We start from the raw sequence: 72,089 nt of genomic DNA, 5'->3' as shown, positions 1-72,089 counted from the left end.
GATGCAGATACCACTGATTCTATAACCAGCCCTCCTCTGGCTATACCCATGTGCCAGTGTCACTACTGTGTCATTATATAGCGCTGGGTGTTATTATACTGATGCAGATACCACTGATTCTATAACCAGCCCTCCTCTGGCTATACCCATGTGCCAGTGTCACTACTGTGTCATTATATAGAGCTGGGTGTTATTATACTGATGCAGATACCACTGACCCCATAACCAGCCCTTGCCTGGCTATACAAATGTGCCAATGTCACTACTGTGTCTTTGTATAAAGTTGGGTGTTATTATACAGATGCAGATACACAACCAGTATTTCACTCAGGCTTTATTTATTCCATAACTTATCACCCAAAATCGCTAGCAGTCTCTTGACAAGCCACTAACTTTACTCACACTACATATTTTTTTAATTCCTATTATTTAATCATAAAGAAAAGATATACTAAGGTTGTGGCGGACACTGCAAGGGCTAGTCACGGACACCAGTGTCCGTGTACGGACACTTTGCCTATCCCTGCCTCACCTATCTTCCCAAAGGTATTGTTCGTGGGCATTCCCCATAAACATCTATAGTTGTGTTAAATGCTTAATACATGAAATCTTGCACATAAAATGTGAACTTCTTGCTAAGTGGTTACAACAATTGCAACCACAAAAACTTCAGAAACACCTTTTGAAACACTGTAACCGTAAATGTGTATAGGTGTAGAATATTTAGAAGTCTATTTTGTTATACAGAAGTAGTCTTGCTGGATCGGACGTGAGGAGTCTCAGAGACCTTGAAGACAGTGCGAGGGGCGCTGACCATGGGAGTACCTTGTCACATGGTTGTGTTTCACTTTATCAAAGCTGATGAAGTTGCCTCGTTTTCATTGTTCTTTCATTCTTCTATAACTTTTTTTCTTTTGTGCACATGTCAGAGTTGCATTTGTTGGACTATTTTTAAGAAGGTGTTTTATTTTCCTGCTTAGTTTAAAGGCATTTTAACAGAAGAACTCATTATATGTTTAACAGACTGTCACATTTTGCTCAGTGGTGTCACCAGGGAGACACTAGCCCTCCCCCCTCAGCATAATGGCTTGCCCCCTATGTTCCCTCACAACTGTGATTGGCACATCACACTGTGCCCAGGCTTCCCATCTCTGCAAGACTTGCCCATGGCAAGTCCCGACCCAACCCAAGAACCTTCCTAATCTCTGCCAGTGGGTCATAAGGCCCTGCCCACTGACTACCATCCCTCCCATCACAGCCCTACCTAGAACAATGGTGGGCCTCTGGGAAATATCCCACTTATAACTTTTTTTCTGGAGACACAACTGATTTTGCTGCTGTAAACTGAGCTGCTGAGACTTTGAAAATTGTCCTTCCCCCTGTCTTGTGAGGAGGGACAGCCAATCCATCAATGTATGAGAATGCTAGTTGAGGGCCCAGGAAGAATAAGGCAGAGAAAGAGTCCATGCTCTCTGCCTCTTCCAGAATTTTTTTGTCCCTGACCTGGATGTGTTGTTTGATTGCAATATGGACATGGACATAGCAACTAAGGCAGGGGAAGTTTAGTGCACTGCAGCTACAAGAAGTAGAGGACTTTAATTACAACTTTGATTGTGTCCAGCTCTGGATTTTCTGCAGTTGTGTGAAAGGGCATTCTTCCTCTCAGCAGAAGCTTTTCTGCTTCAGCATTTTTAGTAGGAGGAAGAAGTCATTAATATTCAATTAGATGATGGAGTTCTAGAAGTCATTCTTAAGGTATTGTTTCGACTGGTTCAGGATTTTCCCTTTTGTTCATGACATCTAATAAATAGCTCTATTTCATCATGATGATTAGGATGATTTTTGTGTTTAATCCGTACAAATCAAAATACATTCCAAAACTTCACACACAAAAAAAGTTAAAACACAATTTACACATTTGTCATTAATGCAAATTCACTTATACATCATAAAATATATTATTTTAAATAAATTAAACGTGTTGTTAACAAATCGTTTAGCTATCGAATCGTTCAGTTCCATAGCTGTCACCATTCCTATATTAAATACATTAAAAAAATCACAAAAGATATAGCCATATCGGTTAATTTCAAAATGTATCCTGCTATGCTTGAACATTTTGCAATCGTATGGAGAACAAGTATGCCACAATCTTAGGGAGGGGCAAGACCTTGTAAAATGAGAGGAGTGAGAGGAATATGTCAGGGGGTGTCAATCAACCTAGCAAGGGGGGTGTCAATCAACCTGATCGTATTCAATCGGGTTGAATTGCGGTGATGTCTGTCTGTCTCTTCAGAGCAGGTGGACAGGTTATGGAGCAGCGGTCTTTAGACATGGGCCCTCAAGCTCAATACGGAGCTTGATAGATAGGCCCCTAAGGCTGAGGAATGTGGAAATTGTAGAAAGATATAACAGCCTCTGCCAATTTAATTTTGTTTTCAACATAAGGCACAATTTTTTTTAATTTTTTTTTTAAAGTTGCCAAGTGAGACCAGTAGTATTTCAAGCTAACATACTGTTACTTTTCTTTCATGTAATTTGCAAGAGTCCATGAGCTAGTGACGTATGGGATATACAATCCTACCAGGAGGGGCAAAGTTTCCCAAACCTCAAAATGCCTATAAATACACCCCTCACCACACCCACAATTCAGTTTTACAAACTTTGCCTCCTATGGAGGTGGTGAAGTAAGTTTGTGCTTAGATTCTACGATGATATGCGCTTCTCAGCATTTTGAAGCCCTATTCCTCTCAGAGTACAGTGAATGTCAGAGGGATGTGAAGGGAGTATCACCTATTGAATGCAATTGTTTTCCTTGCAGGAGATCTATTTCATAGGTTCTCTGTTATCGGTCTTAGAGATTCATCTCCTACCTCCCTTTTCAGATCGACGATATACTCTCATATTCCATTACCTCTACTGATAACTGTTTCAGTACTGGTTTGGCTATCTGCTATATGTGGATGGGTGTCTTTTGGTAAGTATGTTTTCATTACTTAAGACACTCTCAGCTATGGTTTGGCACTTTATGCATTAATATAAAGTTCTAAATATATGTATTGTACTTATATTTGCCATGAGTCAGGTTTATGTATATTTCCTTTTGCAGACTATCAGTTTAATATTTGGGAAAAAAACATATTTAGAAAAAAAAAAATCTTACCTGGGGTATAGTCTTTTCTCGTGAGTGTGTCATTTCCGGATGTTGTTAGTGCCAACAAATTTTCAGTTTGCGTTGTGCATCATACTTGGCTCAAAAATAATTTAATTATTTAAAACCCTATTCCTATATGCCTCTTGCCTTTTTATATGTCAGAGGGCTATGCTGTTTGCATTTTTTTCCCATTCCTGAAACTGCCATATAAGGAAATTTTTTATCTGACATTTTCAAGATGTCTCAATCTGATCCTGTCTCAGAAACCACTGTTGGAACCCTGCTGCCTGATAACAGTTCTACCAAAACTAAGTGCATTTGTTGTAAATTTGTGGAGATTATGGGGCCAATTTATCAAAGGTCTTGCGGACCTGATCCGACAGTGCGGATCAGGTCCGCAAGACCTCACTGAATGCGGAGAGCAGTATGTGAGCTCTTGTGAGCTGCTGGTGCAACGCTGCCCCCTGCAGACTCATGGCCAATGGGCCGCCAGCAGGGGGGTGTCAATCAACCCAATCGTACTCGATCGAGTTAATTTCCGGCGATTCCTGTCCGCCTCATCAGAGCAGGCGGACAGGATTATGGAGCAGCTTCATAACTGCTGTTTCTGGTGAGTCTGAAGACTTGCCAGAAACAGGGGCCCACAAGCTCCGTTCGGAGCTTGATAAATGGGCCCCTATATCTCTAGCTGTGGTATGTAATAGTTGTCATGATAAGCTTTTACATGCAGAGAATGTGTCCATCAGTAATAGTACAATGCCTGTTGTTCCTTCAACATCTAATGTACATGATATACCTGTGAATATAAAAGATTTTATTGCTGATGCGATTCAGAAGGCTTTGTCTGCCATCCCGCCTTCTAATAAATGTACAAGGTTTTTTAAAACTTCTCATAAAGTTGATGAATTTTCAAATGACCGACAATATACTGAATTATCCTCCTCTGATGAGGATCTATCTGATTTAGAAGATCCTTCCTCAGATATTGACACTGACAAATCTACTTATTTATTTAAAATGGAGTATATTTGTTCCTTGTTAAAAGAGGTGTTGATTACATTGGATATTGAGGAAACTAGGCCTCTTGATATTAAAACTAGTAAACGTTTAAATTCTTTTTATAAACCTCCATTGGTTACTCCAGAGGTTTTTCCAGTTCCTGATATGATTTATAAGGAATGGAATAGGCCTGGTACTTCTTTTATTCCTTCTTCAAGGTTTAAAAAATCATATACTTTGCCAGCAGTTAGTTTGGAGTTTTGGGAAAAGATCCCCAAAGTTGATGGGGCTATTTCTACTCTTGCTAAACGTACTACTATTCCTATGGAAGATAGTACTTCTTTTAAAGACCCTTTATATAGGAAACTTGAATCTTATCTAAAGAAAGCTTATTTATATTCTGGCTATCTTCTCAGGCCTGTCATTTCTATGGCTGATGTTACAGCTGCATCAACTTTTTTGGTTGGAAAGCTTAGCGCAACAGGAAATGGATCGTGATTTGTCTAGCATTGTTCGCTTGCTTCAACATGCTAATCATTTTATCTGTGATGCCATTTTTGATATCATCATATTTGATGTTAAATCTTTGTCTTTAGCTATTTTAGCAAGAAGAGCTTTTTGGCTCAAATATTGGAATGCGGACATGGTATCTAAGTCTAGATTACTATTCATTTCTTTCCAAGGTAATAAGTTATTTGGTTCTCAGTTGGATTCGATTATTTCAACTGTCACTGGGGGAAGGGAGTTTTTTTTTGCCTCAGGATAAAAGACCTAAGGGTAAATCTAAAGCTTCTAAGCATTTTCGTTCCTTTCGACAAAATAAGGAACAGAAACCTAATCCTTCCCCCAAAGAATCTGGATCCAATTGGAAACCTTCTTCAAAGCCAGCCCCCAAGTCTATATGAAGGTGCGGCCCTCATTCCAGCTCAGCCGGTAGGGGGCAGATTATGATTCTTCCAAAACATTTGGGCAGATTCTGTACAAAATCAATGGATTCAGAGTATTGTCTCTCAAGGGTACTGAATAGGATTCAGAGTAAGACCTCCTGTGAGAAGATTTTTTCTCTCACGCATCCCAGCAAATCCAGTAAAGGCTTAGGATTTTCTGAAGTGTGTTTCAGACCTGGAGCTTTCTGGGGTAATCATACCAGTTCCGTTTCAGGAACAGGGTCTGGGGTTTTATTCAAATCTATTCATTGTCCCAAAGAAAGAAAATTCATTCAGGCCAGTTCTGGATCAGAAAATTTTGAATCGTAATGTAAGAGTGCCAACTTTCAAAATGGTGACTATAAGGACTATTATGCCTTTTGTTCAGCAAGGGCATTATATGTCAACAATAGACTTACAGGATGCATATCTTCATATTCTGATTCATCCAGACCACTATCAGTTTCTGAGATTCTCTTTTCTAGAAAAGCATTACCAATTTGCCGCTCTTCCATTTGGCCTAGCGACAGCTCCAAGAATCTTTTCAAAAGTTCTCGGAGCTCTACTCTCTGTAATCAGAGAACGCAGTATTGCGGTGTTTCCTTATTTGGACAATATCTTGGTACTAGCTCAGTCTTTACATTCTGCAGAATCTCACATGAATCATCTAGTGTTGTTTCTTCAAAGACATGGTTGGAGGATCAATTTACAAAACGTTCTTTGATTCCTCAGACAAGGGTCACCTTTTTAGGTCTCTAGATAGATTCAGTGTCCATGACTCTGTCTCTAACAGACAAGAGACGATTAAAATTGGTTTCAGCTTGTCGGAACCTTCAGTCTCAAGCATTCCCTTCAGTAGCTATGTGCATGGAAGTTTTAGGTCTCATGACTGCAGCATCAGACGCGATCCCCTTTGCTCGTTTTCATATGAGACCTCTCCAGCTTTGTATGCTGAACCAATGGTGCAGGGTTTATACAAAGATATCACAATTTATATCTTTAAATCCCAATGTTCGACTCTCTCTGACTTGGTGGTTAGATCCCCATCATATAGTTTAAGGCGCCTCTTTTTTTCATCCAACCTAGACTGTGATCACAACAGATGCATGTCTTTCAGGTTGGGGAGCTGTCTGGGGATCTCTGACAGCACAAGGGGTTTGGAAATCTCAAGAGGTGAGGTTACCAATCAATATTTTAGAACTCTGTGCTATTTTTAGGGCTCTTCAGGTTTGGCCTCTGTTGAAGAGAGAACCGTTCATTTGTTTTCAGACAAACAATATCACCACTGTGGCATATGTCAATCATCAGGGTGGGACTCACAGTCCCCAAGCTATGAAGGAAGTGTCTAGGATACATGTTTGTGCGGAATCCAGCTCTGTCTAATTTCTGCAGTTCACATCCCAGGTATAGACAATTGGGAAGCGGATTATTTCAGCCATCAGACTTTACATCCAGGGGAGTGGTCGCTCCATCCAGATGTGTTTTCTCAGATTGTTCAGATGTGGGGTCTTCCAGAAATAGATCTGATGGCTTTCCATCTAAACAATAAACTACCCAGGTACCTGTCCAGCTCCAGGGATCCTTAGGCGGAAGCGGTGGATGTGTTAGCAGTTCCTTGGTGTTACCAAACTGCTTATATCTTCCCTCCTCTGGTTCTTCTTCCAAGAGTGATTTCCAAAATCATCATGGAACAATCGTTTGCGTTGCTGGCAGCTTCAGCATGGCCTCACAGGTTCTGGTATGTGGATCTTGTTCGGATGTCCAGTTGCCAACCTTGGCAACTTCCATTAAGGCCAGACCTTCTGTCTCAAGGTCCATTTTTCCATCAGGATCTCAAATCATTAAATTTGAAGGTATGGAAATTGAACCCCTAGTGCTTAGTCATAGAGGTTTCTCTGACTCAGTGATTAATACTATGTTACAGGCTCGTAAATCTGTTTCTAGGAAGATTTATTACTGAGTTTGGAAGACTTATATTTCATGGTGTTCTTCTCATAAATTTTCCTGGCATTCTTTCAAAATTCCTAGAATTTTACAGTTTCTTCAGGATGGTTTGGATAAAGGTTTATCTGCAAGTTCCTTGAAGGGACAAATCTCTGCTCTTTCTGTTTTATTTCACAGAAAGATTGCTAAGCTTCCTGATATTCACTGTTTTGTACAGGCTTTGGTCCGTATTAAGCCTGTCGTTAAATCAATCTCTCCTCCTTGGAGTCTTAATTTGGTTTTGAACGCTTTACAGGCTCCTCCGTTTCAGCCTATGCATTGATTGGACATTAAACTACTTTCTTGGAAAGTATTGTTCCTTTTGGCAATTTCTTCTGCTAGAAGAGTTTCTGAATTATCTGCTCTTTCTTGTGAATCTCCTTTTCTGATTTTCCATCAGGATAAGGCAGTTTTGTGGACTTCATTTAAATTTCTACCTAAGGTTGTGAATTCTAACAACATTAATAGAGAAATTGTTGTCCCTTCTTTGTGTCCTAATCCTAAGAATTCTTTGGAGAGATCCTTGCATTCTTTGGATGTGGTAAGAGCTTTGAAATATTATGTTGAAGCTACTAACGATTTCAGGAAGACTTCTAGTCTATTTGCTATCTTTTCTGGTTCTAGGAAAGGTCAGAAGGTTTCTGCCATTTCATTGGCATCTTGGTTAAAGCTTTTGATTCATCAGGCTTATTTGGAGTCAGGTCAGGCCCCGCCTCAGAGAATTACAGCTCATTCTACTAGATCAGTCTCCACTTTGTGGGCTTTTAAGAATGAAGCTTCAGTTGATCAGATTTGCAAAGCAGCAACCTGGTCTTCTTTGCATACATTTACTAAATTCTACTATTTTGCTGTATTTGCTTCTTCGGAAGCAGTTTTTGGTAGAAAAGTTTTTCAGGCAGCTGTTTCAGTTTGATTCCTCTGCTTATGTTTACATTTTTTCTTTTCATTATGAGAATAAACTTAGATTTTGGGTTGTGGATTAATTCTTTTCAGCGGAAAATGGCTGTTATTATTTTTTCCCTCCCTCTCTAGTGACTCTTCTGTGGAGTTCCACATCTTGGGTATTACTATCCCATACGTCACTAGCTCATGGACTCTTGCCAATTACATGAAAGAAAACATAATTTATGTAAGAACTTACCTTATATATTGGCAAGAGTCCATGAGGCCCACCCTTTTTATGGTGTTTATGATTTTTTGTATAAAGCACAATTATTTACAAATTCCTTTGTTGATGCTTTTTACTCCTTTCTTTATCACTCCACTACTTGGCTATTTGTTAAACTGAACTGTGGGTGTGGTGAGGGGTGTATTTATAGGCATTTTGAGGTTTGGGAAACTTTGCCCCTCCTTGTAGGATTGTATATCCCATACATCACTAGCTCATGGACTCTTGCCAATATGAAAGAAATTAATTTATCAGGTAAGTTCTTACATAAATTATGTTTTTGCAAAGGAACATACTTGAAAAAAGCTGTAATTTGACATTGGTTTATTATAAAAGGCATAAACTTTTTTATTGTGAAAAAAACTGCAAAAATTACTTTTTCTTTAGGCCATGAATATTGCAAGCAAACATTACTTAATACAAATAAGTTTAAAAACATACCCAGCATATTTTGAGGCGGTTTGCATACAAATCCATGTCCATACACCTTAATTATATGCTGCATATTTTCTTTGCTTTTCTCTTTTAATAAGCAAGGAAATACACAGGGGCTTTAAGCGTATGAACTGCTTCAAAATACACTGCAAGTCTTTTTGAATAGAGGCCCAAATCTGCATGCTTGTATGACCTACTTAAATATGTTTTGGATCCTGTATTTCAGGTAAACAAGGCTGAATTTGCTTTCCCAAGACACACAGAATTACTTTAGAGACCATCCTGGAGTTATTTGATGATCATCAAACTACTTTATAAGTCATTTGCACATCATCCGACATCATCAGGCTTGTAAAGTCATCAGGGAAGGTAAAAAATTCTGAGTGATGAATACAGAATATTTAGCAGATTACCTTACTGATTACTTCACAAACACGAACAGCTAGTTAATGACACTTAAATATTTCAGCCTGTGGTCATACTTCAGGATGTAGTCTGTATTCATCGATTACTTCAGATTAACTCCAGGATGATCAATCTTTTGACTTAGGGTTGTTAAGTATTTTGACCTGTATTCATTTTCTGACTTTAGGCAATGTTCATTCAACTGAAGGCTTGCCTGTGGAATGGCTCATTCCACTTTCTCTTTGTTTCTGAGCAGTTACCTAATGGCTCAGACATAACCAGTGACTTTTTTCCTTTCTATCTATTCCCAAAGGTTGGACAGAGTGAAAAAAGGGCATTTACCCTGGGAGTCTAGTTTTCACCTGTGTGGCACTCAGGGCACCCTAAGATAATGAGGTACTTTATAGAAACTGTATAGTGTTTCACTGTACCTATGTGAAAATGTTTACAATAAGTCCATACATATAATCAATACATATGCAGCATCCGTGTAAGATCACATGACTCACATACCCTCTGCCATACTACACCCTTTGAAAAGTTTGAGGCATGCCAGTTCCCTCAATGATGCTTGCTGAGTAAATCCCAATTGCAAATATATATCTTTTAGAAAATAATCCCATGAGAAATAAAAAAATAAAAATAATAAAAATAAAAATAAAAAACATACAGCTAGATTACGAGTTATGCGCACTATAGGGAAATTAGGGAATGCAACAAAAGTTGCGTTATTTAACCCTCTATAGCGCAGCCATTACGAGTTTTCAAACAGCCGGCTTGTGCGTGCAATATGGTGGTTTTAAGCTCCATACCGCACACATTTCAAGCGCTGTTTGACGTGCTCGTGCATGTTTTCCCCATAGACATCAATGGGGAGAAGGTGTCAGAAAAACCACCTGAAGCGCGGAATGAAAAGCTCCGTAACGCAGCCCCATTGATGTCTATGGGGGAAAAAAAATATACGTTTGAACCTAACACCCTAACATAAGCCCCACATCTAAACACCCCTAATCTGCTGTCCCCGACATCGCCAACACCTTCATAATGTTATTGACCCCTAATCTGCCATCCCCGATATCGCCGCCACCTAAATACAGCTATTAACGCCTAATCTGCCGCTCTTGATATCGCCACCCCTATACTAAAGTTAGGGGCCTGAGCGTTTGCAGATTATTCCATCTCTCTAAGCTTCCATCTGTCTAAGTGACCATCTTTAAGTGACAGCACTGAGAATTAGACAAGAATTTCAACTGCACAAATCGCTACTTATTTAAGCTTAACATCTACTGAATCTAATCCTATTTCTCATTTACTTTCAGGTATGTCCCTTTAATGCCCTGTGTCTTGCTGGATTTAAACACTGTTTTTTTTTAACTCCTGATATGTCCCTTTAATGCCCTGTGTCTTGCTGGATTTAAACACTGTTTTTTAACTCCTGAACCAACTGTCTACTCCATTAATCTGCTCTTTCCTGTCCCCAGCATGTGCATATACTTATCAAACTTTGCTTAATTAATCCCCACCCAATTTTCTTTCTTGAATCTACTCTTCTGATCTTGTAGCAATTCTTAGTCTTCTCACCTGGGTGTAACTTATCTCCCTGTCTCCAATCAATTAAACTCAGCTGTCTGCTGTAGGCCTATAAATTTAGGACCAGTTAGGGGAGAGCGTTAGCTGGGGCCTGAGCGTTTGCAGATTATTCCATCTCTCTAAGCTTCTATCTCTCTAAGTGACCATCTTTAAGTGACAGCACTGAGAATTAGACAAGAATTGAACAAGATTTGAAGAAGATTTGAGGCAAGCAAAATATTTTTTTCCCAAAAAAGACTTTTGCTCTTAACCTTCTGCTATGTTTTCAGAAATGCTTTTTCTTTTAACAGTCTCATGTCTATTCCACAAGCAGACTCAAATGCTCATACCTTACCCTTCTCCACATGAAGTTTATATAGGCCCCTCTCTCCTTTCCTCTCCATACCTTAGCTCTCACGAACTACTCTCTATTTTACAATCTATGTCCCTAAACTGCACCACCTCACAGAAATGTCACCACTGCTATAAATCTCATTCTCACCTACTCTTACTTTCCATCTTGATGCTATTAGCATCAGGTGACATCTCTCCAAACCCTGGGCCCACCCTCATTCCCACCACTACCCAATCTCGCACTCCATATAGAAACTTTAATAAAAGCAACACACATAACCTCATTTCCATCCAATGCATCCCACACGCATACACTCCTTTCACCTGCACACTATGGAACTCTCGCTCTGTCTGCAACAAACTTACAGCAATTCATGACCTGTTTATATCAAATGCTTTCACCATTTTAGCAATTACAGAAACCTGGCTATCTCCTTCTGACACTGTTTCCATTGCTGCTCTCACACACGGTGGTCTTCACTTTAGCCATACCCCTAGACAAGGTGAGAAACGTGGCGGCGGTGTTGGCATCCTGCTCTCCCCCTCCTGCACTTATCAATACCTACCTCCAATCCCATCTCTTTCCTTCTCCTCCTTTGAAGTCCACTGTATTCGTCTGTTCTCCCCCCTATCCCTAAAAGTGGCAGTCGTCTATCGCCCTCCTGGACCAACCTCACAATTCTTTGACAACTTCGCTGCCTGGCTTCCTCACATTTTCTCTTCAAATATACCAACCCTAATTCTTGGGGACTTCAACATTCCCATTGACAACCCATCTGCCCCTGCTGCCTCTAAACTTCTTTCACTCACATCCTCCTTCGGTCTCTCACAATCTACCCCATTCCTGACTCACCGTGATGGACACTCCATCAACCTGGTATTTTCCTACCTCTGCTCTATATCTGACACCACCTGTCGCCCTTTTCCCATTTCAGACCATCACTTGGTCACCTATAATATTAATGCAACAGCTAAACCCACTTCTCCATCCCGCCCCCGCACCTGTAGAAATACACATGCTGTGGATCCGCTCCAATTTTCAAAAATCATTCAAAATCTCCTCCCTCACACCTCCACTATAACCTGCCCTGATGTCGCTACAACCCACTATAAAAAAATCTCTCCTCTGCGTTAGACACACTTGCCCCTCCCCAGCTGCGCAAAACACCACGCCGTCAGTTACAGCCCTGGCATGCTCAGCAAACACGCTATTTGCAAAAATGCTCCCGTACTGCTGAGCGTGTCTGGAGGAAAACTCACTCTGAACCTGATTTCATACACTATAAGTTTATTCTTCGTTCATACACTTCCGCCCTTCACTTAGCCAAACAAACTTACTTCTCTTCTCTCATATCTACTCTTTCCTCAAACCCTAAACAACTCTTCTCCACCTTTAACTCTCTCCTCTACCCACCTGCTCCACCACCCCCGCCTGTCTTTAGTGCTCAAGACCTGGCTGACTACTTTTTAAACAAAACACATACTATCCGAAGCAACATCCCAACACCAACCTACAATACTCCAACAACAGGCCCAATTACTCCCTCTGCCACCCTCTGTAACTTCCATCCAACCACTGAGAATGAAGTTTCTTCCTTACTATCTTCCTCACGCCTCACTACCTGCCCACTCGACCCTATCCCTTCCCATCTAATTCCCTCCCTATCTTCCACCCTCACTCCTGCTCTTACCCACATCTTCAACCTATCTCTCTCTACTGGCTCATTCCCATCTTCTTTCAAACACGCAAAAGTGACTCCCATACTCAAAAAACCCTCCCTCAACCCTAATTCTCCTGAAAGCTACCGCCCCATATCACTGCTTCCACTAACATCAAAACTCCTTGAAAAATTAGTTTACAATCGCCTAACCCACTTCCTGTCCGCCAACTCCTTGCTTGACCCACTGCAATCCGGATTCCGCCCAAAACACTCAACTGAGACTGCCCTTACCAAGGTCACAAACGATCTTCTCTCTGCTAAAAATACTGGCCACTACTCTATACTCATCTTACTTGACCTCTCAGCTGCCTTCGACACAGTTGACCACCCCCTCCTCCTACAGACCCTTAGCTCTTTTGGCCTCTGTGACACTGCTCTTTCCTGGATTCACTCCTATCTTTCTCACAGGTCTTTTTCTGTGTCACTTGCCGGCGACTCCTCCTCTCCTATGCCTCTGTCTGTTGGAGTACCTGGATCTGTTCTGGGTCCTCTACTCTTCTCCATCTATACTTCTTCGCTAGGTAAACTTATCAATAGTTATGGTTTCAAATATCACCTCTATGCTGATGACACCCAGATCTACCTTTCCACCCCTGCTCTCTCTCCCTCTGTCCTCTCTCATGCTTATCTGGTATTTCTTCCTGGATGGCCTCTCACCACCTAAAGATTAACATGTCCAAGACTGAGCTCCTTCTTATTCCCCCCTCAAGCTCTACGCCGACTTCTGACTTCTCTATCCCATATCCAATTGCTTTCTACATCCTGCCGCAATCATCTGCGCAATATTTCTAAAATTCGCCCTTTTCTGAGCGCTGACACAACAAAGCAAATAATCCACTCCCTTGTTATCTCCCGACTTGACTACTGCAACAACCTACTCGCTGGCCTTCCTCTTTCCCGCCTCTCCCCCCTTCAATCCATCCTAAATGCCTCTGCCAGGCTGATCCACCTTTCCCGTCGAACTGTATCTGCTGAACCTCTCTGTGAGTCCCTTCATTGGCTCCCCATTCACAGCAGAATTAAATTCAAAATTCTCACCCTTACATACAAAACTCTCACCAACGCCGCTCCCCTCTACCTATCCTCTCTAATACACAAGTATACTTCAGCCCGTCCACTAAGATCCAACAATGACCTGCTCCTTGCATCCGCAACTATCACCTCCTCTCATGCTAGACTGCAGGACTTCTGTCATGCAGCACCTACCCTCTGGAACACTCTCCCTCGTGCTGTCAGGCTTTGCCCTAATATTTCTTCCTTTAAATGCTCCCTGAAGACTTTTCTGTTCAGAGAAGCCTACCACCCAACTCAATAATAAATTAATTTCACTTACCTAATATTTCCCTCATCTAACTCTGTATTAACATCCTTCTCAATCTTGCAGTCCTCACCTCCTGTTTCCCAACCTCCTACCCTTCTAGATTGTTCCCACGGGAATAGGGCCCTCAATCCCTCCTGTATGTGTTTGTAAATTTTGTCCTGTATCTTACAAGTCTTGTATTGTTTTATTTAAATTAATTGTATCCATGGACAGCGCTGCGGAATATGTTGGCGCTTAATAAATAAAGTATAATAATAATAATAATAATAATTAACCCCTATTCCCCTGCACCCCAACATCCCCCAGACTATAATAAAGATATTAACCCCTATTCCGCTGCTCCCCAACATCACAGCCACTATAATAAACCTATTAACCCCATAAACCACCAGCCCCCCACATCGCAACAACCTAAGTTAAACTATTAACCTCTAACCCTAACCCGAATGTAACCCTAACCCTAACACCTCCTAACTTTAACATAATTAAAATAGAGCTAAATTAAACTTACAATTATTAACTAAATAATACCTATTTAAAAATAAATACATTATTAACTGTGAAATAAAACCTAAGCTAGCTACAATATAACTAATAGTTATATTGTAGCTAGCTTAGGTTTTATTTTTATTTCACAGGTAAGTTTGTATTTATTTTAACTAGGTAAACTAGTTAGTAAATAGTTATTAACTATTTAATAACTACCTAGTTAAAATAACTACCATTACAAAAAATAACAAACGAAATTATCTAAAACAATAAAAATTATTCCTATTCTAATACCCTTTAAAAAAAAAACACCCCAAAATAAAAAACCCTAATCTAGAATAAACTACCAAGGGTCCTTAATACGGCCTTTTGTGGGCCCTTAAAAGGGCCTTTTGTAGGGCATTGCCCTAAAGTTAACAGCCCTTTTGCTACAAAACAAAACAGACACCTCCTAAAAGTATACAACCCCCCATCCCCCAAACCCACAAAATAAAAATAAAGTAAAACCTAATCTACCCATTGCCCTGAAAAGGGCATTTGTATGGGCATTGCCCTTAAAAGGGCATTTAGCTCTTTTTCCTGCCCTTAAAAGGGCTTTCAGCTCTTTTATCAAATGCCCAAGCCCTAATCTAAAAATAAAAACCCACCCCAAAGCTAAAAAAAATTACACAAAATAACAAACAAATGATCAAAAATAATAAAAATCATTCCTATTCTAATACCCATTAAAAAAACACACCCAAAAACCTAATCTAGAATAAACTACCAATTGCCCTTAAAAGGGCCTTTTGTAGGGCATTGCCCTAAGTTAAACAGCTCTTTTACCCGTCCCACTAATATTACAAACCCCTCCAAACCCATAAAATAAAAAAAAACTATGCTAACCATTGTCCTGAAAAGGGCATTTCTATGGGCATTGCCCTTAAAAGGGCATTTAGCTCTTTTGCATTGCCCTGAAAAGGGCATTTAGCTCTTTTATGAAAAGCCCAAACCCTAAACTAAAAAAAACCCCACCCAAAAAAAACCTTAAAAAAACCTATCACTAACCCCCAAAGATCCACTTACAGTTTTTGAAGTCCCGCTTGTACGATCTTCATCCAGGCGGCGAAGTCCTCATCCAGGCGACGAGAAGTCTTCCTCCAGGCAGCCTCTTCTATCTTCATCCAGGCAGCGAAGTACTAATCCAGGCGGCGAGAAGTCTTCATCCAAGCAACCTCTTCTATCTTAATCCAGACGGCATCTTCTATCTTCATCCCGGCGGCGCGGAGCGGGTCCATCCCGAAGACATCTGTAATAAGATACGGCCAGATTACGAGTTTACGCGTTAGGAGCTATGCGGTGCTAACGAGCAGTTTTCTCTCACCGCTCACTTACCTGCAGCGCTGGTATCATGGGTTTTTACAAACCCGGCGTTAAAAGGCAAGAAGTGAGCGTTGAGCAAAATTTTGCTCCATACCGCACTCCAATACCAGTGCTGTTTAAGTCAGCGGTGAGCTGGTCGTACGTGCTCCTTCACGATTTCCCCATAGACATCAATGTGGAGAGCCGGCTGAGAACAAGTCTAACACCTGCCAAAAAGCAGCGCAAAACTCAGTAACGCAGCCCCATTGATTCCTGTGGGGAAACTAAAGTTATGTTTACACCTAACACCCTAACATGAACCCTGAGTCTAAACACCCCTAGTCTTACACTTATTAACCCCTAATCTGCTGCCCCCGTCATTGCCGACACCTACATTATTTTTATTAACTCCTAATCTGCCGCTCCGGACATCGCCGCAACCTACATTTTATTTATTAACCCCTAATCTGCTGCCCCCAACATCGCCGACACCTACATTATATTTATTAACCCCTAATCTGCCGACCCCAATTTTGCCGCAACCTACCTACACTTATTAACCCCTAATCTGCCGCCCCCAACGTCGCAGCCACTAATATTAATGTATTAACCCCTAAACCTAAGTCTAACCCTAACACCCCCTAATTGAAATATAATTAAAATAAATCTAAATAAAATTTATTTCATTAACTAAATTATTACTAATAGTTACATTGTATCTAGCTTAGGGTTTATTTTTATTTTACAGGCAAGTTTGTATTTATTTTAACTAGGTAAAATAGTTACTAAATAGTTATTAACTATTTACTAACTATCTAGCTAAAATAAATACAAATTGACCTATAAAATAAAACCTAACCTAAGTTACAATAACACCTAACACTACACTACAATTACATAAATTAACTAAATTAAATACAATTAAATAAATTAACTAAATTAAATACAATAAAATAAATTAAATTAGCTAAATCACAACCCCCCCCCCCACTAAATTACAGAAAATAAAAAACAAATTACAAGATCTTTAAACTAATTACACCTAATCAAATAGCCCTATCAAAATAAAAAAAGCGCCCCCAAAATAAAAAAACCCTGAAAAGGGCCTTTTGCAGGGCATTGCCCCAAAGTAATCAGCTCTTTTACCTGTAGAAAAAAATACAAACAACCCCCCAACAGTAAAACCCACCACCCACACAACCAACCCCCCAAATAAAATACTAACAAAAAACCTAAGCTCCCCATTGCCCTGAAAAGGGTATTTGGATGGGCATTGCCCTTAAAAGGGCATTTAGCTCTTTTGCAGGCCCAAACCCTAATCTAAAAATAAACCCACCCAATACACCGTTAAAAACACTAACCCCCGAAGATTCACTTACCGGGAGAAGTCTTCATCCAAGCAGCAAGATGTCCTCAGCGAAGCCGGCAGAAGTGGTCCTCCAGACGGGCAGAAGTGGTCCTCCAGATGGGCAGAAGTCTTCATCCAGACGGCATCTTCTATCTTCATCCTTCCGACGCGGAGCAGTTCCATCTTCAAACGATGTCTTCTTCTGAATGAATATCTCTTTAAGTGACGTCATCCAAGATGGCGTCCCTTAGATTCCGATTGGCTGATAGAATTCTATCAGCCAATCGGAATTAAGGTAGAAAAAATCCTATTGGCTGATTGGATCAGCCAATAGGATTGAACTTCAATCCTATTGGCTGATCCAATCAGCCAATAGGATTGAGCTTGCATTCTATTGGCTGATTGGAACAGCCAATAGAATGCCAGCTCAATCCTATTGGCTGATTGCATCAGCCAATAGGATTTTTTCTACCTTAATTCCGATTGGCTATGCCCATCCAAATGCCCTTTTCAGGGCAATGGGGAGCTTAGATTTTTTTAGTTAGTATTTTATTTGGGGGGGTTGGTTGTGTGGGTGGTGGGTTTTACTGTTGGGGGGTTGTTTGTATTTTTTTTTACAGGTAAAAGAGCTGATTACTTTGGGGCAATGTCCTGCAAAAGGCCCTTTTAAGGGCTATTGATTGTTTAGTTTAGGCTAGGGTTTTTTTTTATTTTGGGGGGCTTTTTTTATTTTGATAGGGCTATTAGATTTGGTGTAATTAGTTTAAAGATCTGTAATTTGTTTTTTTTTATTTTCTGTAATTTAGTGTTTTTTTTTTTTTGTGATTTAGCTAATTTAATTTAATTTATTTAATTGTATTTAATTTAGTTAATGTATTTAATTGTAGTGTAACGTTAGGTTTTAGTGTAACTTAGGTTAGGTTTTATTTTACAGGTGAATTTGTCTTTATTTAGCTAGGTAGTTATTAAATAGTTCATAACTATTTAATAACTATTATACCTAGTTAAAATAAATACAAACTTGCCTGTAAAATAAAAATAAACCCTAAGCTAGCTAAAATATTAACTTACTAACTATTAGTTATATTGTAGCTAGCTTAGGGTTTATTTTATAGGTAAGTGTTTAGTTTTAAATAGGAATAATTTAGTTATTTATAGTAATTTTCTTTAGATTTATTTAAATTATATTTAAGTTAGGGGGTGTTAGGGTTAGATTTAGATTTAGGGATTAATACATTTAATATAGTGGCGGCGATGTTGGGGATGGCAGATTAGGGGTTAATAAGTATAATGTAGGTGGCGGCGATGTTAGGGGTGGCAGATTAGGGGTTAATAATATTTAACTAGTGTTTGCGAGGCGGGAGTGTGGCGGTTTAGGGGTTAATATGTTTATTCTAGTGGCGGCGATGTCCGGAGCGGCAGATTAGGGGTTACAAATTTTATTATAGTGTTTGCGATGCGGGAGGGCCTCGGTTTAGGGGTTAATAGGTAGTTTATGGGTGTTAGTGTACTTTTTAGCACTTTAGTTATGAGTTTTATGCTACGGCATAGTAGTGTAAAACTCATAACTACTGACTTTAGAATGCGTTATGGATCTTGGAGGTAGAGGGTGTACCTCTCACTTTTTGGCCTCCCAGGATAGACTTGTAATACCGGCGCTATGGCAGTCCCATAGGAAAAAGGGTTTACGAAGTTTACGTAAGTCGTTTTGCGGTAAGGCCAAAGAAGTGTGTGGTGCCCCTAAACCTGCAAGACTCGTAATAGCAGCGGTAGTGAAAAAGCAGCGTTAGGACCCATTACAAACTAACGGCTAGACTAGTAATCTAGCCGTTAGTTTGTAATGTTTATAATAGTGTTAGGATTTTTTTAATGTGTATTTTAGTTTTATTTATTTGGTAGAGTCCAATATTAGTTAAATAGTTATATTAGTTTAATTGTTAGTTTTTTTTAATTTTGACAGGTAAGTTTTAATTTAATTTAAGATAGGGATATTGTAATTTTAATATAAAGTTAGGGGGGCGTTAGGTTTAGGAGTTACTAGTTTAAATTAGTTTATTGTGATGTGGGGGTCTTTCGGTTTAGGGCTTAGTAGGTTTATTTAGTATATTTCTTAGTGGGGGCTTGCAGTTTAGGGGTTATTAGGTTTATTATAGTGGCGGTGGAATTAGGGGTTAATAACTTTAGTATAGTGGGGGCGATGTGGGTGGGCAGCAAATTAGGGGTTAATTATTTTTAAATAGTGTCTGAGATGTGGGAGGGTGGCGGTTTAGGGGTTAATAACTTTATTATAGTGGCAACAATGTCGGGGAGCGGCTTAATAGGGTTTAGTACATTTTATTAGTGGCAGCAATGTCGGGAGCGGCAGATTAGGGGTTAATAAGTTTAATATAGTATTTGCAATGCGGGAGGGCCTCGGTTTAGCGGTTGATAGGTAGTTTATGGGTGTTTAGTATACTTTGTGACAGTTTAGTTATGAGTTTTATGTAACAGTTTTGTATCGTAAAACTCATAACTACTGCTTTTAGATTGTGAAAAGGATCGTGTCGGTATAGGTTACAACGCAAGCTTTTTAGCCTCACCGCAAAACTTGTAATACCGGCACTTTGGAAATCCCAGGAAAAAATGTAATTTTTACGAGTGAGGGACTAAGGCTTGCGGTACAGCTATACCGACAAGACTTGTAATGGCTGTGGTGCTGTTTTAACGCTGAAATGACCATTTTTTCAGCATTAAAACACGAACGCAAAACTTGTAATCTAGGTGATAGTCTTTATTTAAACATATTCAAATCTGAAACAAAAGCATATGAAGGAAAATAAGGAACACTGGTCTAACAACAGCAATTAGCTCTAATCATAGAACACACTGCTCCATTCATGTCTCAGTACATCTTCATAGTCTGCTTTTAGAGATAATAGAATCTCTATTTATGAAGCAGCATCCACTATTAAATACACATCTCTTCCCAATTCAAAGGGATGTGAAAGTCTTTCGAGGTCAATGTAGAGTAGCCAATTTTAATGTACTTTGTTCTCTTGTGAAAAAAGCACATATGTAGGCTCAGAAGGTGTGATGCACTCCTGGGAGCTAGTTGGTGATCTGTAGCTATGCAGATATGTCTCATGCCTCTTGTCATTGGTTCACCAGAATTTTTCAGCCATTGCTGCTCTTTAGCTAACTTTTTCTATGTGTTTAATTCATATATACATTAACGCATTAGAGCATTCTAAAGTCCAAGATTATTTTCTGCAATTAGGATTTAATATCCTTTTGTGCACAGTGTAACAATTTAGGCAATTATTGTTTGGACATATACTGGGATTAAACTGGGGATTCTAAATTCCTTGAAGAGACACCGAAATGGTACAAAAGTGTCAGAGATTAAATTTAAATGAAAATGTCATAAGAACAATGTCTTTACCAAAAACACCATACAACAGACTTCCATGATGGGAATGGAGCAAACTCATGTCCAGTAGTATCCTTGTACTTCAGAAGGGAAAAACCATAACACGTAAAATAATATTTGCTTAAAAATACATTTAATTAAAGGGACAGTATACACCAATTATCATATGACTGCATGTAATAGACAATACTATAAAGAAGAATATGCACAGATACTGATATAAAAAAGAAAATTATGCTTACCTGATAAATTAATTTATTTATTTACACGATGAGTCCACGGATCATCTAATTACTATTGGGAATATCACTCCTGCCCAGCAGGAGGTGGTAAAGAGCACCACAGCAAAGCTGTTAAATATCACCTCCCTTCCCTCCCACCCCAGTCATTTGACCGAAGTAAAGGAGAGAAAGGAAGTAACAAGGTGCAGAGGTTTCTGAAGTTTATAACAAACCAACAACCTGTCTATAGAACAGGGCGGCCGTGGACTCATTGTGTCAAAAAAGAAATACATTTATCAGGTAAGCATACATTTTCTTTTCTTTTTAATGATACGATGAGTCCACGGATCATCTAATTACTATTGGGATTCAATACCCAAGCTAGAGTACACAAATGATAAGGGAGGGACAAGACAGGGAACCTAAACGGAAGGCACCACTGCTTGAAGAACCTTTCTCCCAAAAGCGGCCTCAGCCGAGGCAAAAGTGTCAAATTTATAGAACTTAGAAAAAGTGTGAAGAGAGGACCAAGTTGCAGCCTTGCAAATTTGTCGCCTGTAGGTAAAATTTTAGAGCATGTAACACGTCTAAATTGTACAGAAGCCGTTCCTTCTGAGAAGAAGGATTAGGACACAAGGAAGGAACAACAATCTCCTGATTAATGTTCCGGTCAGAAACTCCTTTAGTAAGAAATCCTAATTTTGTACGTAAAATTACCTTATTCGAATGAAAAATAAGGTAAGGAGGCTCATACTGCAATGCCGAGAGCTCTGACACTCTACGAGCAGAAGAAATAGCAACAAGAAACAAAACTTTCCAAGATGACAACTTAATATCTAAGGAATGCATAGGCTCAAACGGAGCCCGTTGAAGAACCTTAACAACTAAATTAAGACTCCAGGGAGGAGTAACTGGTTTGAACACAGGCCTGATCCTGACCAAGGCCTGACAAAAAGATTGCACGTCTGGTATGTCCGCCAGACACTTATGTAAAAAAATAGACAAGGCAGATATTTGACCCTTTAAGGAACTTGCTGATAATCCTTTCTCCAAACCTTCTTGGAGAAATGGCATAATTCTAGGAATCCTAACTCTACTCTAAGAGTAGCCCTTGGATTCATGTCAATAGAGATATTTACACCATATCTTGTAGTAAATCTTTCTAGTTACAGGTTTACGAGCCTGAATCATGGTCTCTATGACCGATTCTAAAATGCCCCGCTTCAATCTCCAAGCAGTCAGCTTCAGGGAAACTAGATTTGGATAAAGGAAGGGCCCTTGAAGTAGAAGGTCCTTCCTCAACGGAAGTCTCCAAGGTGGAAGAGACGACATGTCCACCAGATCTGCATACCAAATCCTGCGAGGCCAAGCCAGTGCAATAAGGATCACTGACACCCTCTCCTGCTTGATTCGAGCAATGACCCGAGGAAGAAGAGCGAACGGAGGAAATAGGTATGCTAGACTGAAGGTCAAAGGTACCGCCAGGGCATCTAGCAGTACAGCCTAAGGGTCCCTGGACCTCGATCCATACCTCGGAAGCTTGGCATTCTGTCGAGATGCCATGAGATCCAATTCTGGCTGACCCCATTTGAGAATCAGGCTGGAAAACACTTCTGGATGGAGTTCCCACTCCCCCGGGTGAAAGGTCTGCCTGCTCAGGAAGTCCACCTCCCAGATGTTCCCCCCTGGGATGTGGATCGCCGATAGACAGCAAGAGTGGGTCTCCACCCACCAAATTATTTTGGCTACCTCTGTGATTGCTAAGGTACTCCGCGTTCCTCCCTGATGATTGATGTAAGCCACTGAAGTTATGTTGTCTGACTGGAACCTGATAAACTAGGCTGTTGCTAACTGGGGCCAGGCCGGAAGAGCATTGAAGATTGCTCTCAGCTCTAGAATATTTATAGGCAGAACAGACTCTGACTGAGTCCAATCTCCATGAGCCTTTAGGGAGCTCCAGACTGCTCCCCATCCTAGAAGGCTGGCGTCTGTTGTCACAATCACCAAGAGGGTCTGCGAAAGCCAGTTCCCTGGGAGAGATGATCCTGAGACAACCACCATCAAAGAGAATCCCATGTCTCCTGCTCCAGTAGTATTCGTGGAGACAAATCCGCATAATCTATGTTCCATTGACTGAGCATGTTTAACTGCAGAGGTCTGAGGTGGAAACAAGTGAATGGGATGATGTCCATTGCCGCCATCATCAGCCCGATTACCTCTGAGCCACAGATGGTCAAGGAGCGGATTGAAGTGCTAGGCAAGAATTGAAAATCTTTGATTTCCTGACTTCTATCTATTATGGTTCCCAAGAAGGTTACCCTTGTATTTGGAACTAAGGAGCTCTTTTCCAAATTTACCTTCCATTTGTGAGATCGCAGGAAAGATAACAACATTTTCATGTGGGACCTTGCTTGTTGAAAAGATGGCGCCTGGACCAGGATGTCGTCCACTGCAATGCCCTGTAATCGGAGCACCACCAGAAGGGATCCCAGAACCTTTGAGAAAATTCTGGGAGCTGTGGCAAGACCTAAAGGAAGAGCCACGAATTGGAAGTGTTTCTCTAGAATAGCAAACTTTAGAAACTTGTGATGATCCCTGTGAGTGGGAACATGCAGGTTTGCGTCCTTTAAATCCACTGTTGTCATAAATTAACCCTCTTGGACCAAAGGGAGAATGGAATGAATAGTTTCCATCTTGAAGGATGGTACTCTGAGAAATTTGTTTAGACTCTTGAGATTTAAAATTGGCCTGAAAGTTCCCTCTTTTTTGGGAACCACAAACAGATTGGATTAAAACCCCAGACCCCGTTCCTGCATCGGGCAAGGAGCTATCACTCCCAGGTCAAAGAGGTCTCTTACACAGTGTAAGAACGCCTCTCTTTTTGTCTGGTCTACAGATAATCTTGAAAGCAGAAACCTGCCTCTGGGAGGAAAACTTTTGAACTCCAGTTTGTATCCCTGGGACACTATGTCCACTGCCCAGGGATCCTGAACATCTCGAACCTAAGACTGAGCGAAGAAGGAAAGCCTGCCCCCTAGAAGATCTGGTCCCGGATCGGGGGCAGGCCCTGCATGCTGTCTTTGATTCAATAGCAGGCTTCTTGAATTGTTTTCCCTTATTCCAAGACTGATTGGGTCTCCAGGAATGTTTAGACTGATCTTGCTTGGAAGAGGTAGCGGAAGAATTTCCCTTGAAATTTCGAAAGGAACGAAAATTACCCTTTTGCTTGTTTCTCTTATCCTGAGGGAAAAGATGACCCTTTCCCCCCATAATATCAGAGATTATTTCTGTTAAGCCCGGTTCAAACAAGGTCTTTCCCTTGTAAGGATTCGCCAAAAGTTTAGACTTAGAGGACACATCCGCAGACCAAGGTTTTAACCATAAGGCCCTGTGGGCTAGAACAGCAAAATCTGATATTTTTGCTCCTAGTTTGAAAACCTGTAGGGAAGCATCAGTAATAAAGGAATTAGCTAACTTAAGAGCTTTTATCCTATCCTGAATCTCATTAAGGGGAGTGTCTGTCCTGATAGCATCAGACAACGCGTCAAATCAATATCCCGCCGAGCTTGTGATGATAGCAATGCACACTGCAGGTTGCCATTGTAACCCCTGGTGTACATACATCTTCTTGAGTAACCCCTCTATTTTTTTATCCATAGGATCCTTAAAGGCACAACTATCCTCTATGGGTATAGTAGTTCTGTTGGCCAGAGTGAAAACTGCCCCTTCCACCCTGGGTACTGTTTTCCAAGACTCCTTGATAGAGTCCGCTATGGGAAATATGTTTTTAAATAGAGGAGATGGAGAAAAAGGGATACCCGGTTTCTCCCATTCCTTAGCAATGATCTCAGTAGCTTGTTGTGGTACAGGAAAAACCCCCACCAAGGAAGGTACATCAAAATATTTGTTTAGCTTACTGGTTTTCTTAGGATTAACTATGACTGTGGTGTCGCAGTCGTCCAAAGTAGCTAAAACCTCCTTGACTAACAGACGGAGGTGTTCTAGCTTAAACCTGAAAGATACAATTTCAGTATCAGCAAGAGGAATTACACTGTCAGAATCTGAAATTTCACCTTCAGATGCTACTAAGGTATCCTCCTCCTCAGGCTTCTGGGAGGGGGCATTCGAAATAGCAACAACTGCGTCAGAAACCTCGCTTACTGAATGTCTGTTTTTCCTCTTATGCTTTCCCTGCAACATTGGAAAAGCAGACAACGCATCAGAAACTGCAGAAGACATGAGAGAAGCGATGTCTTGTAAAGAAACTCCATAAGGAGTTAGAGAGGAAGCGCAGGGCACTGCATGTGAGGATGGTAAATTTGGGATAAATTGAGCATTGTCATTAGATTCCTGAACAGCATCCTCTTTGAAAAATGTTGGCTCAGCAAAAAGTCTATCCCTATAGTTTAAAGTCCTCTCAATAAATGAGGAACAGAAAGGGATTGGTGGTTCCATATTGGCATCAAAACACAAAAAACAAGTGACACTTTGAAGAGCCTCTTGGTCCATTCTGACTCACAATGGATCAATTTATCAATAAAAAGTTAAAATTTTTTAATTAAAATCAAAACATAAAAACATTATGGTCCCTTTAAATTTTAAACGGTAACTTTTTTGCTCCTTTTTTATTTTTTAACTGTAGAGAGGACACAAAGCTTAAATAACACTACAGATCACCTCTACACCTCAGCTGTACTTTGCTGAGGTGCCTACCTGTCAGTTGCAAACAATAATTAGATGATCCGTGGACTCATTGTGTCATTAAAAAGAAAACAGTTTTTTAAAACCTTTTTAAAACTTACTTAGAAGCTCCCAGTTTAGCATTGATGAGGTTAGGTTGGGACACCCACTGAAAGGGGCTGGGATTGCAGGAACAGCAGACCCCCCCTCCCACCTCCCCTGCATATGAAAAGACCCATCAGACAAACAGGAGCAAGTATGAGTCTGTAGCATCAGTATACATCTAAAACGTTTTGGCTTGGTTAGGAGACTTAAAAACTGCACAATGTTAATAAAAAATAAGCAAAACTATACATTGTTACAAATACACTGCCAGATGGACTATATAAATGGATCATCTACGAAACATTTATGCTAAGAATGTCCATTTAATTTACTTTAAAAATTCCTAACTTTAATTTACTGTAGTAGCTGTGATTCTGCTGCCCTGTCTACTCCACCCTCTGTACCCTAGACAGCAAGTTATAAAGTTCTTGGTTTCAGAAGTCCTCCCGTCTGCTGTAGATTACTCTTATGCGTATACCCCCTTTTCTTCTCTGTTCCTTTTCTCACAAGAGTAGCTCTCCTTTCTTTCATGTACTTTTCTGGGTCCAGCTAAACTCCTCCACTTTTTCAGGAGTGGGTAACTGATTTGCATTTAAGAGCAGGTCATAATTGAAGTGAAGAGATTATTTGTGTTATTAAATAATTATAGCACTAATTAAAGCACTATCAACAGCCTTTTTTAATTTTAAGTATAGGCATAAAAGTAAGGTTCCTAATTATGTAAAACCTGAAATGTATTTACTTATGAGCACTGGCTGCTTCTTCATTAGCTGGTTATTTCCCACTGCCATAGTTCGGATTTTTAATAAAGTGCTGGTTGGTTTCATACAAACGTTGTAGCAAGCATTAAAACTTCTACAATATTATAGTTTTCTTTTTGTTTAAGAGCACAAAATCCATTATTCATTCAAACCACCCCAAGATCAAGTGTAAAGGCATGCAGCTTGGAATATTTTTCATGACTTGGGAGAAATTTTGCTTTGCACTCAAAGATATAATTTTCAAGAAAGCTAGAAATGTAAAGCTATCTTCTCCAGAGAGTAATGAAGACACATTTTTAGTATTCCAAATGACTATAAACTTCAGGGTCATGAAGTAAAATACTTTACATTGATAATCTTTGTCATAGGTGTTTAGCAGATGTGCTGAAGAAGCAGGACAAGAAAGCAAGATAATATACTTGATTGACAGTTAATTTGAATATCTCTGTATTTTAACATTTTGGGGCCGATTTCTCAAGCTCCGTATGCGGAAATATAAGTTATGAAGCAGCGGTCTAAAAACTACTGCTCCATAACTTGTCCGCCTTCTCTGAGGCCGCGGACAGAAATTACCCCGATCAAATATGATCGAGTTGATTGACACCCCCTACTAGCGGCCAAATTGCACCAGCAGTTAACAAGAACTGCTTGGGCAACGATAAATGCCGACAGCGTATGCTTTCGGCATTTATCGATGTGCAACGGACATGATACGCTACATCGTATCATGTCCGCTCACATTATGATAAATCTACCTCTTTAACTCTGTCATGGTACAGATAGCATAGCATTAAAAATATGCACAAAAATATAAATATGTATTTTCACAATACAGAAAGAGCTGTTTTAAGAATCAAGTCTTTTCCTCTAAAATATGTCAGCAAAATGAGATCTTATCATTTTGGAATTGCCCAACCCACCTTATTTACACAAGTAAATCTGCTCTGTCCACTATTGTGTCTATTATTTTACAAAATTAAAATATCTTTTGCAAACAAAATGCTCAACCTATCTCAGCAAATGCCTTTATCAAGAGCAACAAAACAAGTAAAAGTGATAGCTTTTTAATTTTGATTTTGTAAAAGCTTGATTTTTATCTATAAGAGACCTAAGTCCCCAGAGGGCGCTAAGTGTAATGTTACCATAGAAAAAACTGGTACAATGCAATATACTAATCGCAATATGAATAAACAATTTAAAAACAACAAATACAATGATACATTAAAAGAGTATATATATATAAATGGAAAGGGGAACCTCATTGAATGTGGCCAAGCTCCACTGGATAGTCCATGATATTCCTAGAAAGTTCCAATAGGATATATGATGTTTTTGAAATGTCCCCAAAAAAGATGTAGTAGGGCTTCAATGTTTTCGGCTGCACTCTCCAAATACTGTCCCCAGCTGGGAATAGGACTTCTATAGAAAAGGATGAGAAAGAGGCGCACAAATGTGTGTATCTGTATGAACAGATTACAGGTGAACTGCTGGTATTATATGCACAGGGTACTCACACAGTATACGAGCACACCAATGTGCTTGTAGAAACGGGCTGGTAATCAGAGCAATCCAGCTGGCTCTCTCTGGTATGCAGCACTCCGCAAACTCCTGGAAGTGGCTTGCTTGTTTATGGGCGTGTACATTCAAGGCAAAAGTATTTTATGTAAAACCAAAAAACACTTTAATAGTATTGAGTAGCATACAAGCCTTAGAATATAACAATGTCATTAACACAAGCAAGGATGTGACCGTGTCAATATTGCAACGCGTTTCTCGGCTCTCCTGGCCGTTTCATCAGGCACCTGCATACAGGAGAGAGCCAGCTGGTTTTCTCTGATTACCAGCCTGTTTCTACAAGCACATTGGTGTGCTCGTATACTGTGTGAGTACCCTGTGCATATAATACCAGCAGTTCACCTGTATTCCGTTCATACAGATAAAAAAAAAAAAAAAAAAAAACAAACTAAAAAACGTTTTTTTCTATACATTTATTTATATAAACATAGACATAGAAATACAAATACTACTAATACCATTGTCATTTGGTAGATATTAAGCCAGTGTTTGCACACAGGCGCACACATATAAGACAATCATAACTTGGGCCAGACTCGTAAATACCGCAAATCCACTTACGTCAATTGCGGATCCTCTTTTTTCAATGGGACTTGAATAGCGCCGGTATTACGAGTCTGACAAAAAGTGAGAAGTAGACCCTCTCCTGTCAAGACTGGTACCGCATTTAAAAGTCAGTAGTTAAGAGTTTTACACTACAACGCCGCAGCATAAAACTCTTAACTAAAGTGCTAGTTAGAATTCTATCAGCCATTCGGAATTAAGGTAGAAAAAATCCTATTGGCTGATGCAATCAGCCAATAGGATTGCGCTGGCATTCTATTGGCTGATTGGAACAGCCAATAGAATGCCAGCTCAAAATAGGATTTTTCCTACCTTAACTCCGATTGGCTGATAGAATTCTATCAGCCAATCGGAATTGAAGGGACACCATCTTGGATGACGTCATTTAAAGGAACCTTCATTCAGTCATAGCCGTGGAAAGAAGAGGATGCTCTGCGTCGGATGTCTTGAAGATGGACCCACTCCGCGCCGGATGGATGAAGATAGAAGATGCCGTCTGGATGAAGACTTCTGCCCCTCTGGAGGACCACTTCTGCCCGGCTTGGATGAAGACTTCTGCCCGTCTGGAGGACCACTTCTGCCTGGTTGGGTGAAGACGTCTCCCAGTAGGTTGAACTTCAGGGGGGTTAGTGTTAGGTTTTTTAAGGGGGTATTGGGTGGGTTTAGAGTAGGGTTGGTTGTGTGGGTGGTGGGTTTTAATGTTGGGGGGGGATTTGTACTTTTTTTTGCAGGTAAAAGAGCTGATTACTTTGGGGGCAATGCCCCGAAAAAAGACCCTTTTAAGGGCTATTTGTTATTTAGTGTAGGGTAGGGCTTTTTTATTTTGGGGGGGGCTTTTTTATTTTGTTAGGGGAATTAGATTAGGTGTAATTATTTTAAAAATCTTGTAATTTGTTTATTATTTTCTGTAATTTAGTGGGGGTTTTTTGTACTTTAGATAATTTTATTTAATTTAGGGAATTAATTTAATTATAGTGGTAGTGTTAGGTGCAATTGTAACTTAGGTTAGGTTTTATTTTACAGGTACTTTTGTCTTTATTTTTGCTAGGTAGTTATTAAATAGTTAATAACTATTTAATAACTATTCTACCTAGTTAAAATAAATACAAACTTGCCTGTAAAATAAAAATAAACCCTAAACTAGATACAATGTAACTGTAAGTTATATTGTAGCTAGTTTAGGGTTTATTTTATAGGTAAGTATTTAGTTTTAAATAGGAATAATTTAGTTAATGATCGTAATTTTATTTAGATTTATTTAAATTATATTTAAGTTAGGGGGTGTTAGGGTTAGACTTAGGTTTAGGGGTTAATACATTTAATATAGTGGCGGCGACGTTGGGGGCGGCATATTAGGGGTTAATAAGTGTAGGTAGGTTGCTGTAACATTGGGGGCGGCAGATTAGGGGTTAATACATATAATGTAGGTGTCGGCGATGTTGGGGGCAGTAGATTAGGGGTGCATAAGTATAATGTAGGTGTCAGCGATGTCGGGGGTGGTAGATTAGGGGTTAATAAGTGTAAGATTTGGGGTTCATGTTAGGGTGTTAGGTGTAGACATAAATGTATTTTCCCCATAGGAATCAATGGGGCTGCGTTAGGAGCTTTACGCTGCTTTTTTGCAGGTGTTTTTTCAGCCGGCTCTCCCCGTTGATTCCTATGGGGAAATTATGCACAAGCACGTTCAGCCAGCCCACCGCTAATGTAAGCAGCGCTGGTATTGAGGTGAGATGTGGAGCAACATTTTGCTCTATGATCACTTTTTTGCAGTTAACGCCGGGTTTGTAAAAACCCGTAATACCAGCCCTGTCTGTAAGTGAGCGGTGAGCATAAACTGCTCGTTAGCACCGCACAGCTTCTAATGCAAAACTCGTAAACTAGCCGATTGTTTTTATAGAGCAAGTTCTTCTACCTAAACACTCTCATATAGAGAATGTTAAAATACTAAACCATGTGCATTCTCAGATTTATTGCATACCGACAAGCAATGTCTCTCAGCTAATTGTTATGCTCGGGTGAGCATGGTTTGAGGTTTGGAGGTGACTGGAAACTGGTTGTCATTTTCACACCTTTCCCTTCTTGCACATGACAACTAACACAGACTAGGCAGGTTTATTGTACTGGAACAGAAACTGGAGTCTGTAGAGCCAAATACTGGACAAAGGACTTGGATTCTGTGCAGCAGGAGACACATGACTTGGATTCTGTGCAGCAGCAGGAGACACATGACTTGGATTCTGTGTAGCAGGAGACACATGACTTGGATTCTGTGCAACAGGAGACAACAGACTTAGATTATGTGCAGCAGGAGACACATGACTTGGATTCTGTGCAGCAAAAGACAAAACACTTGATTATCTGCAGCAGGAGACACAGGACTTGGATTATTTGCAGCAGGAGAGCAGGACTGTGATCCTGCGCAACAGTAGGCACAAGACTTGGATTCTGTGCAGTAGGAGACTCATGGCTGGGATTCTTCAGAGCAGAACACTGGACACAGAACTTGGAGTATGTAGAGCTGTTGCCTTATATAGAAAGACTAACAAGGTAACTGGCTGCAGCTGGTAGACAGTGGAGCCAGAGAGTACAGCTAGTGTGCAGCAGGTCTTCCAGAGGCATAAACAAGCCTTAGCTCTCCAGGGGCTCAAGAGAATACGGCACATTCAGAGAGACTGGGAAGCCCAGGTTGATTCCTGGTCACAGGCCTGACACTAATACAATATATTACATTGTAACTATTACAATTCATATAATCATTGAGTTTACTTGTCGTCCCAAACCTATCCACTATGTCCTGGTTTTTTATCATGTGGGGACACACTTTAAAATTCTCACATACGATAGAACCACTACATAGTGGTGGTATTATGGCATTAATGTCAATATGACTAGAAACAAGATGATCTAATTGATCCTGTAATATTTTAAAGGTAAATTGTGCCACCCTTGGTAGGTGTCATAATAAAACCTCATCTGACTTTAACATATGCAATTTGTTTAAAAAAAATATCGCAGGTGGAAATAAACCTCAGTTGATTATCTGAGGTTTTTAGTCTTGGATGTAACAGTTTGGATCTTTTTTTGGACAAAGCATTGTTATATGCCTTAGCCCAGGGGTTTTCAAACCTGTTCTCTGGCCTCCCTAACAGACCAGATTTTCAGGATTACCTTGAGTGAGAGCAGGTTAATTACCATGTTTACTAACCAGATGATTATTTTACCTTTGCTCCAGTTCAGATATTCTGAACACCTGGCCTTCTTTAATGAGGCCTGAAGTCAGGTGTGAAAAATCTTTTTGTAGAATCCTTTTGCCAGGTATCTCTCTCTAAGTTCTTTTATATCAGAGTGCCAGTGGTATTTACTGTTTTCTCCTTTAATTGATCAAGCAGAACACATTTTGTAGTTTTGCAGGATTTTGGCCTAGAATTCAAGTGAACTGTTCAATAAATTAATATTTTGCAAAACATAATGCAACACCCTCTTTAAATCAGTCTACTGAACATTGTTTTACTTGTTTTCAGAAGGGAAATTACATATTTTTATAAACACATTTTGGTCCTGTTTTTGAAAAAAAAAAAAACCTGTATCAAGGATCTAGAACGTCAACAAACAAGGAATGCTTGAGCATACCCAAAACCAATTTTCTATTTGAAAATGTCTTGGAATACTTGATAACAAAAAATTAGGGATTTTTATCTAATCCCTTCACCTGTCACATTCAGTAAGTGATAATGGGACCATAAATCTATTGAAAAGTATTGTGATTAAGGATTGTGAATGCTTTGAACAGACAAGTCCCATGTTAAGGGGTCAATTTGCTTAAGTGCGAGTGGACATGATACGATGTAGCGTATCATGTCCGCTGCACATCGATAAATGCTGACAGCATATGTTGTCGGCATTTATCATTGCACTAGCAGTTCTTGTGAACTGCTGGTGCAATACCTCCCCCTGCAGATTCGCGGCCAATTGGCCGCTAGCAGGGGGTGTCAATCAACCTGATTGTATTCGATCGGGTTGATTTCTGCGCGCCACCTCAGAGCAGGTGGACAGGTTATGGAGCAGCGGTCTTTAGACCTGAAGGCTCGCCGGAAACACAGGGCATCAAGCTCCGTACGAAGCTTGATAAATTGACCCCTAAGTAAAGAAGCATTTAACGGTGCTAAAAAACAGCGGAAAATAAGTGATTGTGCCAATAATGAGTGTTCATTGGTGACTCCTACGGATAGTTCTCAAATAATAGATTGTGATCTACCCCTAAATTGATAGTGCCTTTATTAATTAATTTCTAAAAATACCTGTATTATGTTCATAAGGATCTATATAAGTTAACCTTATTATTTCTGGCTACAATTCTTTGGTGCAAAGTACTTTGTGTGACACTACGTTTTCAACTGTTTTAATTAGTTGCCACCTTGAAAAAAGGATTTGCTTAACCACAATAGACATTCAGAATCCATATACTGCAATCCCTTCATGATGGAGGTGTAGAAGCAATTAGAAAAACATATGATGTAATTGTACTTTGTCTAAATCATTAATTACAATTCTGAATGACATTTTTCTACTGTTATTTTGTTCAGGCTTTTAAAAAAGCAAGAAATGGTAATGTATGCATATATGCCCCATGTTTAAGTATTTATTATATAAGTAATAAGTTTTGGGCTCAGTTAGAGGTAATAATAATATATATATATATATAATAATAGTATAATTAATTATACTATTCAGTGCTGAGACATTTCAAACTTTTATTCTACAGCTTTTTTTTTTAAGTCATTTGGCACTCATTACATTTATACATACATTGCAATATTTTTTTCTGTGAGGTAAAAACAAACATACTATCTCATTATTTTAGTAGACCAAGCATTTTTAGAAAATAACTTTAGTTTACAGGAATAACATTATGGGACAGATTACAAGTGGAGTGTTTTTGTGAGCATTAGGTTGCACTCGTATTACAAGTTTAAAGCAAACTGTTTTCGCTCACGCGCTAACCCGATGAGTGTAAAAAGCTGAACTGAGAATATTGTGGAATCAATATTGTATTCCCCCGTAAAAGAAAAAAAAGTGGAGAAAAAACACCTTACTTGCATGCAAACCCGATCGCATATTCTCAAGTGTGCTAACCCTACACCAAAAATATTTGGTACAATATATACTTACAGGGAGTGCAGAATTATTAGGCAAATGAGTATTTTGACCACATCATCCTCTTTATTCATGTTGTCTTACTCCAAGCTGTATAGGCTCGAAAGCCTACTACCAATTAAGCATATTAGGTGATGTGCATCTCTGTAATGAGAAGGGGTGTGGTCTAATGACATCAACACCCTATATCAGGTGTGCATAATTATTAGGCAACTTCCTTTCCTTTGGCAAAATGGGTCAAAAGAAGGACTTGACAGGCTCAGAAAAGTCAAAAATAGTGAGATATCTTGCAGAGGGATGCAGCACTCTTAAAATTGCAAAGCTTCTGAAGCGTGATCATCGAACAATCAAGCGTTTCATTCAAAATAGTCAACAGGGTCGCAAGAAGCGTGTGGAAAAACCAAGGCGCAAAATAACTGCCCATGAACTGAGAAAAGTCAAGCGTGCAGCTACCAAGATGCCACTTGCCACCAGTTTGGCCATATTTCAGAGCTGCAACATCACCGTAGTGCCCAAAAGCACAAGGTGTGCAATACTCAGAGACATGGCCAAGGTAAGAAAGGTAAGAAAGGCTGAAAGACGACCACAACTGAACAAGACACACAAGCTGAAACGTCAAGACTGGGCCAAGAAATATCTCAAGACTGATTTTTCTAAGGTTTTATGGACTGATGAAATGAGAGTGAGTCTTGATGGGCCAGATGGATGGGCCCGTGGCTGGATTGGTAAAGGGCAGAGAGCTCCAGTCCGACTCAGACGCCATCAAGGTGGAGGTGGAGTACTGGTTTGGGCTGGTATCATCAAAGATGAGCTTGTGGGGCCTTTTCGGGTTGAGGATGGAGTCAAGCTCAACTCCCAGTCCTACTGCCAGTTTCTGGAAGACACCTTCTTCAAGCAGTGGTACAGGAAGAAGTCTGCATCCTTCAAGAAAAACATGATTTTCATGCAGGACAATGCTCCATCACACGCATCCAAGTACTCCACAGCGTGGCTGGCAAGAAAGGGTATAAAAGAAGAAAATCTAATCACATGGCCTTCTTGTTCACCTGATCTGAACCCCATTGAGAACCTGTGGTCCATCATCAAATGTGAGATTTACAAGGAGGGAAAACAGTACACCTCTCTGAATAGTGTCTGGGAGGATGTTGATGGTGAACAGATCAAAACACTGACAGAATCCATGGATGGCAGGCTTTTGAGTGTCCTTGCAAAGAAAGGTGGCTATATTGGTCACTGATTTGTTTTTGTTTTGTTTTTGAATGTCAGAAATGTATATTTGTGAATGTTGAGATGTTATATTGGTTTCACTGGTAAAAATAAATAATTGAAATGGGTATATATTTGTTTTTTGTTAAGTTGCCTAATAATTATGCACAGTAATAGTCACCTGCACACACAGATATCCCCCTAAAATAGCTAAAACTAAAAACAAACTAAAATCTACTACCAAAAATATTCAGCTTTGATATTAATGAGTTTTTTGGGTTCATTGAGAACATGGTTGTTGTTCAATAATAAAATTAATCCTCAAAAATACAACTTGCCTAATAATTCTGCACTCCCTGTATACATATATATACATGATTATATATAGGTAATATAGGTATAGATATATACAGATATTTATAGGAATATCTATTTAAAAATACTATGTGCAGACCATTGGAATGTAAAATATATACTGTAATTACACAATAAAACACTTTATTAAATATGAATATTGCATAAATTTGTTTTTACATGTTTTCATCTACTTAACGGGTTCCAATACGTGCAAACACCCGCAATAAACCCCTTTTCACTCGCGTGTAACTGTTTGCGTTCCACTCGTAATCTAGCCTAAACTGGGAAACACCACCATATAAAATGCAAAAACAAAATAACTTGTTGGTGTAATTTCCTATGGCATAAATAGTAAATAGCTGCACATAAGCACATGTATGCAGACAATTAGTAGGTATAAAACATCTTACTATAGAAAAAAACTGTTATATCCCACACCCCTAAGGAGAAAACAGCAGTTTTAGTGCTGCTGCAGGGTATTGCCATTTTCATTATGATCACCTGCATCTCACAGGTGAATGAGACCCACATTTGAAAGAGAAGATTGCTCTTAAATATGGTATTTTAAAGCCCTCATCCACCTGTAGCTTTACTAACAAGGAGCTGCAGGGACTTACCTTTGTTTTCTGTGATCTCTTGTGTATACAGTAAAGATTCAGGAACTCCCATGCATCTAGCAATAGGAAATAGGTTCATTTCCTGGCTGCAGTGTGTAGGAGCTCCAGGACCGTGTTAGAAGCAAGACTCCAAGAAGGATGACAAGTTGACATAAATAACAAAACAGGAGACAAGCAACTGCACATCAAAAGGCACCAATCATGCCAGATAAAAAATAAATTTTGATGAAAATAGTTAAAACATGATGGTGGGGAACGAGATAATCCTTGCGCGTTTCATGTGTGCTATCGGCACTTAATCATAGGGTTACCTATCATGCTGCCATCCCCCAATTTAAAGGTATAGCGCCCAATCAGGGATTAACAAAACATTATTATAAAAATGACAATCAAATGTCATGCATACAAACATTCAAACCATTTACATATGTTACAGGAAAATATGCCTAGTACTTAAACAGTATTACAATGTTACAATGCAATTTCCAAGTCTCTAATTTATTGTATACTAGAACAATTAGTATAAACAACATGCTCCAAGTATTAGATCAAAAATGACATTGTAAACATTATAATAATTAAATTACAATTATATTTCCACTCCACTTTACATTTTATATAATGTATACTTAAACTATTGTTTATATCAATCTATATAGTAGCTTCACGATTTAATCCCAGTGGGATAATTGTCTTGAGTCTATATATCCAATAGAGTTCCTGTTTTTCTAATGCCTGTCACCACCGGTAGGAGGAAGCGTAATTCTGTCAATGACTTTAACCTTTATTTGAAAAATATTTGTCATATGAAAAAAATTCAAGTGTCTAGCTGTGGCTGATTCATTAGCATACTCTTCAGTCTATCTAATATGCTCTCTCATCCTGGACCTGAGTTCTCTTGAAGTTTGACTTACGTAATGTTGGGAATATAAATTGCACTCTAGTAAATAGACTACACAATTGGTCCTACAATTAGCATAATGATTTCTCTCAAAACATTCCTGTGTTACAGAACTTTTAAAGGATTTTCGGACTCATATAATACCGCAGGTAATGCATGAGCCAGTGCCACGTCTAAAAGTGCCCTTCTTTCTGACCCAACTACTATGATCTTCAGTACATACTAAACTAGGGGACAATCTTGAAGACAACATAAGTGGTTTCCTGGGTACACGTTTACATGAATCAACTACTGGTGCCAGGATCTCATCCTCTCTAAAAATGTTTAAATTCCTCTTGAGAATTGTACAAACCTTATGAAATTGACTAGAGTACACAGTAGAAAAGACAACCATGTCTTGTGTCAACTCACTTCTCTTCCTTGGTCCAGAAATCAATTCCACCTGGGATTTACCTTTAACATCCTTAAAAAGTATTTAACAATAGCTGCTCATCATAGCCCCTCAATTTTAACCTTTCGATGAGAGCCAAAGCCTTTGTCTCAAATAGCTCATCTGAGTTGGTATTTCTTCTTAATCGCATAAATAGGCCCTTGGGAATAGACTGATCTAGATGGGGCGGATGGCATGATTTTGCATGTAAAATGGTATTCCCAGAGGTATACCTCCATATTTTAAAATATTGCTATTATCACAATGTTTTCAAAATTAGGGTCTGGCTGAGAAAATCTAATTTGGGGCTAAATTAAAAGTGGTGCGCTAAGCAAAATGGGTTTTATCGTGGTTGTTTGAGTGCATCAGAAGTATTATACGTATTACAAGTTAAAAGTAAACGCGTTTGAGCACAATTGAATTTAAAGCACGGTGGGATAGCACGATTTTAGAGCTCTGGCTAACTTCTACACTCAAATTAAAAATATCACAAAAACATTAAGAATACATTTAAAAGTACAGTTAAACTCAAATTAACACTGTCTAATAAAAAATAGCAAAAAAATGCATAAAAAAAAAGTTATAAGGGCTTAAAGATATGAGGTGTAAGGTGTTGGGGAAAAAAAGGGCCGCAAAGAGCTTTAACATAGAGATACGTGGTTTATATATGTGAGTGTATACATATGAATTTATGTATTTATATGTGTATATATGTATTTACTGACATGTATAAACACATATAAACATATAAATGCATGCGTATACATTGGAGCCCTTTGCATTCAAGTAGCTTAGACGTGTAAAATCATATTGATGTAATATTCATATTTAATAACATATTTATGTATTTAATATTAATATTTTACATTCCAATGTTCTTCGCATATATTTATTTATAATTCTATACCTATATATAATCATATTAAAGTCTATGGGGGATTTTTGTAGATAAATAATTTGATACATTTTCCAGAAGGATTGTAACTGACCTCAGTATTAGGGGACGCCATGTGTGCTTGAATAGTCTCTCATATGTATCAAAAAATCATACATAATGAAAATAAACCTTTATCCATGTATTGAGATTGCTGTGTGATTATCATTCATATGATGTTAGCTGAGTTTCAAGCAGTCCTCAACTCTCACACCAAGAAGATCACCTGTCTTCTGAATTTTTTTTTATTTTACAAAATTGTTGTTCTTAAAGAAACATGAAACCCAAACATTTATTTCATGATTCAGATAGAGAATAAAATTTTAAACAACATTCCAATTTACTTCTGTTATCTGATATGCTTAATTCTTTAGATATCCTTTGTTGAAGTATTAGCAATGAACACAAGGCATCTATGTGTAGCTACCAAACAGCAGCAGCTACCAAGCCTATTTAGATATGCATTTCAACAAATTATATCAAGAGAATGAAGCATATTAGATAATAGAAGTACATTTTAAATTTGTTTAAAATGGCATGCTCTTTCTAAATAATGAAAGAACAAAATTGGGTTTCATGTCCCTCTAACAGCAATTCCCATTCACCGCCACTAAGGCTGCACATTCCATAGTAAGATATTAGAGACTTGTATCTCTTTTTACAGATAATAATCTATCACTTTTTTTTTTTATATTTAAAACAATTTATTTAAAACAAACAATTTTATTTTTGCCCTTAAAGAAGAAGCATCATACTTTCAAAACTCAAAGGGTGCAAGTTGTGATAATGCAAAACAGATATAGTATTCTGTGTGTTTTCTGTAAACTAAGACATTAGTGCATTCTTTTCTGTTAAACTATACCTTTCCTGGGAGCTGCTCTCATCATACAGATATGATCCAGGGAACATTAGGGAATTAATATTTACCCATCATACGCTAATGATTGAATCAGACTTGTTGCAAAAAAGATGAGCTATTTTTTGATAACTTTTGGAATTTCATTTGACACAAACCATAACATGTACTCTTCTCAGCCATTCTACATATTCCTGGTTTGATAAATGACCCCCATAGTACAGACATATTAGTATAAGTGATTGTCCCGATTTTCTTTATTGTTGGAAAATATATAATCATGTATATATAGGTATAGATATATATTGTACCAAAAAAAACCCATCAAATGTATGTAGAAATATGTATTAATGAATAAATAGAACATATTTTTCTATGGGGCCTATCTATCAAGTTCCGAATGGAGCTTGATGCCCCGTGTTTCTGGCGAGCCTGCAGGCTCGCCAGAAACAGCAGTTATGAAGCAGCGGTCACAAAGACCGCTGCTCCATAACCTGTCTGCCTGCTCTGAGCACGATCGGGTTGATTGACACCTCCCTGCTGGCGGCCGATTGGCCGCGAGTCTGCAGGGGGGGGCCGTTGCACCAGCAGCTCTTGTGAGCTGCTTGTGCAATGCTGAATACAGAGAGCGTATTGCTCTCCATATTCAGCGAGATCTGGCGGACCTGATCCGCACTGGCGGATCAGGTCCGCCAGACTTTGTTAAATATAGGCCTATGTGTAGAACATTGGAAAGTGAAATATTCATATTTTCATGTCGGGTTAGTGCACTTGAGAATAAGCGATCAGGTTTGTGTGCGAATAGGGTGTTAGGTTTTTTCCCACTTTTTTGCTCCATTGACGTCTATAGGCGAATACATTAACACGAGTGCAATATCCTAAGTTTGGTTTGTTGTGCGCATCAGGTTAACACTCGTGCAAAAACCTTTTTTTTTCAACTTGTAATAAGAGCGCTACCCGATGTGCGCACAAATCTTACTTCTAGCGGAGTTAGCGTGCGAGTGGGAGCTTTAAATACTGCTCAACTTGTTGTATGGCTCTTTATCAGATCTCTGGTTAATTTTAGTTGTATTGTAGCATTGTAGTTTTTAATAATTAAAAAGTAGCATTTTTTAAAAGTAAAAAACAACTACACTAGGCAGTTGCTCGGGTCTAAAGTTGGTGGGAGTGGGGTGTTAGAAACAAATGGCACTGAAAACCTTTACATTGTGGTCTATGGGAACTGTGTGTTCCCATAGACCCCAATGTAAATATATGTGTATATAATTATACACATGTATATTTAAAAATGTTGCCCATCACTGCGATACTTACCCCCTTCGCTGCGCATCAAAACTAGGTACCCTAAAGAGCCTATGGAAGCATGCTCATGTGAACCCAATGCTTCCTAGCAATGCGAACGTAAGCTCTCATTGCGATTTACTTGTAATACCAGAGCACATACCGGTGCTCGCAACCGATATTTAGCGCTCCACTTGTAATCTGGTCCTTAGTTTTCATAGGTAAATCAAAAAAGAAAGGCTCTATTTGTGTGTAAATGTAATGATAGCAAAAAGCTAAAAATGATCTGGTACTTCGGGCAAATGTTGCATTGAAATACCCAGTAGCAAAGGGGTTAAACAAATTTAAACCACTTTTTAGTCATCTTTTTTTCAAGTACAAAATTATTTTCAACTTTTAAATGCTGCTCTTTTATATGCTTGGCGGAACATATTTGAGTGCAATTTGTTTAGGAGAACAGACAGAGAAATTAAAACAGCTATAATATGGATACATTCCTGCATTACATTGTAAATTGCCTATAAGGCTTGGGACAAAGAACAGTATTTGTTTTTATTATTCTACTATAAAGATAAAATGACTGTTGAGAGCCTCATGAGATTGAAGATCAGGGGCTCTATTTATCAAGGTCTGGCGGACCTGATCCGACACTGCGGATCAGGTCTGCAAGACCTCGCTGAATACGGCGAGCAATACGCTCGCCGTATTCAGCATTGCACCAGCAGCTCACAAGAGCTGCTGGTGCAACGCCACCCTTGCAGACTCACGCGGGGGTGTCAATCAACCCGATCGGGTTGATTTCCGGCGATGTGTGTCCGCCTGCTCAAAGCAGGCAGACAGGTTAGGGAGCAGCGGTCTTTGTGACCGCTGCTTCATAACTGCTGTTTCTGGCGAGTCTGAAGACTTGCCAGAAACACGGCCCTTCAAGCTCCATAAGGAGCTTGATAAATATGGGCCCAGGAGTTCACAACCAGCACTTTAAATAGAAATTTATCGATTCACGTTTACACAGTACTGAACAGGTTAATGTCTAATATTGCGGCTACACTGTAACAAATGTGTTATTTATATACAACATGTTTAGTACATTTTGGTCACAATATTAGACCTAAAACACGTAAAGCACAGTGAAAGCTTATAGTGGCTATTAAAAAAAAGTCAATTAAAAAAACACACTTTTTACGTCGTGCAAAGCTGAAAAAACACAATTTAGTAAAATGAAAAGCTGTGGCTACTTTCTATGGGGAATTAATATTCCGTACACATAATCTTCTTCCTTAAAAGAAAACTCCAGAAGTTAATAACTATTTTTTTTTTGTAAAATCACAAACTTATTATAAATACCAAGGGTCCGATTTATCAAAGCGTCAATCTATGCGCATTCGCTGGAGTCAATATGCTCGCCAGACATCGCTGACGCGAATCTACATTCGGCAGTCTTATTTATCAACACGTCTGTCAAGTACACGCGTGTCAAGTCCGGTATGATTAGTATCAGACTGTTGAGTCATCGATGTTGCGGATATCCTTATTTATCAAATGATCTACCCTGAATGTCCATCAAATAAAGACAGTTTTGTCTTCTTATTCCAACTTTATTTATACCATTGTACAGATATCTTTGCATATAATTGTTTGTGTGTATATATATATATATATATATATATATATATATATATATATATATGTGTGTGTTATGTCTGTCATTCATATCTCTGTATTTATTCATACGTCTATTTGTATATATTGTAAATAGGGGTAGATTTATTAAGCCCCTACGGCAGCAAGTTCTCTCAAGAACTTGCTCGCCGTGATTTATCAAGCAGCGGTCACCAGACCGCTGCTTCCCTAACATCTACGCCACCTCTATTGTGGCAAAACTCAATCTCCTCGGTCGAGTCCGACCGAGGAGATTGACAGCTCCTGCCCGCGCGTGATTGGCTGTGCGCGGGCAGGGGGCGGGATTGCACGTGAGCGCAAAATTGCGCTCGTGTCCAATGTTAATTACCTGCGGGTAATTTTGCCCTGCAACAGGCGAGCTGAGGCGTACAGGGGCGCATATACGCTCCCCTGTACGCCTCAGCGTTGATAAATCTAGCCCTTAAATTTCAAATAATGTTAGTTCAGAGCTTAAAGGGACAGTCAATGCCATATTGTTTGATTTTTCTTACTCACGAACATCACTGTATTATAGAACAATGTTGTTTATTAACATTCCCAAACCTGATTTAGTAAGAGTATACTATTTTAATCAACTTTCTAGTTGACTTTTATTATCTAATATGCTTTATTCTCTTGATATCCTTTGCTGAAAAATGTCTAGGAATCAGGGTGTGCCGTACACATAATATTTTATGACTATCTATTACTGTACCATGAGAACAGCAATTAACCATATTAATATATTTTGTATCACAAAAGATCAAAGGGACATGAAACATTTTCATTATACTTCATGATTCAGATAGTTCATTGATATCCTCCTTCCGCATCAAAAAAGTTTTGCAAATTTTAACATATTCTGCATGTTCAATGTTTACTGTCTGCGATGACAAACAGCATAAAACAAAACCTTTCTGTGTTTTCGGACTCCCATTGATTTCTATGGCATTCACAGCCTCAAAGGTAACGGTTTGAAGGATAAGTACACTGCATCGGAATAGACACAAGCATACCTGTTGAATGTTTGATAAATTGGTAAGAGGGTCAAATAGATTTGAATGTGAAGGTGGATCATCAGTATTACGCCCGAATAGAGTCGAATGTGAAGACGGATCATCAGTATTACGCCCTGAAAAGAGACAAATGTGAAGGTGGATCATCAGTATTACGCCCGAATAGAGTCAAATGTGAAGGCGGATCATCAGTATTACGCCCCGAATAGAGTCGAATGTGAAGGTGGATTATCAGTATTACGCTCGAATAACGCAAGCATCAATTTGCATCAGATTGATCTTGCTGGAGCGTATATTATGTCAAACATTTCAACATTTGATGATGTTGAAGCTGTGTTGCACGTTTGCATTAATAAGTCCGGCATGAAGAACAGCTAAATGTCACTGCCTGAGACCATATTCAGCATTTGTTTCTATAACGAATGCTGAATAATGAATTAATGCACATGCCTAACACATTGTGTCTGAAAGTATCATTTACATTAGCCCTTCACTGTAGCTGGTAATACTGCTTTTATCATTCTGCCAGTGTCAGCGAAGCATCGCCTCCCCTAGAGAAGTATAGTAAAACGCGTTGTGGCAAGACAGCCTTTGTATACTGATTTCAGCCCTTCATAACATTTCACAGCCAATCTTGATCACAATATGAATACCTCTTTTTACAATGCTTTTAACATTTGGACCATAGTGAGATATAACCTTGAGAATAGATACATCACAGGGGCAATAGTGTCTTTCTAAATCCTTTCTACTGAGTCACAAATTAAGAGAAAAATACCTGCCACGCCTTAAGAAAACCTGCTGGAACATCTACAGTCAGCACCTCAATGGGGCATATTTATCAAGCTCCTTATGGAGCTTGATGCCCCGTGTTTCTGGCGAGCCTGTAGGCTCGCCAGAAACAGCAGTTATGAAGCAGCGGTCACAAAGACCACTGCTCAATAACCTGTCCTCCTGCTCTGAGCAAGCGGACAGACATCGCGGTAAATCAACCCGATTGCGTATGATCAGGTTGATTGTCACCTCCCTGCTGGCGGCCTATTGGCCGCGAGTCTGCAGGGGGCGGCGTTGCACCTGCAGACTCGCAGTGCAATGCTGAATACGGCAAGCCTATTGCTCGCCGTATTCAGCGAGGTCTGGCGGACCTGATCCGCACTGTCGGATCAGGTCCGTCAGACCTTGATAAAAATGCCCCATTGGCTCCTGTGAGATTACTGAGGCAAATTCTATTCTATCCAGTGAAATTGCTTCACTAAAACAAAGCAGACGTGAATATTTACAAATTACTTACATTTACAGAATATATGAAGAGCACAGAAGAGGGACGACATTGTATCGTACAACTAACAACCATAAAAACTTGCAGGGTGTAAACCACCCTGTTACACTTCCATTAATCTTTGTTTAGTTCAGTAACAACAGTGGAAAAATGTAATGGTAAATTACGTCTTTGAAAGGAAATCAATATGTTGAAGATAAATGATGTTAACGACAAATAAAAAATATCTGATGTCCACCTTTTCCTGCAGTTAATTTTCCAAGGTCAGCAGTTTCACCTTCCTTGTTTAAAATAGTTTTGATCCACCCAAAGTAAAAATGATTAACTGATTAGAAATGAAGATGAATTTCCTGCATCAAAGAGCTTTTGTAATCAAAAAATATTGCAAGAGACACAATGTATTAAAATAATAGCTTGAATGGTGCTTTATTACATTTAGTTCTAACGTTTATTTTAAATAAACTATGGACAATATCTCAATCAAGACAAATGGAGCTGCCTAGGTGTCTGTAAGTAGGAGAATAAAGATTGCAAGTGCCCCCTTGGAATTTTGCTCTTTATATCTAAGCATAATCTTAAAGGGACAGTCTACTCCAGATGTTTTATTGTTTAAAACGATAGATAATCACTATTACCCATTCCCTAGTTTTGCATAATCAACACGGTTATATTAATATACTTTTTACCTCTGTGATTACCTTGTATCCAAGCCTCTGCAGACTGCCCTATTATGACAGGCTTGCAGGTTAGCCAATCAGTGCTGACTCATAAATAACTCCACATGAATGAGCACTATGTTATCTATATTACACCCATGAACTAGCGCTGTCTAGTTGTGAAAAACTGTGAAAATGCACTATTTGGATGTGATCAGAGCTTTGAAGTTCTATTTTGCAGGCTACTAAGGATTTTTGATCATCTTTTAGCTTGTTTATTCATTTTTTCTGGTTCCAGAAAGGGTCAGACAGCTACTGCTTTTTCGTTAGCCTCTTGGTTAAAGGTTTTTTCATAAAGCTTACTTGGCAGTGGGTCTTTTTTATATAAATGGTTTATTGTCAATTCTACCAGATCAGCTGCTACTTCACGGGCCTTTAAGAAAGTGGACTTTGTTGATTAAATTTGCAAGCCAGTTCTTCTTACATATGTTTTCTAAATTCTACCATTTTTGGGCGCAATCCCATATACGGCGCAGGTTTCGGCACAAGCGTGGAAACCTGCTTCACCTGTAATTTCACCTCGCACATCGGGGTATTACATATACCCCGCCGGCAGTTCCTAAAGTGCCGTAAGTCTGATAAACTAGCGATGTCCAGAAATGAGCGTAACTACAAATTTCTGGAGTCGTTAGTGACTTACGGCACTTTAGAAACTGCCGGCGCCTAAGAAAAGTAAAGAAATATCAAATCTCCCGTAACAGTCTAACCTGCCTCCCAAAAATAGCCCGACACGTAAAACCCCTATATCCGCAATCCCCCCCTCTCACTACTAATAATAAATGTATTAACCCCTAGACCGACAACCCCCCACAACGCAATAAGCCTAATTATTAACCCCTAAACTGCCATAGCCCACAACGCAATTAACCTATTTAAGTATTAACCCCTAAACCGCCATAGCCCACATAGGCTATTAAATGAATTAACCCCGAATCTGCCGCCGCCAACGTCGCTGCCACTATAATAAAGTTATTAACCCCTAAACCTAAGTCTAACCCTAACACCCCACTAACTTAAATATTATTTAAATAAATCAAAATAATATTACTATTATTAACTAAATTATTCCTATTTAAAACTAAATACTTACCTATAAAATAAACCCTAAGATAGCCTAACACTACACTATCATTAAATTAATTAAATAAATTAACTACAATTATCTAAAATTAAATACAATTAAATAAAATAAACTATAGTACAAAAAACAAACAAACAAACACTATATTACAGAAAATAAAAAACCCACCACCCACACCCAACCTTACTCTAAAACCCACCCAATCCCCCATTAAAAAAAACCTAACACTACCGCATTGAAGATTACCCTACTTGAGCCGTCTTCACCCAGCCGGGCAGAAGTCTTCATCCGATCCGGGCACAAGTGTCCCTCCAGCCGGGCTGAAGTCTTCATCCAATCCGGGCAGAAGAGGTCCTCCATCCGGGCAGAAGTCTTCATCCAAGCGGCATCTTCTATCTTCTTCCATCCAACGAGGAGCGGCTCCATCTTGAAGACATCCAATGCGGAGCATCCTTCCTGGCCGACGGACTAACGACAAATGATGGTTCCTTTAAATGACATCATCCAAGATGGCATCCCTTGAATACCGATTGGCTGATAGGATTCTATCAGCCAATCGGAATTAAGGTAGGAAAAATCCTATTGGCTGATGCAATCAGCCAATCGAATTGACCTCGCATTCTATTGGCTGTTCCAATCAGCCAATAGAATGTGAGCTCAATCCTATTGGCTGATTGGATCAGCCAATCGGATTGAACTTCAATCCGATTGGCTGATTGCATCAGCCAATAGGATTTTTCCTACCTTAATTCCGATTGGCTGATAGAATCCTATCAGCCAATCAGAATTCAAGGGACGCCATCTAGGATGATGTAATTTAAAGGAACCTTTATTCGTCGTTAGTCCATCGGCCAGGAAGGATGCTCCGCGTCGGATGTCTTCAAGATGGAGCCGCTCCTCGTCGGATGGAAGAAGATAGAAGATGCCGCTTGGATGAAGACTTCTGCCCGGATGGAGGACCTCTTCTGCCCGGATCGGATGAAGACTTCTGCCCGGCTGGAGGACCACTTGTGCCCGGATCAGATGAAGACTTCTGCCCGGCTGGGTGAAGACAGCTCAAGGTAGGGTGATCTTCAATGGGGTAGTGTTAGTTTTTTTTAAGGGGGGATTGGGTGGGTTTTAGAGTAAGGTTGGGTGTGGGTGGTGGGTTTTAATGTTGGGGGGGTGTATTTCTTTTTTTACTGGTAAAAGAGCTGATTACTTTGGGGCAATGCCCCGCAAAAAGCCCTTTTAAGGGCTATTTGTAATTTAGTATAGGGTAGGGCATTTTATTATTTTAGGGGGCTTTTTTATTTTATTAGGGGGCTTAGATTAGGTGTAATTAGTTTAAACTTCTTGTAAATTTTTTTATTTTCTGTAATTTAGTGTTTGTTTTTTTTGTACTATAGTTTATTTTATTTAATTGTATTTAATTTTAGGTAATTGTAGTTAATTTATTTAATTAACGATAATGATAGTGTAGTGTTAGGTGTAATTGTAACTTAGGTTAGGTTTTATTTTACAGGTAAATTTGTAATTATGTTAACTAGGTAGCTATTAAATAGTTATTAACTATTTAACAGCTATTGTACCTAGTTAAAATAAATACAAAGTTGCCTGTAAAATAAAAATAAATCCTAAAATAGCTACAATGTAATTATTACTTATATTGTAGCTATCTTAGGGTTTATTTTATAGGTAAGTATTTAGTTTCAAATAGGAATCATTTAGTTAATAATAGTAATATTATTTAGATTTATTTAAATAATATTTAATTTAGGGGGGTGTAAGGGTTAGGGTTAGACTTAGGTTTAGGTTTTAATAACTTTATTATAGTGGCAGCGACGTTGGTGGCGGCAGATTAGGGGTTAATTCATTTAATAGCCTATGTGGGCTATGGCGGTTTAGGGGTTAATACTAGAATAGATTAATTGCGGTGTGGGCTATGGCGGTTTAGGGGTTAATACAGTTTATTAGTTATTGCGGTGGGGGATTGTGGTTGACAGGTATATAGACATTGTGCATGCGTTAGGTGTTAGTTTATTTTTCAAGGCATTTTCGGGAGTTACGGTGCTCCCATACTCAGCGCAAGGCCTGCTACAGCTGCCTTTTATGGCGAGGTAAAAATGGAGTAAGATTTCTCCATTTTCGCCATGTAAGGCCTTGCGCTGGATATTGGATACCGATTTACGACGCAGTCCCCTTTTAGCTTATTTGAGTAAAAATTGCGGGAGACAGGTGAAATATACGTGCCGCATTTATATGCGGCACTGTATATAGGATACCAAAAATGCACAAAAACCAGCATCACCGGCTTTTGTGGGCGACGCTGCATATGTAATGGGGCCCTTGATGTTTTTGCTTTATCTGAAACATCGTTTGGTAGGTAAGTCCTTCAGGCAGCTGTTTCTGGGCAATTAATATTTATTGTATACGTTTGTTGTGTGGGGCAGTGTAAAAAGCTTTGTTAATGTCTGGATATGCTACATCTAACATTTACAGCTCCTCCCTGGTTTATTAAAGGGATAGTAAACCCAAAAATTATTTTCAATTTTTTAAAAACTTCTTTATATAATAAAGCAGTTTGTAATTGTTACCTTTGTACAGTTACCTTTCCATTTCTTGTAATTTTAATTGAAAGATTAATTCTGTGCCAAACCCATTTTCTGCTCATTATTATGGAGCCTGTTATGATGTTCTACCTAGGTAAAAACATCATGGCGGCCCGCATGCGCAATTCAACTATTTGTATTGACAACGCAGGCGCAGACTCGCCCCCTGTCTCCAGCAGCGCTTTCAGCTGTTTTCTGAGAGGATGCATTAGCATAAGTTCTCACCGGCTAATTTGTATACTATAGCTGCATCTGTAGCCAAGTCACAGAAACCTGCATCAACAGACTCACTGAGAATCATTCCTGAGCATCGCTTGGAGGGGCAGCTTCACACAGGCAGTGGAGGAAACGTTTAGGAGAGCAGCGTGTAGGTTACAATTCTTCCCTGCCTGTGATTTAGTGCATCTGTGCTTCAGACATCTAATACAGCGGTGAGTATGAGTGCTCTGTTTATTTAAGCTGTCGGGCTCATAACCCCCTCCCTCTTGCTGTGTTTGCTTTCATGTGTAATTGGAGCCCTCACAAATCAAGGAAACACAGTAATAGAGAGGGGGAGATAAGCCGAACAGTTTAAATAAACAGAGCTTTCACACTGCCGCTGTATTCCATGTCTGAAACACAGACGCACTAAATCACAGGCAGGGAAGAATTGTACTCTGCTCTCCTTAGTGCAGGGCTGAACTGGGACAAAAACAGTTGTATCTTGCATAGCTCCCAGCTAAGGTTATTTTATTCCCTGTCTCCTCTTATTTGCCTGTGTGAAGCTGCCCCTCCATGCAATACTTATATCTCTGCTAGTCATGAATAGGCAGCGTGAACAGCTGTACATTAACATTGAGACTGAGCATGCAATGTTGACTGAATGCAATATTGAAATTAAGGGGCCCAGCCGCTTCACCATTGGATGGGGGGGGCGGATGCTGGATTTGCATGAGCCATGCCTCATTTTATGGGCGGTCTTTACCACTCATTTTATGATATTTTAATCTTTAAAAATAAGGTATGTAAAAGCTTCATTTTTTAAAAAAAACCTGTTTCATTTAGTGGCATTCATAATAGTCATTATAATAATATAGTTTAACTAGGTTCAAATAGTAATAAATTTCTAACACTTTAGGTTAGTTGTATGTAAATACAAAACACAGGAATGGACCGCACTCACAGACTGGACAGGGTACACATCCTAAGCCACTGTTAACTCCACAGCCCTGAACACTGACAGACAGCTACACAGTTCCCAGCAACCCAGGCAGTTAACCCCTGAATAGTCTGGTTGACAGGCTTGCATTTACATAGGGGAGATTACAAAAGCCTGTGTCACCCTGGGAGGTTCCCAGTTAGTTTGTTTGAGAGTATGCATTTTGTGGGTGCTGGTTTAGGGTCCTCTCTCTTTGGGCTTTTTCAAGATATGTTTCCTGTTTGCAGGGCCTCTCATATACCCCTTCCCTTGTCTCTCTTTGGGCTAATTATTAGTAACCCCTAATAACTAAATTACTACAGTTACAAAAAATAAAAAAAGCTAAGATTACAAAAAATAAAAAAGGATAACATTACAGAAAGGGGGAGACCTTGATGTGGTCCTGGGCGAGTGCCATGTTTTCTGTGTGTTGTATTTATAATGTTTGTAATGCTTCCCTACGGGCCTGTCACCCAGGCTGTTCAAGTCCAAGGAAGGGGGAGACATTGACGTAGTCCTGGACTTGATGCTTTGGCGCCAAATGTACCTGTGTGTTGTGTTTATAATATTTGTAATGCTTCCCTGACCCAGGCTGTTCAGGGGTTAACTGCCTGGGTTGCTGGGAACTGTGCAGCTGTCTGTCAGTGTTCAGGGCTGTGGAGTTAACAGTGGCTTAGGATGTGTACCCAGTGCAGTCTGTGAGTGCGGTCCATTCCTGTGTTTTGTATTTACATAGGGGAGATTTCAAAAGCCTGTGTCACCCTGGGAGGTTCCCAGTTGGTTTGTTTGAAAGTATGCATTTTGTGGGTGCTGGTTTAGGGTCCCAGGAAGGGGAAGACCTTGACGTGGTCCTGGGCTTGATCCTTTGCTGCCAAATGTAACTGACTTCCCCAGTTTTGCTTTTAAACATTACTGAGTATCTGCATGCGAGTGCCAGGTGTTCTGTGTGTTGTGTTTATAATTTTTGTAATGCTTCCCTGTGGGCCTGTCACCCAGGCTGTTCAGGGGTTAACTGTTTGGGATGCTGGGAACTGTGCAGCTATCTGTCAGTGTTCAGGGCTGTGGAGTTAACAGTGGTTTAGGATGTGTACGCCAGAAACACAAGTTATGGAGCAGAGGTCACAAAGACCGCTGCTCTATAACCCTGTCCGCCTGCTCTGAGCAGGCGGACAGGAATTGCCGGAATTCAACCCGATTGACTACGATCGGGTTGATTGACAGCCCCTTGCTGGCGGCCGATTGGCCACGAGTCAGCAGGGGCAGCATTGCACCAGCAGCTCTTGTGAGCTGCTGGTGCAATGCTGAATACGGAGAGCGTATTGCTCTCCGCATTCAGCGATGTCTTGCGGACCTGATCCAGGTCCGCAAGACATTTGTTAAATTGGCCTCCATATTAACAAGTGATGTTTCAGGGTGTTCATCCCTTCATCAGACCAACCTGATCATTGGTCTGATGAAGGGGTAAACACCCCGAAATGTCACTTGTTTAAATGGAATAATCACTTTTTATTTCAACTGTATCAAGTCCAGTGAGTGCTTGTGTTATAACTTGGATATTTGAACTTTCTATAGCACCCTGGCATATTTGAAATTTACTGTTCGTGGGAGTGCACTTATTTCAGTGGAATATATATATATATATATATATATATATATATATATACAGGTGGCCCTCGGTTTACGCCGGTTCAATTTGCGCCGTTTCAGAAAAACAACCTTTTTTTTAGCCATGTGACTGCTATTGAAAAGCTTTGGAAAGCAAAGTGCACTAATTAAAATAGCCAGTAGGTGGCGCTGTCCGCTTGTTTTGCAGCAAAGTTATGCTACTTAACAGCCTGAAATTGCTCTGTGTACACAGAGCAGACATTAGCTATCGAGCAAGATTTAGCAGTCACTTCCCTATTATCTTTCTGTCCTGCTGCTTGAGGTGAAGGTGCCTAACTGCTTATTAATCACTGCAGATTGAAATGCATAGAATAGATGCAGACCCAATATTATCTAACATGCTAACAATGAAGAGAACTGATTGCAGAAAAATGCAAGTAAAAAAACGTTTTTGTTCATTAAACTTAGTTTGATGATGATGCAGTCTGTTGTGTAATTATTTTATTAGGTGATGTTTAGCAAATGTTTTTGTTCATTAAACTTAGTTTGATGATGATGATACAATCTATATTAGGCTTATAATGCTGTTTAGCATTTAAAGTCTTCATTTCAAAGCTTTAAAAATAATGTATTAGATGTTACTTATGACAATTTTGAGAGGGGCCTGGGACCTAACCCCCTCACTTCCCTCTCACTTACATTATAAACTGGGTTTCAATTTACAACGGTTTCGATTTACAACCATTCCTCCTGGAACCTAACCCCGGCGTAAACTGAGGGCTACCTGTATATATTTTACACACAAATGTATTTATATACACATAATATATACATATACTGTACATACACACACATATATACAAACACACACACCACATATTCAGGAATTGAGCCTCTCATCTAAGCTACAAAAAATTGCAAGGCACTATATGATTTTATGATTTTTTTTTTTTAAATAAACACTGAAAAGCATACTCAATTATGATAGGGAAAAAAAAAAGAGAGGCACTTGTGTGTACCAGTTTGGCAGGTAAAGCAGCTTATATTCACCCACACCAGGGTACTCACATTTCAGTTAAGCACTCAGACAGTGCTATCAGGTGCATACTGGGTAATCAACAGCAACCCAGCTTGCTGGACTCTCCACCGTGTCAATTATAAAATGTTATACTTATATTCCTTATGAGATTTTCCAGTTGGCTATTGCACATGTTAAAATTAAAACCATGCTGGAAGTAGAGCTTTATTATTATTATTATCAGGTATTTGTAGAGCGCCAACAGATTCCGCAGCTCTATAAACATAGGCAGTATACAAGGTAACATTTATAGGGGGTCAAATGGGTAGAGGTCCCTGCCGAGAGTTGCACTGTTGTAATTGGCTCTTATGCGGGTGATCTACAAACAGCTGGGCTCATAGGCGTACATGCTAAGGGGTTCAAGGGGATAGCAGTGGAGTTAGGAAAGGTTAGTGTAGGTTGTATACATCCCTGAATAGGGCTTGATAAAACACTGAAACAAAACAAGGATGTTGTAAAATTAATCTTTAGGGCATTGCTATTTGTTATATTATTACATGATCTGAGCCTAGGTAGTCTCTAATTATAGTGTACTTCAGCTAGTAGCAGTTTTGGGGTGTCTGTGTCATACTCAGTGTCTAGTTAACTTACATTTTATTTGCTAAAATCCCTTTTGGTCTCTTCTCAAATCCTACTTCCAGTCCTAACAGGTCTGTTCTCCACTGGTTAAATTGCAACTGCTCAGCATACACCATGCTATACCCACTCTTGCTTCTCTCCCATCTGCTATGCTTCCAGGTTAAAGAGGGAGGTGTAATGGAAGGGCAGGCTGCTGGCAAAGAGTCAGCAATAAGGGAGAGGCAGGCAGCTGTCGTGGGGTGCTAATGGGTAAAAGATGGAGGAGGAAGGGAGGGGCAGGAAACTGTTCTGGGCTGAGATTTTTAGATACTGATAGATAGACAGAGAGAAGGCACTAGTGGACACAAGGTTTATGAAAGCACTGAATTGTTTATGCCTGTACTGCAACCTTCAGTCTACAAGTGCGGTCTCCCTTGCTGCAGCTCAGTCCCTGCACTGGCCTGATTCTAAGTTCCGAGTCAACTCCACACATCATACAGCACTGCCTCACACTGAGCTCTGTGAGCAGAGTGGCCAGGCATGCAAGCAGCTGCATATAACTGCAGGAGGGGGACTGCAATCACTGCTAGGAAGGGATTTTAGGGCTCACAGTCACTGAGTTTATTTTTACTGATTTCTAGCAAGCTGTGCACAGTAAAACAGTGGCTGCACGTGTAATGCTCATGGGATCAGACCAAACTTGGCCAGTAGTCTTCTTATCCCGGCGTCAAGTGGAATGATAGGAAATATCCCAGAGCAGAGATAGTGAAATGAGGTAAGCAGTACTCACGGTAGACAGGGTAGTCCCTCAGGGCAATAAGAAGAAGATAGAGAATGGTCAAGACAGGCTGAGTCCGGTAACAGGAAGGCAATCCAGCAGTAAAGCAGTTCAGGGGTGAACCAATAGAAAGAGCAGGAACAGGCGGGTATCAGCATCAAAGGAAATCCAGCAGTGTAACAGTTCAGGGTTAAACCAATAGAATGGTCAGACAGGCAGAGATCGGCAACAATATGGCAATCCAGTAGTTCAGGGGTTAAGCAAGCAGAGTGGTCAGACAGGCAGAGTTTAATATTAGTATGGCAATCCAGCAGTTCAGGGGTTAAGCAAGCAGAGTGGTCAGACAGGCAGAGTTCAATAACAGTATATCAATCCAGCAATTCAGGGGTTAAGCAAGTAGAGTGGTCAGACAGGCAGAGTTCAATAACAGTAATGCAATCCAGCAATTCAGGGGTTAAACAAGCAGAGTTGTCGGACAGACCAAGTTCAATAACAGAATAGCAGTCCAGCATAAAGTAACACAGCGCCCAGGAGCACACAAAGCAACACCTATACTTGGGCAGTGTATGTCAGCACTGCAGGTGGTTACATAGGTGCCGATTCGCGCCAAGCAGCTCAAAGGATCCAGCTTCAGAGGAAGAGACGTGCGGCAATAACGTCATTGCTGCATGCTCACAGGAACCGCTGCATCCCTGGCAACAGCCAGAGTAGCAACAGCCAGAGTAGCAACCGCCGCCTCCCTGGCAACAGCCAGGGTGGCGCAGGAAGCGGCATGACAGCGTGTGGATAAGAGCGGAGCCAAGCAACATAAAAACATGCAGACTCTCACCTGTTAGCAGCACTGACTAGCCAAACAGCCTGATTGAATAATTTTTTCTACTGGGGAATGGTACCTGAGCAAGCAAGCGGTGCACAAGTAAGGCAGTGTTTTATGTGTAGCTGCAGTAAAAGGCAGTCACTTTTACTTGAGTCTTACCTTCACCCCAAGCTGAGCATATATGAAAAATTCCAGGGGGGGCAAATGCCATCATTGCCCCCCCACTCTGGACGCCCATGTGTATATATATATATATATATATATATAAAATTATCAGGTATTTGTAGAGCGCCAACAGATTCCACAGAGCTAAAATATATTCCTGTATGTGACGAACACTGGAATGTGAAGTATTCATATTTTCTTTTTCTTTTTTATATATATTTTTATTGAGATTCTTTGCGATACAAACAAAAGGTGAATGTCAATACAAATTGCAAGGTAAAACAAGTTGTCAAAGAATACATTTCCAAGTCCATCAAATAAGAACATAATATAGGGAAATGACAAATTGCATTCTCAAAACAAATAATAATTGTTGCTCAACCAAATTACCCACATTGTAATAGGAATGGCCACTCATGGACCATACAGTGACAGTAAGTAAGTTACAAAGTAGGTAGGCAATAATATGAAAGGGCAACTCATAGGCCCTAAATCAGTGCTTTCCAAACTGTGTGTCGGGACACACTAGTGTGTCGGCAGCAGTGTGTAGGTGTGTCCCTGCTTCAGCACAAATTTTTTTAAATTTATTTTTTTAAATTTTTTGGGGTTTTTGACTTTCCGTCTGCCTGCTACGCATATCACATGGTTGACACCTGATTGATACCTAGTGAGTCACAGATCATCTTAACCAATTGGCACAGCTCAGTGGGAACTGAAACTATTCCCATTGGCGGCTTTGGCAGCACATTGGCTCCTGACTGCAGGTGTAGTCTCCTTAATTGGCTCGTGACTGCATGTGTAGTCAGTGAGTGGGACAGCAGTGTGTTTGCAGCACGGGCAGTAGTCAATCGAACTCACCGAGCTCTGAGGGCGGCAGTTTAAATGCTGAGCTGAAGTCAGAAGTCAGTGGGGGTTTTTTGCAACTAGCTCCCAGTAGTGCATTGCTGTTCCTGCTCTTGATATATGGATAGGAAGTGGAAGCTTAAAAATGCTTGATGATGAAATGCGAGTGTCTTTATCTAATATTCCACCAAATATTCAGAAATTGTGTTCATCCCATCAACCTCATACACCCCATTAAAATAGTAAGTAGCTATTGGTGTTATTAAACTTTTTTTTTAATTCTTGCACATACATACATACTGTTACTTGTAAATACATTTTATTATTATATAATTTATGTATATGTCTGTATCTCTTAAAACAAGTTAGTTTAACCTCCTTTTTGCTAGTACAACTGAATTAATTACTGTGTCGCGAAATGATGTAGGTCTAAAAAGTGTGTCACCAACATGAAAAGTTTGGAAAGCTCTGCCCTAAATGAAGAATCTCTTTCACCATTTAATACTATATTCGGTAGGATATTTAGAATCTTGACTAAAGGGTTAACAATATAGAATGTTGTATTAACTAGAGGGATTTAGTATAAGTGGTATATTATTACCATTTCTCTCAGAGTTATAAAGAGAAATAGATAAGTACTAAAAACGGGAAAAAAGAAAAGGGGAAGGGGTGTTGTAAACACTATTATCAAATCTGTGCCAGCCACTAGAATTAAGGGAGAAAAAAAAAAAAAAAAAAGGAAGAGAAGGGGGGAAAGGAAAGAAAGAGAAGAACAGAAGAAGAGGAAAAAACCCACAGGTGCATGTGGGAAGGAAGCACAATAGTATTTTTTCCCACCCTTCCCAGGCCAAGCAGTGAAGCTGAACTTTATTATTAGAGGTAAAAATAGGGCACTCCATAGCCTCTAGATAGGACATAATTTTAGAAATATCATTCCAAGTGGGGGTCGCAGCTTGTTTCCATCTTCTAGCTATAGACAGCTTAACAGCCATCATTAGGTATATACTAATCAGACTGTTGGGAGTAATAGGAGACCCAAGGGACAGATGGAACAGAACCTTTTGCGGGCTGGTCCATAAGGTAGGGTCGAGATCAAAACATCTTTTAGAAAGCATCTCCCACATAGGGAGTAGCCATGGGCACTCCCACCATATATGAGCCGGTGAGCCAACAAGTCCACACCCTCTCCAGCAAAGAGGGGAATTTATTGGGGAAATTTTGAAGAGTCTCAATGGCGTAAGATGCCACTGGGTACAGATTTTAAGATACAATTCCAACAAAGTAACGCAATGGAGGGCTTTTTTGGTGAGCGAAATAGCCAGCGACCAGTCCTCCTGAGAGGCATGGAACCCAAGGGATCTCTCCCATGAAATAATATAAGCTGATTTGTAGTAAACATTCGGGTTGAGCAAGTCCTGGTAGGAGATGGACAGTGCTCTAGGAATCCTTTCAGCCGTGTCCCATCGCTTTTCCCAATTGGTTCGTACGGGCAGTGGGAGTTCAGTAAACCCCCAGGATTAAAGGAGACTTCGAAGCCTCCAAAATTCAAATTGTAATATCTGAGATGGGTTGTAAGTTGCTCGAAATGCTGCCAGTGATATAAGCTGGCCATTTGGGAAAAGATCGCCAATAGTAGCGATACCATGGGACTGCCATAATTGTGGATGCGGATCTCATAATGCTTTAAGAATACCGAAAGGGTCTGGCTAGGGGAGGGGTGAGGAGCTATTTGAGGAAGAGATCTAATTCTATCCCAAAAGCGCAAAGCCGAGACAACAATATAGTTTTCAATGTTAAGAGATGTTCTGATATGTTTTGGGATCCAGAGGAGATCCGATAGGGAAAGTAAGTCCGGTAAGGAAGCCTGCTCAATCCTCCCATTTGCAATCTGAACAAGTAGAATTCCAGGGTAGGATGTGAGCTAGCCTAGCTGCTTCATGATATAAGGCTAAGTTGGGGGCGTCCGCGCCTCCACTCAGCATCGGTTGCTGCATAATCCGAGTGGACACTCGGGGGTGTCCCCTCTTCCAAATAAACTTATTACAAAGCATCTGGAATTTACCGATAAGGGACTTGGGGATTGGAATTGGTAGGGTTCTAAACAAATAAGTTAACTTAGGAAGTAAAGTCATCTTAAAAGCTGCCACCCTGCCCAGCCAGGAAATACACAGAACATTCCATCGATCCACACATCTCTGGAAAGAGCTTAACAATGGGTAGAAGTTTGCCTCAACTATAGTAGATACACTCCAGGACAGAAAGAGCCCCAAGTGTTTTAATCTGTGGCGTGACCAATTGAATGTGTACCTCTGCGAGAGGCTATTGAATTCTCTTTCTGGAATGTTTATAGTAAAAGCATCAGTTTTGCTTATATTCAACTTATAGTAGCTGATCTCTCCAAAAGTATGAAGGAGTTTGAAAAGAGCCGGGAGAGATGGAGTGTGGCCTCCTAGGAAAACTGTGAGGTCATCCGCAAATAGGGCAATTTTCTGAGGTATGCCAGCAATATCTACACCAATAATATCTTCAGCGGAACGAATTGCCTCAGCTAGCGGCTCCATCACCAGTGCAAATATCAGGGGAGATAGGGGGCACCCCTGCCGCGTTCCATTAGTGATAGGAAAGGAAGGCGAAAGGAATCCTAGTCCCCTAACCCTTGCCGAGGGAGAAGAGTATAACGCCCCTACACAGGACAGAAAGGAGGGTGGAAAGCCAAAAACCCGTAATACTTCAAATAGGTAGAGCCAATTTACCCGATCAAACGCCTTTTCGGCATCTAAGGCTAAGGTTGTACATGGAATATTTGCTTGCTTGGCCTCAAAAAAAAATGTTTAAAAGACTCCTGGTGTTATCAGGCCCTTCTCGTCCAGGAGTAAATCCAACCTGGTCCCAGCCAATGAGCAAGGGAAGGATGTGGTTAAGTCTAGCTGCTAAAATTTTGGCCAAGAGTTTTATATCAACATTGATTAGTGATATAGGTCTGAAATCCTCACAGGCATTAGGATCCTTACCTGGTTTTGGTATGGCTACTATGGTTGCCTCCAAGAACTCAGAAGGAAGAGAGCCTGATTGTCTGGCCAGTGTAAAAACTCTAGTGAGTAAAGGCAGAAGGGAGAGGCTAAACTTTTTATAAAAAAGGGCTGTATATACATCTGGGCCTGGAGCCTTGTGGGATTTCAGGGATTTTATGGCGCCGGCCACTTCTTGCAAACTAATAGGGGCATCTATAAGATCTTTCTGTTCATTTTTACCAATATCAGAAGGAAGACGGACTACGGCGTCCGGCGATTTGATATACGGGATGCGGGCATCTGCAGTTCGCTGCCTCAGTTTGTTAGCTAAAATGCGATCTGCCTTATTACCCTTGGCATAATAGAGTTGTTTTACCTTTTGCATTTGCCAATGGATCCTAGAGGCCTCTAAAGTAGTAATTTGCTGTTTAACGGCATCAATGCTAGCAAGAACCTCAGAGTCCAGCGTAAGCTTGTGCTGCGAAATGAGATTTCGTAGCTCCACTTGCAATTGCGCTAGTGAACCTCCATGTGTTTTATTATATTTGGACTTTAGTTTCATCAAGAAACCTCTCACAAACGCCTTGAGTGCACCCAATAGGGAATAGTCTCCCACTAAGCCATTGTCATTAATAATTAAAAATTGTGCAATTTCTTCTTGGAGGTAGGCAACGTTACTCAGGTCGCCCAGAAGAAATTCTGGGAGTCGCCACGGTGGCCTGGAAGACAGGGCAGTAGGAGAGCTCATGGTCATTTGGATAGGAGAGTGGTCCGACCAAGTGCAATCCGGCATACTTGTGTATTGGATACTATCCAAAAGACAGGGTTCGCAGAAGATATAATCAATGCGGGAGTAGGAAAGATGGACATTGGAATAATAGGAATAATCACGAGATGTAGGGTGCATGCAGCGCCAGACATCATAAAGGTTATACTGTGTTGAGAATTGCTTAGAGGTTTGGATTAACGCCGGATCATACGCTCTTTGATTGGGGGAACGCCTGTCCATCATGGTATCTAACAGCATATTAAAGTCCCCCGCGAGTAGTAGGGTTCCCAGTCTGTGAGTGGTTAAGAGACGTAAAAACTTTCTAAGATGTTTTGTCTGACCTGTGTTGGGACCATAATAAGATACAAGGGTGTAGGGTACTCCTTCCAATTTACAATTCAATATCAAATAGCGGCCCTGAGGGTCTGCATGAGTATTTATTTTTTCAAATAAAAGTTGTTTATGGATTAGAATTGCCACTCCTCTAGATTTAGTCGTAAAGGATGCTGCTTCCACCACCGGAAATTGTTTAGACTTAAAAGGTACGGGGGAGCTATCAACCCAATGCATCTCTTGAAGGAATGCTATTTGAGATTTTGTCTGATTAAGATGTCGCAGAAGTCTGCTTCTTTTGTTGGGTGTGTTAAGGCCCCGGACATTATGCGAGGTAAATGATAATGCCATACCTGAAAAGAGAGATAAAGAGGAGACAGAGAAGAAAGAGAGAAAGAGAGAGAGGAAGAGGAAAAAAAAAACAAAAAAAACCCCACAGCGAGGGGAGGGGGAGGTCTTTAGGGTTATATAGGAAGGTAGGGTAAGTAGTGAATTTCAGGGGTATCTAGGTGCCGGCACAAATATATGTATAGCTATGTAAGATATGGGGGTACGGGGTTTTGCGGTATTGACAAGACAAACCGCTTAGGGGTAGTCCTCTTTTTAAAATAAGAGGCACTTTATATATATGTGGGGGGGGGGGAGTTATTAGAATTGTAATATAATAGAACGCCAAGTGTTCTAGTGTCCACGAAAAGAAAAAATTTGAGAGAAAAATCAGAGAAAAGGGCGGCCAATATATATACCGCCCGCCCAAATGAAAGTGTAGTAGTGATACCGTAGTAAACCATACAGATTTTGTATATTCAGTGTCTTCCATCCTGAGGAAATAGTATAATTATAGATTGGGTGTGTGAAATTTTTGTTGTGTGAGACCAAGCAGTTATTTGTAAAAGAGAGGTGTAGGGATTACACTACCTATACATGTCATTTCATAAAATTAAAAGAAGAATACAGTAATACACATAAGGGCTGTAATATAGGTTCACATCATATGCTATACTATTAGCTAGGTATTTAGCACTGCATATCTAAAGGTACCTCACTTCTGTCAGAAGAGCTCTTGTAGTAACAAGGTCTTGTGTTAACTCTAAGGATATTAGGGCAGCTGACGCTACTCAGAAGGTGTCTACATGTAGAAATGAGAGGCCCTCGTTATAGTCCTTAAACCTATCTATATGGTGAGCAAAGGCTTCTAAAATAAGCAGATGCCTTATCTACAGACTGTACCTGTATAGCGGCACATTAATAAAACCTGACTAACTGAAAAAGGGGGAAAACAACTGTTAGTACACAGCAACACAGAATACTTAATATAGCATAGAATACATTTGTTAGGACTTTATCAGTAACATAAATTTACATCCTATGCTATACTATAAACTGAAGCTTTTAACATAGCATTTCTGAAGGTACATCATTCTTGTCGAGACCACCCTTATACTAGCGAGGTCTCATGCTTACTTTAAGGGTATTAGGACATGTAATGCTATTCAGATCGTATATAAAAGGCTTCTAAAGTTAGTAGTTGCCCTATTTACAGTGTAAATCTGTGTAGTGATATACCAACATACCCTAACTAACTAAAAGGTGGAAAAAACAATAGTTAGTACACATCAACATAGAACATTTAACATAATATAGAGTACATTTATCTATGGTCTGTCGGAGCTACTAAAAACACAAACATGGGCCCACATAACAGGGCCTAAAATACATTTAGACAGAACCCTAAATGGAATGACAGGCATCACAGTACATGGATTATTGGCCAGGGATAGAAGGGCATGAAAGAGGCCCCAGATCTACTATATGAGTAGCAGACTGTAGGGCATCATGCTATGTGAGACAGTTGTCCCCAGAGCCGAGGCCTCCTTAGACAACATCTAAGTGAGGAGACCAGAGGCCACCCCACACCCTCCATCCCGGCCAGGTGGAAATTGCAAAGATTCTGAGATTGGAACTGATATCCCTTAATAACCCATGTCCAATTAACTATACAATAATATTAATATTCACCTAGGGGTAATAAAGAAAAACAGCAGTGAATACATAGAAAAACAAACAGTTAATATAGCACAAAAATATACTTATCAGAGTCCCGACACAGATCCTATGGTCGAAGTCAATGTCCAGATAGGTCTCTCCCACCTGCAGGTCCCTCACTCAAGAGGAGAGAGAGAGAGAAGGGACGATGGAACAACCAGGTGAGTACCACCCGGAGATCCCAGTTATAGATTATATATATATATAAAGTGCAGAAAAAAACGCTAAGATAATTGACTCAGGTTGGTGGGGAGAATAATCTTCTCTGGGAAGGAGTGGTAGTTGACAAGCCAGAGTCCCTCTGGGAGGATGCTGAGCTGTGGGATGCAGAGTTCCTTGGGGGAAGAGCAGTCCATTAAGGCATTGTGGCATCAAGCTGGCGCAACTTGTTGTTGGGAGGGCCCCGGGGGGCAGCTGCACGAGAAACCTCCATGTTCCAGTTTTTGAAATTTTTCAGGTAGTTGAGGTTTCTGGAAATGCGCCCTTTGCAATCTTTCTTTATATGTAAAATAGTGGAGCCTTAAAAGCACATCTCTGGGTTGTCCCTTGGGAAGTCCTCTCGGCCTTAGGGTACGGTGGGCACGGTCAAGCATATCTTCTGAATCTGAGGTTTTTGGAGCTAGGTTATGGAAAAGTTCTTTAAGATAAGAATGGAGATCAGCTGGAGAGACAGTCTCAGGAATCCCTCTTATCCGCAAATTATTTCTCCAAGACCTATCTTCGATATCCGCTATTTTGTCTTCGACAGAGTCTAAATAGTCCGATAAGTTCTGAGAAAAGGCTAACCCATTAGCTTGCTCTGTAGCTAAATCTTCATATTTTCTTTCAAGCATGTCAATTCGCTCGTTAGTCGAGGAAATTTCTTTTTTCAGCTCGGCAGTTGAAGCAGATAGTTTAGCAGAGAAAGAGTTATGATGATCATCAAGCATACTTTTGAGGGAGTCCAGAAGAAATGTAGGAGTAACCATCTCCTGAGTGCAATGCTGTATCTCTTTCAAGGCTGCTACAGTGATTCCAGGTGAGTCTGATGTTGGAGAATCAGGTGGATCATCTGGAGTATGTCTGTCTGTGCTAAGTTGGCCAAAGTGATCTATAATTGTTTTCTTGATCGGCAGTTGCGGCCTGTTTTTCTTTCTCTGGGAGTGTGACATATTCTTCCACAGGTGCTACTCTCACCACAATGTGACACTAGATATGGGTATGGTTCCATCCTCCAGTTGGAAATAGATAGACATGCTTCTTACTGGGCAGTCGTTTTGCACCTGTTTCTCCTTATGGCGTGGTAGATTATACTTTAAAGGAAGGCACTGAATGTGGGGCGGGCGTTTATGGCCGACAATTATTCGTTTATTCCATAGTCTCTGTAGATTGTATCAGTTAAGACAGGGGTAACTTTAACTTTGAGGTTGCCACAATAGGTAGTCCGTTATTTAATTCCAATTACATCAGCTGCTTCCAGGAGGGGAACGAGGGTAATGTTAAGCACTCTCCCCAGGGAGTTTGCCTTCACTAGGCCAAGCCGGAAAAAGGTTAGTGGGATATGACCTGCTGCAACAGTGTACAGCAGGAAATGGGGGGGAGAGTGCCTTACAGCAGATGAGTTTTGAACTTTTCACTAAAGCTGTACTTAAGTAATGTGACAATACAAGTGTGAGCTAGCAAAATATAGGATCAACTGTGTTCTCTAACAGGGAGCAGGATAATCAGGAAAATATATTTTTGTAGCTGCTGGAGACTGCGCTAGCAACCTAGACAGTTGTAAACTAGCTTTATCCTGTCTCCTTCTTCTTATTTTCACCTACTTTAGTTAGTCCAGGGTGACCCACTTATGTGCACAAGTCTCTTCCCAGCAAGTATTAGAGTGAGTGAGGAAAGTGTCTTTATTCACATTTGTATCCACGTGGCTAATTGGCCTGCAGTGTCTTACTGTCCCCTATGTTAAAAGCCTTGCTGTTTAAAAAGGTGTATAATTCACAAAATCTCCAGTGTTAAGTAGAGGGAGTAAATAATTCTACACCCGGTCTGACCGGCGTTATGGGTAAAGGAGCAGCTAACCCCGATATTGCTGTGCAGTGGTGTATAGTGGAAGGCTGAAAATGGCGGCTTTCGTGCCACAACACACAGGACACCTGGTATGGTTCCAAACAATGAACCTCCTCTAAGACTTGTGCGCTTTGTGATCGGGCAGAAAAGCGGCTATAAGTAAGTAAAAGGGGCCTCAGCCGCCTCTGTAAGTGTGTACTCACATGTACAGCCGACGATCAAAGTTGAGAAGAGCCGCCTCTGTTATGTCCTCACAGTTAAGTTTGCCTCTGTTGGTATTAGTACAGCTGAGCTCCGGAGTGGATCCTGACCCTCCGGAGCTAGATCAGCTGCTAGGTGTAGTCGGCGATGTAGCCGCAGCTTATGGGCTCATCTTGCTTAACCGGAGCTAATCTGTGAGGTGCTGAGACAACTGCAGGAGTGAGGTTACTCGTGTCCGGTCCGGACGTTTTTGGAGTCACCAGATTTTCGCTGTGGTCATCAGAGTCCCGAACCTGGAGGGCTGACCTTATCCCCCTGCCTTATAATCTCCACTTGCGGACAGAATAGACTGTAATTTAGGAAGGAGCTCTATATTATGGCGTCTGTTCTGTGTGACGGTTAACTCCGCCCCGTATTCATATTTTCATGTCGGGTTAGTGCACATTAGAATATGTTTGTGCAAGAGTAAGGTGTTAGTTTTTTCCCCACTTTCTTTTCTCCATTGACTTCTATGAGGGAATACATAAATGTGGATTCTAAATTTGGGTTTTTGCGCTCATCAGGTTAGTGCGCAAGTGAAAACAGTTTACTTTCAATGCATAACATGAGCACAATCTGATGAGCACAAAAAGCTTACTTCTAGCGCAATTAATGCTCAAACTGGAGCGTTAATTAGCGCTCCACTTGTAATCTGGTCCATTATCATTTAAAGTAAAATCCCTTAACATAATTTCTCTATCTTTTGTGAATTCTAAACAAAAATAACCATTTAGATAGTTTGTTTATCTCCTTCCACTACTCTATCATAATGTCTTTAGACTTACTATCCCTCTTCTAGTTTTTCTCTTTTCATTGATCTCTTCTGCATAAGCTTTAGCCTTTTTGATTAACTACCTTGTCACGTTTTGCTGGGTTCTCGAATTTTCCCCTATACTCTTCTGAGCCAGTGTGTTTACATTTTTTTTATAGACTGTATTTTTGTCTTAAATGCATGTGCTACTTTCCTAAAAAGAAACAAACAAAATAAAACATTGGTTTTACTTTTACAAACAAGTCTAATACAGTGTTAAGTTGCATCTAGAATAGCATTTTTAAAATACTCCCACTGTTCTCGCACTCCTGAGGCCCGATCCGATATCCAGCGTCGCCCGCAAAAGCCGGCAACGCCAAATTTTGCGCTGGTTTGGTATCCTATATACGGCGTAACATAGAAGTTACGCTCGTATATTTCACCCTTCGGCCGTAGTTTTTTTTGGCCCATAGAGTGATATACCAAACCCGCGCAGTTTGGTATCCAATATACAGCGTAAGGACTTACGTGGCGAAAATGGAGAAATCTTACTCCATTTTCACCTCGCCACAAAATGCAGGCGTAGTAAGCCTTACGCTGAGTATTGGATCCCCATAACTCCCTAAACTACCTGCAAAATAAAACCTAACACCTAACGCATGCGCAATGTCTATCTACCTGTCAACCGCAATCCCCCGCCGCAATCCCTAATAAAGTGTTTAACCCCTAAACCGCCGCTCCCGGACCCCGCCGCCACCTACATTATATGTATTACCCCCTAATCTGTTCCCCCTACACCGCCGCCACCTATATTAAATGTATTACCCCCTAATCTGACCCCCTACACTGCCGCCACCTGTATTAAATGTATTACCCCCTAATGTGAGCCCCCTACACCGCCGGCACCTACATTAACTATATTAACCCCTAATCTGATCCCCCTACCCCGCCGCCACCTATAATAACTCTATTAACCCCTAATCTGAGCCCCCTTCCCTGCCACCACCTATAATAACTCTGTTAACCCCTAATCTGAGCCCCCTACCCCGCCGCCACCTATAATAACTATATTAACCCCTAATGTGAGCCCCCTACACTGCCGCCACCTATATTATATGTACTACCCCCTAATCTGACCCGCTTACACCGCCGCCACCTATATTAAATTTATTAACCCCTAATCTAATCCCCCTACACTGCCGCCACCTATATTAAATTTATTAACCCCTAATCTAATCCCCCTACACCGCCGCCACCTATATTAAATATATTAACCACTAAACCTAAGTCTAACCCTAACACCCCCTAACTTAATTACTATTAAAATAAATCTAAATAATATTAATAATATTAACTAAATTGTTCCTATTTAAATCTAAATACTTACCTATAAAATAAACCCTAAGATAGCTACAATATAATTAATAATTACATTGTAGCTATTTTAGGGTTTATATTAATTTTACAGGTAACTTTGTATTTATTTTAACTAGGTACAATAGCTATTAAATAGTTAATAACTATTTAATAGCTACCTAGTTAAAATAATTACCAAATATCATTTGGCCATCAAAACTATAAAATAGCCGCCTATGCGGACGACCTCCTGTTTTCGGTTTCTTCCCCCCACACAACTATTCCAGAAATTCTAGCTGAGCTTGACAGATTCGGACAATATTCTAATTTTCTTGTCAATAAACAAAAATCTGAAATCTTAAACATTACGCTTACAGACGCCCATTTTCAATCCCTATCCGCAATATGCCCACTAAAGTTAAAAACTGACACAATTAAATATCTAGGGATTCACCTCTCCCCCAACCAGACGACACTCTTCGACAGAAATTACAACGCATTGCTTATTAACACGCAAAGGGACCTTAAAACATGGACCGATAAGCCTTTATCTTGGTGGGGACGAATACAAGCTATAAAAATGACCACACTCCCTAGAATCACATACATTTTACAAGCACTACCGCTTCACATCCCCCGGTGGTACATGACTAGGCTGACCATATTGCCGCTTTAAGAAGGAACACATATGAAAAATACATATGTGAGGGTTCTTATACAAAACCATTTCTTTAAACAGCCCTGAAAACAGCCCTGACATATGTATTTTTCATATGTGTCCCTTTTTAAAGCGGCAATATGGTCAGCCTATACATGACGCAACTGCAAAACAGCCTCAATTCATTTGTTTGGGGAAAGTGTAGGCCTAGAATCAATAGAGATACAATGTACAGACCAACTACAGAGGGTGGACTAGGTCTTCCCAAAATTGAAGAGTATTACCAGGCAGTGACACTCCAAAGGATTATGGACTGGCACAAAAAACAGGAATGTAAGGCTTGGGTTACATTAGATTCGCACATATTTAAAACACCACTAGTACATGCCCTATGCTGGGTGCCGAATGAACTCAGACCTCCACAGTGCCGACAATTAGACATACATAAACAGCTATTTAAGAATTGGGACCACATAGTTGCCACTAAGACACACATCTCCACCAGTAGATCCCCCCTTTTTCCTATAGTGCTAAACGTCGAGATGGTGGGTGGACTAGACAAAGGATATCAAAGACTAACCGAATGGGATTATACTATCCCACTATTCAATTTTACTGAAGCAGGAAAACTCCTAGAAAGGGACAAACTGACTGATCTAGCGGACGGCAAATTTACGAACTGGCTAAAGTACGCACAGTTACACCACTTTGTACATACCTCTCCGTTCAAAACCGATTTTCTTAGAAAACTCACAGCATTTGAACAAATATGTCATGGGGGCCTTATACCGCGAGGCACACTATCCATATCCCGTAAACTTCTCATTAAAAACCATACTGACTCATTACCACCCTATACCACTAGATGGAATCTAGACCTTGCAAGTCACATAGACCACGACAAATGGGTAAACATATTCAGTTTGGTTAAGAAATCCTCGACATCAGCAGTGATATTAGAACTTAACTTTAAAATTCTCCTCCGCTGGTACTTAACCCCATCAAGGTTAAATAGCATATATCCAAATGTGCCAGACAGATGCTGGAGAGAATGTGGTAGACATGGTAGCTTATTACATATGTGGTGGCAGTGCCCTAGAATTCGCCTTCTCTGGAATGCAGTAGAATTACATTTTAGGCAAAGCATCTCCACTGACTTCATACTAAGCCCACACATAGCTTTATTAAACGATCTTCCCAAATTGACTTGCCGCCTTAAATTATTAGTTCTACAGATTGGCCTTAACAGTGCTAGGAAATTAATAGCTCGCCATTGGAAAAAACCCATGACTATTTCTAAATCAATGTGGCTTGAAGAAGTGGAAGATCAGCTATCATTAGAACAGTATGGCTACCTCTGCCGCAATAAAATGGACACCTTTCTGAACGCTAAGTTCATCTGGCAGGAATCACTACACAACACAACCACCACCTAGACAGTAGCAACATTCCCAGACAATTCTTGCTTACGAGATAATGAGCTGTAAACACACTGATACCATTGGCTGAGATCAATAGACTAAAGAATTGATACCATATTTACATACCCTATTCATACGATGAGATGCACCGGTGGTTTACTTATCTTGCAGAAAATAATATTACGCACTGTATTTACGAGTACTTATATAGTGAGACTCAACCTTGAAAATGAAGATACCTTGCAGAACCAGATACAGAACCAAATGTTAAACTTTAATCCCCCAGTTTGTTTGTTATATTATTATTCCCCCCTTGGTTATCCAATTCAAGTCCCAGTGGAGCAGATGATTACCCTATCTATCCAGCTGATAATAAAGGTCCACGAGAAGAATCTGGACATGGGACGACAACTTATCCTTATCCAAGACTAAAGTCAGTATAATAGACATTAACTTAAAATTGTTGTATAGCAATGTTGTTCTTTACAGTACTGACGTGTTGATGACCAGAAAAGATTGTTATCACCAAAATCTTTAAAAAAAATAATAAATAAATAAAAAAACATAATTACCAAATTACCTGTAAAATAAATCCTAACCTAAGTTACCATTACACCTAACACTACCCTATCAATAAATTAATTAAATAAACTACAATGATCTTAACTAAAATACAGTTAAATACACTAATCTATATTACAAAACAAAACAAAACACTAAATTACAAAAAATAAAAAAGATTACAAGAATTTTAAGCTAATTACACCTAATCTAAGCCCCCTAATAAAATAACAAAGCCCCCCCAAAAAATAACATTTCCCTACCCTAAACTAAATTAAAAAAGTAATCAGCTATATTACCAGCCCTTAAAAGGGCCTTTTGCGGGGCATTGCCCCAAAGTAATCAGCTCTTTTACCTGTAAAAAAAAGAACAACCCCCCCATTACAACTCACTACCCACACACCCCTACTCTAAAACCCACCCGATCCCCCCTTAAAAAAACCTAAGTCTAACCCCCAAGTGGTCCTTACCTGTCCTGAAGACTGGCGGAGAAGGTCCTGTTTCAGGCGAAGAAGTCTTCTTCCAGACGGCGACCTCTTCTTCTTCCAGGAACAAGCCGGCGCGGAGCGGACGAGTTGAAGACCGACGATGGCGGAGCTGAAGACTGTCCTCTCTGGAACTGAAGATCGGTGACGCTAGATCTGAAGACCGGAGCCATGGAGCATGGAGGATCCTCTTCATACGATCTCCGCCGTACACTGAATAGGAATTCAAGGTGCGCGATTAAAAATGGCGTCCCTTGAATTCCTATTGGCTGATTTGAGCCTTCAAATTCAAATCAGCCAATCGGATGAGAGCTACTTTAATTCTATTGGCTGATTTGAATAGCCAATAGAATAAGAGCTACTGTAATTCTATTGGCTGATTAGAATAGCCAATAGAATTACAGTAGCTCTTATTCTATTGGCTATTCAAATCAGCCAATAGAATTAAAGTAGCTCTCATCCGATTGGCTGATTTTAATTTGAAGGCTCAAATCAGCCAATAGGAATTCAAAGGACACCATTTTTAATCGCGTACCTTGAATTCCTATTCAGTGTACGGCGGAGATCGTATGAAGAGGATCCTCCACGCTCCATGGCTCCAGTCTTCAGTTCCAGCATCGCCGATCTTCAGTTCCAGCGGTCATCGGTCTTCAACTCCTCCGCTCCACGCCGGCTAGTTCCTGGAAGAAGAAGAGGTCGCCGCCTGGAAGAAGACTTCTCTGCCTGGAACAGGACCTTCTCCACCGGTCTTGAGGACAGGTAAGGACCACTTGGGGGTTAGACTTAGGTTTTTTTAAGGGGGGATCGGGTGGGTTTTAGATTAGGGGTGTGTGGTTAGTGGGTTGTAATGGGGGGGTTGTTCTTTTTTTTACAGGTAAAAGAGCTGATTACTTTGGGGCAATGCCCAGCAAAAGGCCCTTTTAAGGGCTGGTAATAGAGCTGATTACTTTTTTAATTTAGTTTAGGGTAGGGAAATTTTATTATTTTGGGGGGCTTTGTTATTTTATTAGGGGCTTAGATTAGGTGTAATTATCTTAAAATTCTTGTAATCTTTTTTTATTTTTTGTAATTTAGTGTTTGTATTTTATTGTAATATAGATTAGTGTATTTAACTGTATATTAGTTGAGATCATTGTAGTTTATTTAATTAATTTATTGATAGGCTAGTGTTAGGTGTAATGGTAACTTAGGTTAGGATTTATTTTACGGGTAATTTGGAAATTATTTTAACTAGGTAGCTATTAAATAGTTAAAATAAATACAAAGTTACCTGTAAAATAAATATAAACTCTAAAATAGCTACAATGTAATTATTAATTATATTGTAGCTATATTAGGGTTTATTTTATAGGTAAGTATTTAGATTTAAATAGGAATAATTTAGTTAATGTTAATAATATTATTTAGATTTATTTTAATAATAATTAAGTTAGGGGGTGTTAGGGTTAGACTTAGGTTTAGTGGTTAATATATTTAATATAGGTGACGGCGGTGTAGGGGGATTAGATTAGGGGTTAATAAATTTAATATAGGTGGCGGCAATGTTGGGGGATTAGATTAGGGGTTAATAAATTTAATATAGGTGGCGGCGGTGTAGGGGGCTCACATTAGGGGTTAATATAGTTATTATAGGTGGCGGCGGTGTAGGGGGATTAGATTAGGGGTTAATAAATTTAATATAGGTGGCGGCAGTGTAGGGGGATTAGATTAGGGGTTAATAAATTTAATATAGGTGGTGGCGGTGTAGGGGGCTCACATTAGTGGTTAATAAATTTAATATAGGTGGCGGTGGTGTAAGGGGGTCAGATTAGGAGGTAGTACATATAATATAGGTGGCGGCGGTGTAGGGGGCTCACATTAGGGGTTAATATAGTTATTATAGGTGGCGGCAGTGTAGGGGGATTAGATTAGGGGTTAATAAATTTAATATAGATGGCGGCGGTGTAGGGGGTTAGATTAAGGGTTAATAAATTTAATATAGGTGGCGGCGGTGTAGGGGGCTCAGATTAGGGGTTAATGTAGTTATTATAGGTGGCCGCGGTGTAGGGGGATCATATTAGGGGTTAATAGAGTTAATGTAGGTAGCGGCGGGATAGGGGCTCACATTACGGGGTAATATAGTTAATGTAGGTGGCGGCGGGGTAGGGGGCTCACATTAGGGGGTAATCATTTTAATATAGGTTGCGGTGGTGTAGGGGGATGACATTAGGGGGTAAGACATTTAATGTAGCTGCCGGCGGTGTAGGGGGATCACATTAGGGGGTAAGACATTTAATGTAGCTGACGGCGGTGTAGGGGGATCAGATTAGGGGGTAAGACATTTAATGTAGCTGGCGGCTGGGTCCGGGAGCGGCGGTTTAGAGGTTAATATATTTATTATTAGGAGTGAGAGGGGGGATTGCGGACAGAGGGGTATACTTGTCGGGTTATTTTTGGGAGGGACAGTAATGGGAGATTTTATACTTTAGCTAGTTTTTTTATGCGCAGGCAGTTTCTAAAGTGCCGTAAGTCCCTGGCGACTCCAGAAATTTGTACTTTATTATTATCGGTTATTTGTAGAGCGCCAACATATTCCGCAGCGCAGATTACTTACGCTTATTTACGCTTATTTCTGGACATCGCTAGTTTGTCCGACTTACGGCACTTTAGCAACTACCGGCGCTGTATATGTGATAGGTCGAAGTGCAAGGTGAAACTACGGGCGGTGCAGGTTTCCACGCTTGCGCCGAAACCTGCGCCGTATATCGGATTGCGCCCCTGTAATCTGTGCCATCCCTTTTATAGACTC

This window comes from Bombina bombina, chromosome 6 (genome assembly GCF_027579735.1).
Source record: "Bombina bombina isolate aBomBom1 chromosome 6, aBomBom1.pri, whole genome shotgun sequence".
In the NCBI taxonomy this organism is placed as follows: Eukaryota; Metazoa; Chordata; class Amphibia; order Anura; family Bombinatoridae; genus Bombina; species Bombina bombina.
This window is presented reverse-complemented; position numbering follows the sequence as displayed.